This window comes from Astatotilapia calliptera, chromosome 11, assembly GCF_964374335.1.
Source record: "Astatotilapia calliptera chromosome 11, fAstCal68.1, whole genome shotgun sequence".
Taxonomy (NCBI): Eukaryota; Metazoa; Chordata; class Actinopteri; order Cichliformes; family Cichlidae; genus Astatotilapia; species Astatotilapia calliptera.
In genome coordinates this window covers 29,564,202-29,634,188 of record NC_137432.1, presented here as the reverse complement: position 1 = coordinate 29,634,188, position 69,987 = coordinate 29,564,202, and the positions used below count along the sequence as shown (strand labels likewise).

The following is a 69,987-nucleotide window of genomic DNA, read 5'->3' as shown; positions in this document are numbered from 1 at the left end:
ATCGATTTTAATCGATGAATCGATTATAAAAACCCACCCCTACTATTTACAGCAGATAAACAGTATCTGAAAGTCGTTTAATTAAGAAACAGGAAAAAACTGACTTAACGTCCTGGTAAATGCTCTTCTGGCTCTTCTGTTGATCCATCTGTTGTTTGCTAAAGACTTATCAGAAATGTAGTCATTGGAAGGGTGTCTAAAAATATTTTTAAGGATGGAAAATAAGAAGAAAAGGATGAGGCAGTGGTGGTCCTAGCCTGTTTGGCGCCCCGGGCAAACACTCCCTCTGGAATTTCTAAAAAACATCGATGCAAATTATAAGTCTGTGTCATAATGTCTGGTGTTTTCATGTTTGTTGTTTTGTTTTTATTTTGTTTTATTTTGCGAGTTGGTTATTAGATGCTGCTCCAGCCAGCCAGAGAATCCCCTGCCGCCACCGTCACTGACACAAGACAGACGCCAATTATCAGCGCCAGAGAAGCGCCCGATAAGACATCGTGAACGCTTCCTGGCCATCCAGTGAAACTGTTGGGAAGACAACGTGAACATTTTCTTTGTACTGTATAATCTGCAGATTCTGACAGAAATCTGCCACTATCCTTTGAAGCACCGCTCCTCTCTAAAACAGCAATAAGGATCATTATTAGGTTATTTACATTATTATGTAAATAACAAAATAACTTAAAGCAAAAATTGGGAAAAAATGTAAAGTCCGAAGTCTTTATATTAAGGGCCATCAGTCAAACAATACTGTTTGCTCTGGGTCTAAACAGAGCGCGTTGTGTGTGAAGTCTTCTTTTGCGCATGCGGGCCGCTTTGAGCGTTCACACTAGAGCACGTTTTGCTGTCGCATTTTAGTTGTAGTAAGAACAAGCAGACAACCCTGGGCACATGTGCCACAGCTGGCATGCAAAGGGTTAACTGATGGCCCAACCATAGGACTGGCCATCGGGCATTTTCATTTTTATGGGCCGATAATCTTATTTTTTTGTAACGGTATGAACAATGAAAGGTGTTGGATTGGCCAGATGCTGGCCGATGTGTAAATAACTCAGTTGTTTGGTGGTAGCTATGCCGGAGCTGCCACAGAGGCCTGCAGGTGGATGAGGGAAAGCGGAGGCAGGAGGAGGAGAGACCCAAGGCGGCTGCCGGTCCGAGTATCAGGTGAACTGAACTCCAGGTAAGAAGTTATGACCTGCAATCTATCTGGGTGTCATGAATCGCTGTGTGCAGGCAGGAGGTGAGGACTCAAAATGCAGGACTCGCAACACGGGAATGAACTCAAAAGGGCAGTTTATTGTAGATGCAGGAAAAAGATACAACTAATGAAGAACTAACGTAGACTGGGAGAACAGAACCAAACGTTTCACCGAGAGGCACTCAAAGGATCACACAGCATGAGGGACACACAACACAACACTGACTCAGAGAAACAGGGTTTAAATACACTGGGAAGTAACGAGGGGAATGAGACACAGAAGGAGGGCACAGCTGGGAGAAATCAGAACTGACGAGACAAGGAAGCAAAGCAGAACACATTCACATAAGACACAGACCTTCAAAGTAAGACAGGAAGTCTAACACAGAGACGCGAACTTGACTAGGGGAGACAGCGCAACTAAGAAACAGAGAACAACAACAAATACTGAGAAAACTAAACAGAATACAAGAAAGCCAAACTAACGCACTAGACTATACAATAAACTGGGGCAACAAAGAGAACTAAGATAAAAGTACAAAAACTCAGAGACACAAGAAACTCAAAACACTGGGTCACCGACCCAGGACCGTGACACTGGGTCAGATATAAACCAAGTTTAGGTGTAGTTTATTTTCGTTGTCCTGACTTTTTACCATCAGTTACAATAACTTGTACTGCGTACTAGCTAGCATGATGGAGTTTCTATACAGCTGGGTGGGTGCTATGATGTTAGTGATAGTGAACTTTTTTTAATTGATAAGGTTAGTTAGTAGAGTTGTCAACGACCCATAAAAAACAGAATCAAGGCATAAATAGGGAACAAAATACAAAACACACAAAAACTAAGAATACTGGGCCAACATGGCCCACCAGGACCATGACAGTTAGAATGTATTTAATATTAATTTCTAGTATCAGTTGATGTTTGCTGGAGCCACAGCTGTAAAAGCTGCTGGTCATGATATCGGTTTGGTTATCTGGCGAGAGGGAAACATGAAGATGAAACCAGGAGATGTCCTTACTGAATCATCAGAGCTGAACAGGTGATGGAGAAACAGGTTCACTTTTTAGGTGACATGAATGAGTTGAAGGGAAGTTATCAACTGTTTCTGAGAGACAAATAACACCAGGATCCTTTTTTATGTAGCTGACAGCTGGTAACTGTGCAGGGGCGGGTCTAGCAAAGTTTTGCCAGGGGGCCAGGTAGGGTATTAACAGGGAAAGGGGGGCACAAAGAAACTTTTCTTTCTTATTCTCATTTAAAATGTCTAGCTTTTAATAAATAATTATCTGAATCTTACAACCAAAGTGGTCATCAGTGGTAAAATGTTTAGAAATCATACATAAATACTAACAAGATAGTGTACATTACTGTAACAACAGTGTTCGTTTTCATTCAAAGGCTTTATGGCATTTCCTATAATACCTGGTGGGCCGGTCTCTAGTCAAAATGCCCGGGCCCATTTTTTGTTCCAGTCCAGCCCTGGGCACGACACGCAATGAATTAATCTGAGAAGGCGCATTTAAAAATAAATTGCCGGGCCAGCGGTGCACATCGCAAATTAGCTCGCATAGACACATTAGTTGTGCCGCTTCTTAATGATGGTATTTTAGCTAACAACCCCAACTACCAGATTCAACTTGTAATTGGATAAAAAATAACTTTAGCCTACCAGTGAGAGGGACATTGCCAGCTTGCAGTTTTTTCAAGTGATGTTGAAATTTCCAACACTTCAACTGCTTCAGGAGCTTTCCACTCAGCGCAACATCAGCACCACAGAAATACATCCGTAGACTCGAGACAGAATTCACAATGGGTTTTTGGGACTTTCAGGTGTATGGACCAATGTTTTCTTTTCTGATCAAACCAGAAAGCTTCAATCAGCAGCTGGATTTGTCTTGCATTAACTGGCAGAGTTAATGCCAGAGGAGACCATAAATAGCATTTGCATTTTCTGTTGTACAGTTCAATTGCTGTTATGGAATTCTTGTTATGGATAAAAAGTGTCCTTTTTTTTCGTTTCAAAATAGCTGATAACTAAGCTGCCAACATCTGCGAACAAATATAATTCTGTAAAGTTGTTCTATATAGTGTGTTATTATAGAGTGTTGCTAATGCAATCATATGGCACATTGACTTCTGAGGAAATTTTAGATGGCACTCGTCATCAGAAAGGTTGCCGATCCCTGCTTTAGTCAATATACTTCATTTGGTGTTCCGATTTCCATTTTATACTGGTGTGAATAAAGTTCTTTAGGAAAATGTTCTTTTATGGCTTTGACTGCTGATCAGTCCCAAACAAATGAGGCAGGCAGCTCTCAGAACCAGCTACAGAATTTCAATAGTAAATAGGATCTGCTATATTTAGTTTTGCAAGGTAAATGTGTGTACTTAACAACCAAAAAAAAAAAAAATTTTGTCTGTATCTTTCATCAAAGACTTTCATATTGTAACTTGTGAGTTCAAAGGTGAACTGATATAAAATGTGTCACACAAGTCACATTTGACAAACCTCTTTACTCATCCTAGTAGCCATCAGTAGGTAAATTATGACTAAAATGCAAATTTTTCATCATGCTGTCTTTGGTATGCTAGTAAAGGACTTCTTCCCACTGTGTCTGCTGGAATAACTTTTGAACTTGATAATCAGGTATGGATTTAATCATGCCATGTGCCTGCTTGTAATCAAAGTTACACTGTACACTGTGTTAAAGTCCAAGACACCAAACCATCACTGAAACACAGTTGCAATTTACAATGGATTTAATAATTATCTGACAGATTTAATTGGCAGTTAGTGTTGGTTTTCTCCTGTTTTATCTTCAGACTGTCTAACTAATTAAATACATTTGATGGAACAAAAAGCATCCCATAACAGTTTATTTTTAACACACTGAATACTTTACCATATCCTTGCTCTTCTGTTTTGATTTGCAAAATTAAAATGTAAAACAACCCCTGCAGCCTTCTTAAACTTCTTTAACTCTAAACTCATCGATTCTTCTACTTATCTATAAAAAGGGATGCCCCGATTGACCAAAAACCACCCTTTTTTGTACACACATCAAATTTGAGGCAATGGCACTGCAACCTACTCGAGTTATCAGGTTTAGATTTTATTTGAGCAATATGATAAGCTTCGTTTTTAGTGAATGGCATTTGTGGGTTTTAAGAATTAGTAGAGTTCTTTCTTTGTTTGTTTTTTGATGAAAATCTTAAAACTGTCACTGAAGCTTCACCTTCCACTGAATTAAAGTGAACATTTTTTGGGGGGAGGCAGTGAAAAAAAAAAGTTATATCTATTTGATTAATAAATATTTTTGGTGAATAAACGCATGCTGGTTAATGAATGGTTGGCTGATAGCTGGTTGATGAATTTTCGATGAATTCCAGGTGAGTGTTACAGTATGGATCAAAGTGACAGTTTGGTTCCCAGTGCATCTATGTGTCTATTATGTCTAATATCTTTGCTCATATTGTTAAATAGTCTGCAGTCTACAAGATTTATGAAGGGGTTATATATATTAAATAAATTACCTGTTTTGCGAGTATCTTTATTACTGTGTTATTGTACATACTCTAAAATACAATGTAATACATTATAGACCAACAAGTAGGGATGGGTACTGGTGTCCGGTGCCATCATGGCACCGGTTCTGACATAGACGGTAGTAACCAGACCGAAAAGCAGCGCACATTTCGGTGCTTTATTTCGGTGCTTTTTTTTTCCTGAGCTGTGATTCTAGCCAATCATTTTACGTTTCCGAGGATAGTAGGCGGGTCCAGGTACGTACGTTCTTTTGAGCTAAAGATTAAAAATGCCCAAGACGAAGCTGTCAAAAGTCTGGCTGTACTTCACAGCAAAATATGCAAACTCAGCAGCCTGCAACAAGTGCTTTAAGCTGATACTGTGATACTGTCAAAGGAGGTAACAGCTCAAATCCGATGAAACACCTGGCGACGCATAGCGTTTTTTGTTTTTTTTTTAAAGCCGAGAAATGCGCCGTATTTGATAGCTTGCTGCAAGACCTCACACCGTGCACATCTACTGTGGGTGGGTTGCCTGTTATCGGACCCGGAGCAACATCCCCCAAAAACCCGAAGAATGGAGTCCTGTAGCCCTGCCAGTATAGCAGAAATGATGACGGATGATGGCAGCAGCAGCCGTTCTTCTCTGCGTGAGTAGCTTAATGTTGTTCGTGTGTAATTTACGTTGAGTAGGCTAACCACGTTATTACATTAATGCATGTAAGGTGAACTAGCAAACATCATCATAGCTACATGCGGCTGTCTTCTTGTTTGATGGCAGATACTCCCTTCACCCTGGCCAAAAAGGCTAAAATGACCAAAGAAAAAGTGGAAAACAGCTAAACATGAGAGGTTTTTGGACAAAGGGGCGACCATGGCTCAGGGGGTTGGGAAGCGTATCTGTAACCGGAAGGTCGCCAGTTCGATCCCTGGGCTCTCTGTCCTGGTCGTTGTGTCCTTGGGCAAGACACTTCACCTACCGCCTACTGGTGTTGGCCAGAGGGGCCAATGGCGCGATATGGCAGCCTCGCTTCTGTCAGTCTGCCCCAGGGCAGCTGTGGCTACAACCGTAGCTTGCCTCCACCAGTGAGTGAATGAATAGTGGCATTGTAAAGCGCTTTGGGTGCCTTGAAAAGCGCTATATAAATCCAATCCATTATTTTTATTATTTTTTCCATTGTTTAAGCACTGCTTCCAGCCAAGAGTGATACCATATATGCCCCATAGCTGCAGAAAAGGTTAACATTGTTGAGAGGTTTTTGGACCAATTTTGTGTTCTCCATTCTTTAAGCACCGGTTTGAGCACCGTTTAAGCACCGGCACCGTTTCAAAAGTACCGGTTTGGCACCGGTATCGGATAAAACCTAAACGATACCCATCCCTACCAACAAGTCTTTTACATCCTTCTCAATACAAACAATAATATCTTGGCAAATACTGCAAATAATTTTTTTGGCAGAAGAAAACTTTTTTTCAGCAGCTTTTTTTTAACTTCTTGAAAGTAGTAACGTCTCTTTCAAAGGTTCAGCTCAGTGACATCTATGTGTAGGAAATCCCTCACCTTACACTGCTGCCAGGCACAGACAAAGTACATGTATTTTCAACCTAGATGTGTGATTAGAAGAACCAAAAAACTATCACCTGTAAATCTTGTATTTTGTTGTTTGAGTGCAGGGCAGAAAAGTTCCCTTAGTATTAATTTGACACATCAATGTTATGTCATAACAAACAGAGGGAGCTGTTGCAACTGTTAAGAAACTCGAGGGAGACAACTTTGCAAAAAAACCCTCAAAACACTCAACAGTCTTGGCTTCAGATTTTGACTTCTTTTCCACCTTGTCAGACGCTACGCAATATGAGCAGGTGGCAAGGGGATGTGGAGGTGGTACAGTTTGGTGTCTGGGATTATGGTGTTGAATGCTGAGCTGTAGTCCATGAAGAACATCCTCACATAACTCTTCCTGTTCTCCATTTGGTTCAACACTTTGTGAAGGGTGACAGTATCCTCTGTGGACAGGTTTGCTCTGTAAGCAAAATGGTAGGGGTCGAGAGAGGGATGTAAGCAGTCTCTGATGTGCTGTGATACCATCTGTTTAAAACACTTCAGGATTACAGACGTGAGGCCTATGGGTATGTAGTCATTGAGGCTGTCTATATCAGTCTTTTTGAGGATGGGGATGATGGTGGAGACCTTCAGACAGTTGGGAACGGTGGCATTAGTCAGGCAGAGGTTGAAAGGCCTGGTGAGGATCCCTGACAGTTGATGTGCGCAGGGTTGACCACAGACCCTTGGACCCAAACCAAGCAAAGGTGTTGAGCGCTTCTCCTAGCTTGTAACAGTATCAATAGCTCATCAGACACAGGTGGGTGACAATTCTCAGGGGTGCCGGACACGGACTCGGAATGAGTGCCACCCATGACATGAACACAGAGTGAGCAAGTGAGGGACCCTGGCAGCACTCAGGGAAGGCTGGGGGACCATGACAGTTTGTGTCTTTGTGTCTGTCTGCTTCCCATTTTATTTCGGTGGTCTCTCGTCTTGTGTGCTTGTGCTTGTGCACTTGTGTCTGGGTCAACTTTGCTAGCAAGAGATAGAGAAGCGTTGAAAGGCTGCTCCAACAGAACAGCGGAGAAAAACACGAACACAGTGTACAGTCGAGTCTTATTTCTTCACGTCATTAGGCCACAAATAGAGGTGACATGAGCCACATGATTGAGACACAGGCATTAGAGCCTCTTATTGCGTGTTTCGTTTGGGTTTCCAGCGATGCGTGGAATTACCAAAGATAGAGTGGGCATTGCCTAACATATGAAACAGGAAAAGACCGCTGTGTAATCCATTTATTGCAAGAAAGTAACCATATTCTGAATACCACCTTTTTTTTAAATAGTAACTGTAACGGAATACAGTTACTCATGTTTTGTATTTTAAATATGTAACACCGTTACATGTATTCTGTCACTCCCCAACACTGGTTACCTCACCCTTCAGTACTCCTGTTTCCAAGAGTTATTTCTCCAGTTTCAGTTTCAGTTATGATTTTTTTCATCTGTTATCTTCTGCATTTTGAGCGAGTTGGGAATAAGGCAACCATCCATCAGAGCCGTGCCAGGGACCAAGTGGCTCCTCCATAGTTAGAAAGCCTCATGTCCTGGGCACTTCAAACCCGCCAGTTATTGATCCTGAAGAAACAGAGGGTCACAGACCGATTCCACTTCAAGCTAGGGAAACAGATTACATCTGTTTTAGAAAAGAAAAAAAAAAAAAAAAAAAAGAGCTTTAGTAAGGTCTTCAGATGCAGTTTAAAGGACAGATTTTATCACGGCAACCAGCATCAAACTCAAGGGGTGGATGAAGGTGATAGACAGGTCTGGTCTCCCTGGGCAGTTCAAGCCATGGGTTTAGCAGCAGATTCTCTCATGAATTATCTGGCCCTCGCTCGTATATGAGGTGCCCATGACTATAGTCCCATTTCTTGCTTGCTTGGACAGCAAGACTGGGAGGAGTTGGAAGGAAGAAGAGGCAGTGCTGGGATTGGGAGCATTCCTTCAGTCCTGGTCAACAAGAAGGAAAGACGTTAACTAGTTCTTGAGGAGGAAGGACACTTATTCTGATAAAGTGGGAGCAGGCAATGAAGCAAAATGTCAGCTGGCAAGATATCTGCTCATGTAACCCCCAGAGGATTAAATTCTTCATCCAGGAAGTTTGACTTGCTTCCCAGATGTTCTCATGGTACAAGGTTGAGTAGCCAGCCTGTCACCTTTGTTCAGGGACAGGGACCCTCGAGCACATCTTGAACACTTGCTGTATTGGACCGAGCTAAGGACTAGATCCTAGAGTCTATTGCAGAGGCAATCAGCAAGAGGAGTAAAGATAACAGGTGCAGCACTGTCGTAACCAGAACCATCAGGATAGTCACTGCTGGATAGCAACCAGAGAATCAACCCAAAAGCTCAAAGGGGGGCTTGATTGCAACCGCACAAGACTGGCAGTTCAACAGGTATATTTTAATTTGGCCTTTTTAGGTCCCACAGTAACTCTATCCTCCTGCCTTCTGAAGGGAAATATTCTGAGCTGTGGCTGCTTGACTGACACCTATATATCTACTTATATGGACTGCATTATTTCAAAGAATTCTACTGTGCATATTCATCTCTGTCTCAACAAATGAAAGAAATGTGGTCACTGGTAAAATAAGGATACCAGCCAAACTATCTATTTCACAACTTGGAGTCATGGAGACCGACAGAAGCCCACATGCTGAACACTGGAAGGAATTCAAAAGGTTTATTTACAGGTTTGTTTGAGGAAAAAAATAATGTAATCAGTGAGGCATTTTAAGGTCCCTAAGTGGCAGCGAAGGTATTATGGGTTTCCAAGGCACACACACACTCTGAAGTATAAAGCTCACAGGCCTCATGCAAACATGGAAAGGTCTGCACAGAGACACAGAAAGAGTTATGTACCCACCTGACGCAAAGATCTGGCAATGACTGAGTGTCTGCTCCAACATTAAGTAGCCGGCCTGATTGTTCAACTAGCTGCAGGTGATTCAGATCAACTGAGCAACCACTGAGGAAAGGTAAACACTATACACACAAAACACATGCACAGACTGACAGGGGAGAAAGAAAGAGAGAGAAAAAGAGTGACGGAAAGCCAGCATGATGCCGAGAACCCACTGCTAAGTAACACACAACAGGAAGTTAAAGGCAACGGTTATGTGTGTATGTAAGTAACACTTCTGATTACATTTTTCTGTGTATGTCATATTGTTATTCAAAAAGGTTTATGCTCAATTTCTTCTTTGCTGATGTGATTCTTGCTCATGGGAACTGTTTTCCTGATTGAATGTGAAATGTTCTGTTACAAAAATATATTCCAGCATCAGGTTGTTTGCATTGTTGTTTAATCTCTGGAGCTATGGAAGTGTATGTTTTTGTTAAATACATTTGCACAAATTTGTTTCTAATGCTCTGAATTCAAAAAAGTTCTTTAATTGCTATAGGGTCAAATATTTAGCAGGTATTATCTAACAAGAATAAAGATAAAACTCTCAAATGTGAAGGAAGCTATAACCAGAAGTGGCTGTTAGCAGGGCTAAATTATTTTTAAAAAAATATAAGCTCTCATTGCTTCCAGCTGAGGGCATGGAGATATTTGCTCAATAATAATAATAAAAAATAGTCGCATCCCACACGCTCTGCTTACATCTTCAGCATATCCTGTTTTCCACCTCTATCACTGTAAAGTGGACGTGGTGTAGATAAGATGAGAGTTGGATCTCAATATATTATTTAATAATATTTGGGTATTGTTATAAGATATGTAAGATATTTAGCAGATGCTATGTAGATCACCATCTAATATCTCTGAAATATCTCTTAATGCTTTATGTTTTGTTGAGAAATCAGTTTTACCCCGGTTCTTTTTATTCCTCGAGCATCCAGAGATGGCACCGGACTCAGTAGTCATTTTCACAAAATCTTTTATTCATCTGTATTCATCTTCATTCTTCTTCATTTAAGCATGCACTTCTAGAAGGGAAGATGAGGCCGGTGTCCCTCTGCAAAAATCTTCACCCCTTTGTTAGTTACAGCCAGCTTTATAGAAGTGACCCCATCATAAAAAAAACCCCTACGGTGTGCTGCAAACTCTGTCTGTGTCTATGTGCACGAGCACGTGAATGCCTGCATGTGCACGTTCCCACGTGTCTATGTGAGTGCTCGTGTGTGACTGTGTACGCATACCTGTGTGTATGTGTGAGTGCACATGAGTGAGTGTGTGTGTGGATGTGTGTGCGTCACAGTTAAAACACTGTGGGTGAAGATATCTTTCTACAGGTCATAAAACCCCCACAGTTATAAATGTTAACACCCCCACCTTAAAACATCCTCTGGGGAATTTCCACTCAGGAGAAGCCTTCTAAAATCTACTCCTAAATTCACAACACTATAAGGCCTTTATTACTTTACAAACAGTGTCTCTACAATAATTCTACATTCTATGATAACATATTTCTAAACTCTAAAATAAGCTAAACATTCCTACAGTTTCTACTCTAGAAACATGAGTTTTTGTTTCACAGAAAACTGTTGTGTAGAAAATGTGTTTTCTGATGGCAACAAATGATGTTAGTATTTGAAATGTTTGAGATTTGTTTGAAATTGGTAGACAATTAATTAGTTCTACTTAGGGTTGGGCGATATGTAAAAATTTATGTATGTATGATGTAAAAACAATCGTAAGCCCAATAATCGACGATGGGCAATATATTGGCACATATGCAGACTTTTAAAGGGCGGAGCAATGTAATCATGCAAAGACTGATTTGCGCGTTTACCAAACAGAACATGGACGAACTAAATGCCAAAAAATATAAAGTCGCCAATTTGGGATTTCTTTGGCTTTAAACCGGATGAACGAGGTAAATCTAAGGATGTAACCAAAGCGGTGTGCCACTTCCGCGAGAATTTGCTCGCGGATGAAAGACAGTGCTGTTAAAACATCGCAAATATTATTTTTTCTTTTGACTACTTCTATTAGCTCCATCATTATGAGCAGATTTACACATGGACAAATAAATAAATCAATCGCCCTTGTAAAAACGATAGTCCATATATTTGTCCAATCGCCCAACCCTAGTTCTGTTGTAATTTTGGAATATTTGACTACAGGTTTTCCTTATTATTGATACAGTCCAGTCACTTGGCAGTGTTCATTCTCATAAAGAAACCTAAAACTGCCATAAAAATGAATGTAGTACATTTAACCAAAAGAAACAATAGGCAACCAAAACAGCAAGTGAAAATGAAGCAAGCTCCTTAACTTCGGGATCTACTGTTTTGTTATCAATTTTGACATGTACATACAAGCGTCTTAATGTTTCTGTGAAACTGGAAAAGGAAGTTGTGGTGGAGGGTTGCAGCATTGGTGTGTCGCTAACAGTAACCTCCTACACTGATTCAGAAAGCCATTGAACCAGAGAAGAATAAATTCAGCTGAGAGTAAAAGATTTCCTTCAGCAACACCACATACTTCTCTTAGGTTGAAATACAGCCAGCGATAAGTGTACAGTCATTTTCGTAACTGGCCATTACTGTTTCAAGTATAAAACGCATGAAGAGCATGAATCAGACTGAAAGTCAATATAGACTCTTACAAACAGAACTACATTTCCTGAATTACAGTAACTGTATCTCTTTTTTTTCTATTGCTGATGCACTGGACTTTTAACCCCTACAGGGTGTGCATTGAAACATTTTTTAAACTACTGACATGAGGACATTTGTTTTGAGTGGTAAATGGACTGGTTCTTTTATATCACCTTTTTACTCTACCTGAGAACTTAAAGCGCTTTATACAACATGCCCCATTGCCCCATCCACACACACATTCATACTCCAGTGGATGCCACAAAGAGCAACTTGGAGTTTGAGTCTAGCCCAGGGATATTTGTCATGCAGACTAGAGATGCCGGGGACAAAAGCACCAACTTTGCAATTAATAGATGGCCTGCTCTCCCTTCCACGCTATGGCCAGCCCTTTACATTGTAGGTTCCACACAGTTGTTCCCATTTCAGTTGCATATACTGCTGAAGTTATTCTACTTAAGCATGAGCACCGATACATTTTTAAAAATTAGCATAGATTGCAAAAGGACCAGTGATATTTTTAAGATACTTGATACCATAGTTATTTCCTGTTGCAAGAGATGTCAATTTTGGGAAAAGGAAGTCATTGACAAACTGTTCCTAAGCAACAGATAACAGAACTATAGAGGTTAAAGCCTACATGTTATTTTCCCCTGCGCTGCTGGAATCACAAATATCTTAAAACACTATGAATTAATTGTGTACTTGGGGAAAAAAATGTATGTATAAAATGATTATTTCTTCCCTGAGTTTTGTTGTAGGTGTAACTATATCATTTTTAATTCTAATTATAAGTTCATAAATGATTACAGGAGAGTAAAACATAGGAAGAGGTCCTTTATTAACCCATCTAAGACAAACTGTTTACATGCTGCAGTTTTCCATCGTAGTTAATATTAACTACTGGTATTAGTCATACAGCGTGACTGTTTCCGGCTTCTAACATTTTATATCAGTTCATCTTTGAACTCACGAGTTACAACCTGAAAGTCTTTGATGAAAGTTGCAGAATGGAATTTTAGTTGTTGTTAAGTCTGGAAACTTTCTTCTGCTTGGTGAGTAAATACATTTACCTTATCACACCAAATACAGAAGATTCTACAGTTGGTGAAGTTCTACGGCTGATGCAGAAAGTCGACTGCCTCATTTCTTTGACACTGATCAGTGATCAAAGTGAATAAAAGACATTTTATTCACCACAATGTAAAATGCAAATATCAAAAGTATCAACTGAGCAATATTTAAGGTGCTTATTTTACTTCTTTATTTATGCATTTAACTATTTCCATAGACAGGTTGGAAATAAAACTGTTCAGTATTGTTCAATACTGTTCAATGTGATTGATCAGTGAACGTTTGAACAGGCAGCTGTCTTTTACTCTGTGTTTAAATTGTCAGAAAAAAGCTAAATATTTTATTATTATGGGGTATATTTTTTCTAAACTGTGATTGGTTTGTGTTCTTTTTTCTTTTTCTTTTTTTGGTTTAGGTCCATAATGGAATCTACCGTGAACAGTGGAGTGATTCTTTCAGTTTACATCATTTCATTCCTGATTGGCTTCCCCTGTAATCTCTTGGCTCTCTATGCATTTAGTACTAAGATTCACTCCAAGCCACTTCCAACAGACATCCTGCTGCTCAACCTGACTGTCTCTGACCTGATGTTTTTGATCATTCTGCCTCTCAAGATGCACGAGGCAGCATCTGATATGGAATGGAATCTGCCCAACTTCATGTGCTCCATCACCTCCTTCACATTTTTCTCCACAATCTACACCAGCTCCTTGCTGCTGATGGCAGTCAGCGTGGTTCGCTACATAGGAGCAGCATTTCCTATCACCTATCAGAAGCTGCACAAACCCATGTATGCAATTGTTATCAGTGCTGTTATTTGGCTGATCTCGACAGCACACTGCAGCATTGTTTTCGTCATCCAGCATCACCCATCTTTGGCCAGCAATAATTCCAGTACTTGGTGCTATGAGCGTTTTACAGACGAGCAGAAGCAGATCCTCCTCCCAGTACGTCTGGAGTTTTTCTTTGTACTCTGCCTCATACCTCTTCTTATTTGTGTTTACTGCTACTTGCGCTGCATCTTGATTCTGTACAGCCGGCCCAGGATATCCCAGATGCAGAAACAGAAGGCCATTGGCATGGCCTCAGGGACTCTTGCTGTGTTCCTCATTTGTGTTCTGCCATACAATTTATCTCATTTAGTGGGTTACATCCAGGGACAAAGCCCAGAGTGGAGGTACTACAGCTTGCTGCTTAGTTGTTTCAACACCTGTATTGATCCAATCATTTTCTACTTTTCCTCCTCCATCTTCCGCTTGTCAAGTGAAAAGTTCATTTTCAGGAATTGTATGCTCAGTCCTTCACGGTTCCAAGGACATGTCAACAGCTCTAGCTAGACTAACATTTCCTTTCATTAGTAATTGTTCATATTTAGTTTGATTATATTTGTTTGAGTGCACATTACAGAGATAAAAATAATATGCAGTATGTAATCTCTCACAAGTTTTCTGCTCCCCACTCACACGAACTATTTTTGGTGATTAAAAAGACAAAAAAAAACATTGTTGCGTAACACTGGTGCCGCACAGTGGAAAAGTGAGGTCATTTTGATATAAACTGATGCATCATTACCTGATCTAGTCACTTTGCATGTGTTTAGAAAATGTGTTTACTGATAGCGAGACATAAGATTTTTTTTTTTTTTTTGAAATAGCTGTACAGGGTTTATCTGAACTTCCTCATAACTGTTCAATGACTCAAAATAAAATGTTAATGAAAATAGAAGTGTTTATAAAACTGAAATGTATTTTTGATTTTATTTTTTTAAAGCAAAGATGGCATTTTTCTTATTCTGTAATGCTATCTATTGATTTGTTTTACTATTAGCAGAATACCTTAATATTACATATCTTGAAAACACTCATTTACATTAACAATCCTGCGCAGAAGGTCATAAACAGGGCCAATCAGCCTCAAACGCTTGCCTGGAAACTTGCCTGTCACAGCACTGTAAATGGCCACTGCACGCAGTTCAAAGAGAATTGGTCTGGTATGCAGAGAGGTGCACATAATATAATTTATCATTCTATAGGTAATGCTCAATTCAGTTGCTGTGAACTTTTTGAGAACTTTATTTTTGCATCATATGGAAATTCACTAGATTAATTATTAATTTGGTTTGTGTAGCCATGACTCGCTGAAAACAAAGAACATAGACACAAAAAAAAACAATAATAATAATAATAATAATGTTAATGATGATGATAATAATGATAATGATAATAATAATAATAATAAAGGACAGAAGAACATCATATTAAGTCAAACCGACAGTCTTCTTCTATAATTTACTTCTTATTGAAGATACTTGAAAGGTGAAATTAGTAATAAGCAGATGTTCAATAGTTTTGATTAAATTTGGTCTATTCAGATCCCCCAGTTATCCTTTCCCAGTCTACCTGTCTCTTGAAACAAGATGTTCCGAGAGCTGTCAGCCAAGTAGACACAATACGTTTGACACCCATTCATCCATTCTCTTCCAATTCAGGGCCCCAGCTGTCAGAGGACAAGAGGTAGGGTACACCGTGGACAGTGTTGGGAAGGTTACTTTTGAAATGTATTCCATTACAGAATACAGAATACATGCCCTAAAATGTATTCTGTACCGTATTCCGTTATGTTACTCAATGAGAGTAACGTATTCTGAATACTTTGGATTACTTAACTTAAATTATCATGCATTTTACAACTACGTGAATGTACTATTGCTGTGTGATTTATTACTATTACTGAAGGTCCGCGGCTCCGAACCGTAGTAAAGGGACCTCTGACTAATACGGGTTCCTTGTCGGGCTTGTAGCCGAAAAATGGCTTTACTTTGTTGTCTGGGTCAACTCTGCTTGCGAGAGACAGAGAGAAGCTTGAAAGGCTGCTCCAACAGAACTTATTGTTTCGGAGGAAAACACAAACACAGCGTCCAGTCGAGTCTTAATAGCTTACTTACAACTGGGCTTGGCTGCAGTGGTTAATATTATATTTACATGCTTCCAGCTCCCGTTTTTGCTCGATGACAACTCGTACTTTTCGACTCTCCTTTTTCTTCCACCTCGCGCTCACAGACACATAACGAGTATGGCAGTCCATTCTCCCTGCAGCACGGACTACACTGCCCATGAGGCTACATTCTTTAGGGCTATGCCTGTAGTATTCTGCCTATTAGCTTAGCACAACAACAACAACAAAAAGGCGCTCTCTCACCCAGGAAACACGCAGAGCGTCCCCCTGTAACCATGGCAACCGCAACGCTGCCGCCTGGAACTACAGAACATAGCTGTCAAACAAAACCGAAACACTCCTGACCTGCGACAATATGAAACAGGAAAGTACCGCAGTGTAATCCATTTATTTCAACAAAGTAACTGTATTCTGAATACCACCTTTTTAAACGGTAACTGTAACGGAATACAGTTACTCATATTTTGTATTTTAAATGCGTAACATGTATTCCGTTACTCACCAACACTGACCGTGGACAGGTCGCAAGTCTCTCAAGGGCTAACACAAAGACATAGACAGACAACCATTCACACTCACATTCACACCTATGGGCAATTTAGAATCACCAGTTAACCTAACCCCACTAACTGCATGTCTTTGGTTTGCGGGAGGAAGCCAGAGTACCCAGAGAGAACCCACAGAAAAATGGAGAGACCACGCAAACTCCACACAGAGAGACCCTGGCCTGACGGTGGAATTGAACTCAGGACCTTCGTGCTGTGTGACAACATGATACCTCTATATTATTTCAAGCGATTCTTTAGTGCTCATTCAACTCTGTCTCGACAAATGAATACAAAAATTTGGTCTCTGGTAAAATAAGGATCCCAGCTAAACTATGAACAGTGCAACCTGGATAACACTCAGAAATAACACCAGACAGCTGTCTGAAGGCAATGTGTGTATGTCAGTAATATTTCTGATTAAAAGTTATTGACTGTGTGTCATATTGTTACTCAAAAAGCTTTATTCTCGGTGGCCTCTTTGCTAATGTGGTCGTGCTTGGACCGCATTAGTATTAAAAGTTGGAACTGTTATCCTGATTGACTGTGAAATGTTCTATAATAAAAATATATTCCACCATCAGATTGTTTTGTATTGTTTAATCTTTGAAACTATAAAACTGGATATTTTGTTGAATAATTTACACAAATGTATTTCTAATGGTCTAAATTTAAAAGAGACCTTTAATTGCTTGGTTAAGGTCACATATTATTCTTGACTAACAAGAATAAAGATACAAGTCTGAAAGGTAAAGAAAGTCAGCAGATGTACTTTGGCTTTGAGCAAAGGGTTAAACTGGGCAAGAAGAATCTGGTAAGGCATTCAGTATTTTCAGTAAATGAGAAATTAAATCTGAGGTGCTGATTAATGCATAATATCGAGTGCATGGTGATATTTACTCAAAAACTAAGAAAAAATCACTTCCCACAGTCCTCCTTGCATCCTTAACACATCCTGTTGTCCTGCTCATCACTGTGATGTGGGCACACTGCAGATAAGATAAATTTACAGCCTGTACATAACAAAAAATCTAGTAGCGCTAGCAGTAGAAACTACAGTAACTTGTTTTTAAATTACTTGTTTTCCACACATTAAACCACTATGTTATGTATCTTTTTCTCGTCTGTCAAACCCCACTTTAACCCCTGGTGGTCAGTGTTAGTGTTTTGATATAACAAGGAGTATATGGGATAAACTCAGGATATAGAGCAGACCGTCAATCTTCAGCTCTTTCAGTCTATGTGCTGTAAAGTCCTTAGGCATGACATAAACCACAAATCGCCCCTGATGCATCCAGTGACTTGAAAACTGTTTTTATACTGAAGGCTACATGTATAGGTAATCTCCACAGTGCTCCTAAAATCACAAATTTCTCATGGAGCAATGGAAAATATCTTGAATTCTAATAAATGCAGGCTTCTGGACTTACGAAATCCAAATCAGAATCAATCAGAATCAGAATACTTTATTAATCCCGAAGGAAATTACTATGATAATAATTTATTTTGGTGACAGGAGGTCCTTTGTTAACATATCTAAGATGAAAGTCAACATGAGCTGCGGTTATTTATTTTAGTTAATATTAACCTACTGGTGTCTGCTGTTAGTCATTGTAGTGTGCCCCAGTGTGTCGCATGGAGTTTTAAGCTTCTAACACTTTATATCAACTCATCTTTAAACCTGGATTAGAAACTGGAGGTCTTTGATGAAAAGAACAGAACGGAGTGTTAATTGTGAAGTTTTGACATCGGAGATATATTATACCACTTGGTAAGTAAAAATATACCAAGATCCTATTTGCTACTGAAAATCATCTACTGATGACAGCTGACTGCCTCGTTTGTTTTAGCACCTTTAAGTGATTGAAGTAATGAAACACATTTTCCTAAATAACTGTATCTATACTAACGGAAAATGTTAATTGTTTAGCAAGCAACACTGATGCTTTAGTATTATCTATTGAACATAACTGCAAGACATTGATTTTCCTTTATTGTTTAACTAGAGACATTCACTTTCTGAAGTTTGAAAATTCCTACATTACTTGCCAATTAACATCTGTAAATTTATTGTATTCATTACTGTTTGGTTTGATATATTAGATTTAATAATACTGTATATGTATAAGATGTATGAGAAGCATAGAAGAAGAAGTTAATCTGTGTTGTTTATTTTGGTTTAGGTCCATAATGGAGTCCACTGTGAGCAGTGAGATCATTCTCTTCATTTACATCATTTCATTCCTGATTGGCTTCCCCTGCAATCTCTTGGCTCTCTATGCGTTTAGTGTCAAGATCCACTCCAAGCCACTTCCAACAGACATCCTGCTACTCAATCTGACTGTCTCTGACCTGCTGTTTTTGATCATTCTGCCTCTCAAGATGCACGAGGCAGCATCTGGTATGAAATGGAATTTATCTCATTTCATGTGCTCCATCACATCCTTTGCTTTTTTCTCCACAATCTACACCAGCTCCTTGCTGCTGATGGCAGTCAGCGTGGTCCGCTACATAGGAGCAGCATTTCCTATCACTTATCATAAACTGCACAAACCCGTGTATGCAGTTGCTATTAGTGCTGTTATTTGGCTGATCTCGACAGCACACTGCAGTATCGCTTTCATCATCCAGCATCACCCATCTCTGTCTAGCAATAACTCCAGTGTGTGCTATGAACACATCACAAAAAAGCAGCTGGAGATCCTCCTCCCAGTACGTCTGGAGTTTTTCTTTGTACTCTGCCTCATACCTCTTCTTATTTGTGTTTACTGCTACTTGCGCTGCATCTCGATTCTGTACAGCCGGTCCAGAATATCCCAGATGCAGAAACAGAAGGCCATTGGCATGGCCTCAGGGACTCTTGCTGTGTTCCTCATTTGTGTTCTGCCATACAATTTATCTCATTTAGTGGGTTACATCCAGGGACAAAGCCCAGAGTGGAGGTACTACACCTTTCTGCTTAGCTGTTTCAACACTTTCATTGATCCCATTATCTTCTACTTTTCCTCCTCCAACTTCTACTTCTTTAGAGAAAAGATTATTTTTAGGAAGTGTAGGTGCACTGATTCAAGGCTGCAAGCGTAGACCAACAACTCTAGCTAAGATTGAAAATGTAAAAATTACATCATATTTGATATCACATGTACATTTTCATTTTATTATATTAATTTCCTATGAATTACAGAAATTATATCAGAATTTGAGCCTTATATTTAACAATTCATACATACAGACCTGTATCTGAAATCTTTTAAAATATTCAAGCTTAAATTTGGATATCTTACTATTGCTTATGATCCTAAGCTGTTTAATGGGATTGTGTTATCCTTGACCATTTTCTTAAAAATAAAAAAATAAAAAAATACACATTTGGTACATATGCAGTTTTCCAAATTTTATTGTTTTCCACCACGGTGCCAATCTTTAAATGTAAACTAATGTCTTCCGCAGCCCTGACACACTTTTTCCTCTTTCCATTAACGTGGGCCAGCCACTCTTCTGCACTCATGCATTCTGTAGGCACACATGTAGAATATACCTGCAAAACATCAACAAAAGTCATCTTTAAAGAGACATAGAGACAATTTGTATAATATAACATGCCAAACAGACTTTGATTTCTGATAGTAAGACATATATTTCGTGTATGGAGTAGAAGATTTAGAAAATGTATACATGGCCTGTATTTGGCCTGTATTTGTATAGTGCTTTACTAGTCCCTAAGGACCCCAAAGTGCTTTACACATCCAGTCATCCACCCATTCACACACATATTCACACACTGGTGATAGCAAGCTACATTGTAGCCACAGCCACCCTGGGGCGCACTGACAGAGGCGAGGCTATGATGGATAGTTTGACAAGTAAAGACTGTACTAACTCAGAAATCCAGCAGCTCTAACATATATAAGTATGGATGACATTTTCAGAAAATGAAAGTGTTCATAAAACTCAAATGTATTTGTGTTATTATAATTAAGAAATTAATAAATGAGACCTGCTGTAATTTTGGTTTATTCAATGCTTTTCTGCATTTCCAAAAACTGTTAAATATCACTGTATTGATACTAAGATTCATCTAGATAAACAAACCTGCAAAGAAGGTCATTAGCAGGGCCACCCAGCCTAGTATGTAGGACCAAGAGAAGCGCCAGTCACCAAAGCGCTTGCCCAGGAAGTTCACAGTCACCCCAGTGTAAATGGCCATTGCAAGCAGAACAAAGAGAGCTGGTATATTGGACACACAGTTAGACATAATATGATACTAATATGATAAAAATAATGATACTATCAGTTTCCAAATAATCACTTTAATAAATGTTAAAATGTTAATTGTTTTCTGCATCAATAACTTACTTGAAACAAAGAACATGATTCCAGCGGCAAATGATCGGTTGAACCGCTCAAAGGCAGAAAAGTGGGCAAAGGAGAGGATTCCTGCGATGATGCCAGCAAAGCATGACATGGCCGACAGGATCATAAAAGCACGAGTGGCATTCCAGTATGCTGAGGAGGAGTAAAACAAGAAAATACTATGAAGATGTATGCTAGAAGAACTACAACATACTAGCACTACCCAGGAAATTACAGATGTATTTATTATATATTTTAGATGTTAAAAAAAGATAAATTTGAGTTCAGAATAAGATTCTCTCCAAATATAACTCATAAACTTGTAACTTTCTCTATTGTAATGCATAATATAAATAAATAAAAAAAACAAAAGACAACTTTAATCAACTTGAACTTGCATTGGAATATATTAATAATTTAATATATTTACTAAAAATATTTGAGATCTATTTTGGTGTACTGACTCTTTGATTCCTTGTGCGGTGTATGGTTGTAATTGCAATTAATACAATTTATTCCAATTTCATTTATGACATCAGCAGCAGCTGTTAGGGTAGCCAAACATTAGTATGATGTGATGCTGAAACCAAGGGGCATCATGGGTTATTGCCACCAATACAGGGATCCAAAGTTATTCTTTTTGTTCTCAGAGTGACATAGATTAGTTGGATGAGGCGGAAAGTTCAAGTAGTGGATATAATGATCATTTTAAACTATTATATATTTGAAAAACTGATTTTTCATTGTCTGCTGTTGTCATGTCCAAAACTGCCCACTCTCATTGGTTATCAGACTGTCACCAGATAACCAATGAGAATGGGCCTCAGCAGTCCTTTGTATTATAAACATCGATGGGCCAATTTTAGCATGCAAATAAGTTTATTAAGAATAAAAGGTAAACCATTATATGTGCTAAGCATCAGCAGTGTAACTGTGATCATACTGGCATGCTAACATTAGAGCAAATACCACAGAGGTTGGCTATAAACTTGGTCTTGGACTTTCATTCTAATAGTATAAACGTAATGTCTAATGAAAGTCAAAAAATTCCTGTTGATGCGCCTTAAAAGTAAGAAAAGTTGGCTTCTGACCAGATAAACAACTGTCTCCGGGGAGGATCACTGTTCCTTACAAAGTTTTAAATGTAATGAATTTGGGTAGAGGACAATTCCCTACTTACCAATGCTGTCAGTTTGCATGTAGCACTTTCCAGACATGCAGTATCTCCACAAGCCCTGATGGGCGAAGCTGCCAGACAGACGGTACTGCATCCAGTAGTCTGTGGCTGTGGAGACCACCAACAGGATGTTCCCCACAATGGCACAAAAAAGGCCCCCTCCCATGAAGCTGTACATCATGAGTGATCCTATGACTGTGGTTAAGGCTTTATGCACTGTCAAAAGAAAAAAGAAGATAGGAATCAGTGGTGCAAGAGTAAAGCTGCAGGAAAGAAAATAGTAATTTTCTTTACAGCTTGGTGCTATAATGTTAATGTTTATTAAGTAGGGAATGGTTTTAAGAGACAGTAACACCCTGAAGAAGTAGATGGAAAGAGTAAAAACAAAAACTGCCCACATCTAGTTGCCACCACATGTCTGTCACTATGGCGTTGCATTCATTCAAACTTCATTTATATTAAATCAGAAAGGCTAAATGCATTCTTCTAAAACCACTTCACTTCCAGGAATTAGTGAATATATACCATTGCACTCCCTGAATCCTACCGTGACACATAGTCAGTTTGTGAGTCAATCCAAAACAAAGCTTGCATTATTAATAAAGATATTTTTATCATGTTTTATAAAACATGAAGTTTTATGTGGGTCTTATAGTTAATTGATCTAAATTTATTCATATAATGTGTTTTATCGACGCAGTTATCTCTCACAACAAAGCAAAGGACAGCTGCAGACCTGGATAAGCAAATCATGCCACCTGCAATGCAATCAGCTCATAGCAACACGTACTCTCTCGCTCACTCTTTGAATGTGTTTTATGTGCTTACAACTGCAGCAAATAAACTGCCACAAAAAAACAAATAAGGAAATAGACTGGCAATATAATCAGCAAATAACTTCCAATGATGTGAAAGGCAGTGACAGCTGACACAAATAAAATGTAAGGTCATTTTAGGGTAAGGGTATAGTTGCATAAGTAATCAGCACCCATGGATCAGACCAAACCCATCATCATACTCATCCTTTACTTTAATTTCAGCAAAACATTTGTGGAGTTTCACGACTATATCTTGTGTTAACAAACTCTGTCCACGTACAGACAGATATAAACACTCAAAACAGCCTTTGTGGAAATTCCATTTTGCTATTATGGCACACAGACATACACATTGAAAACAGTATCAGCTACAATACCAACTATACACTTGCACTATCAGCCTTGGTAAATATTGAACAACTTTAAAAACATATCAAGCATCTGTTTCAAGACATGTGGGTTCAGTTTTTCTCTGAGCTGTAAGAGCAAAATTCAGACGGCATACATCTGCAACACTGGTGTGTAACATCTGAACGTCATATTCCTGTCAGGATATATAAAACAAACAGACAAATCTATCATCTCAAATCTCAATCTTTATGGGATGAAATCTTTAGAATCATTAGAAATGCTTGATGTATTATTTAAAACTATCTATGAATATACTGAAAATAAAGACCCTGAAACATGAAATATACATACATTATTACGAAATAGTCACAGTGCATGAAAACTGGTTAGCAGCCAGTGTTATCCATTCTAGTTTATAAATTCTACTGCAATTTAACAAATCACCATCACCATCATCTCACCTGAATTCCTCAGGATAAATCAACCCTCTTAAGTATCAGGCTTTCCTTAGGGAAAGAGTGAGAGAGAGTGCAAGCCAGGAGTGAGCGAATGTCAAAGAGGATGGCCTAGGCTGAATTCCAAAAGGTTAACCCCCCACTTTTCTGTTGATGGAGGCAAAATCCTTTAAAACAATCAGCACAGTACAAATGGATATGAGTTGGTGTGCAAAAAGCCATGTGACACGTTCCTGCTGAACTACATGGGAGCATTGGGGGGGGGGGGGGTGTCAGGGGATGCTATTGGGGTAAGGGGGAGGGTCTGTGATGCGAGGCCGCTGCAGCACAGTCCTTGTCTGTTGTTCTGTTTGGTGTTCTGGAACTGTGGATGTGCAAAGGCTTGCAGTACTGCTGCGGTCAATGGAACGTGCTGAAGTGCACACTTTCTTTCAGTGTAACTGGGGCGTGGTCATGGGGACACGTTGATGCTTAAAACAGATACGTAAACTTACACCGTTCATGTAGAGTGTGCTCTGCATGTTCACAGTGAATATGTGATGATGTTGACAAGGCAGTTGCCTAACAGTTATAACAGTTATAGGTTGCCGTTTATTGCATAGTTAAAGAAATATCAGCTAAACCTACCCTACTGGATTTATTCTACTAACACTAGCACACGTAATCTCAACGGCCTTGTCGTTTACACCGTCACTGTTCTATTGCAATCCATTACAACAATTATGATAAATTGTCAGGGGCTGATGTGATGTGGTTGGTGTTTGTTGGATAGAAATGGTTTAAATTGAACTGTGTTACACTGAGGAGTTTGTTTGACAGCATCATTTCATAATCTTTTCTGGAAAAATTACAGTGTATAAACAATCTAATATTTGCCAAATATTAGGCAACAGTAACCAGTCACAGATGATATATGATACATCTATATCTCTAAAACTCGTTTCCTGAAATTTGTTCTTGCCCTATGACAGTAAGGGGAGACCACCCACTCATTGTTACCCTGAATGAATTTATCATTAGTAGGAAAAAGATTTCAGCATCTTACTTGCACACTGCACAACACAACACACCCCTCAGTGAAACCTTGTCTCCTAGTTCCTCATTTCTGCAATCATTTTAATGAATGTTACGCCATGGCTGTACTTGGCTGTACTTGGCTAGTTGTAGTCTAGTCTGTAAGCTGTCTATCTGTATCCTCACATATAACTGTAGAGTTTTTTCTTATTTACTAAGCAGAAATTAATAGTATTTCACGATGCCACTTTTTTCAGTTTGTATTTCTAAGTACGTGCTGGTTTGCAGATAATGCTGCTGGCCACACGTCATATAACCTCATTTACTCCTGAACATGTCAACAGACAGAGATAAAGAGATAATAGGATTAATAAATGCAAAAATCCCCAAAAGGGGGAATAACATAATGTGTTGTGACCTTTACTGATCTCTTGTCACAGTGTGTTTTTATGTTTTTATTCACTGTTTATGCATTTAACACATTTTTACTATGAATGCACTGAGGGTCAAGAAGCCAAATAACCCACAAATTCTCTGTAATTTTCACAAGAAGAACTCTGATGATGCAATTGTAGTTCTTCTTCATTTTGATCATGAATGCTGTCAGTCAAACAGATTAGAAAGAAGTTTTAGGTCAGACCCACAGCTGCTGTGGTGTCATGTTTGCTTAAAGACGGTGTTGACAGGTTTGTTCATTTAACCACCATATAAATCTTTCACAAGATCAACTGCACATTTGCAAAACATATGATCAATATGATTGAAAGAAATAGACTGTTGTTAGTTAGGACTGAAGTGATATTACACTGACTAAATTATAACTATTTTGTTTAGTATTTAAGACTGAGATAAGCAATAAGCACTAAATAAACATCTTTAGGGAGTAATCGCACGCTGTACTAATGGTCCTCACTCTGTGAAAATTAGAAGCTTTTGCCAAGTTTTTCCCCAAAAGTCAATATTGCACCATGTGGCTGAAAACTGTGAGAAATCATGAGAAAGAAGAAGAAAGAAGATAAAATGAAACACCAGACCAGAAAATACAAAAACAGAGGATTGTCAAGTTAAAGCAAAACAACGTTGACCAAACACTAATGAAGCAATTTCAACACAAGTGTGACTGTCGTAATTTTTTGCCACTTATGTTCTCTACTTGGGAAAGCTAAAACCTCAAGAGCACTTCCTCAAAGTGTATAATCGTGTTGAATACTAGCAGCTTAATTTGAAAATCTGCATTATAAGATTTTCAAATGACCAGATTAGTGTGCATCGTTCATTATTTTCATGGATGATGCACATAAAGATTTTAAAATTTTTTTTTCATTTTTCACTATTGTTATAGGGTTAATTAAATCCTTTTACTAAAATATTTAATATAGCAATGAATAAGAGTGGCAATGAGTTTGTGATCTTATTGCAGATTGGCTTACTTTGACTGTAGTAAACTACAAACTTTTAGGGGACAGAGGAAGCCAAATATTATAAATACAGACTTGTCAAACCATGTTTAACCATATTCTTTCCTCTACTTTCTTCTTTCAAGTTCATGTTACGGCACTAGAGCACCATCTACTGCACAGTTGTATAATATCAGCTCACCACAATGAAAAAAGCATTGCTGAGAGAAGCTGGCACTAACCACCACCCTCACCACTAGCCATGGAAAGTTATTTTTTCTCACAGCGTACCTAATGTGCATGCAATTTACATAGGCATTTCAATTTAATGTTACTCCTTGAGATTTTACTTATCTCACCTTGAGGTGTGTTATTGGTACTTTTACTTAAGTAAAATGTTTTCTTCTTCTACCACACTTCACCACTTCCACATTTATGTGCCTCCCAAAGACAAGATCACTGTTACAACCCGGCTCAAAAGCCGCAACATAAAAAAAAGGAGATGAATAACAGAGTGTGGGTGAGAAGAGGTTTCATCCTAAAATGGAAAACCAGGTTGGCTAAAATGGCTGGTGCCACCAAGGCAAAGACTAGTGCACTGCCGGAAAGCTTGCCTCAGGTATGCTTTTATCCACACCTGACTAGGTGTGGCCAATTAGCACCAGCTGAAAACACTGAGACGATTAGAAGCTGCAGAGGGACGTAACAATCACCTTATTCCGAAGTAAAATCTGCTACATAATTATGTACCACAAAAGAAATTGACTGTCATAAGGGATGTTGAAGGGTCTATAAATGAGCCCCACATGATTTCAAGTAAACATTAGAAATAAGAATTGATTTTTATACCTTTAAATTTAGTTGCTTATGTTAATCCTTGTCCATTTGTGTTCATCAATTCTTTCCATTATGCTGCAGCGTCTTGTGTGGATGATGCTCAAGATCTTACATTAATGTTTATCGAAACATTAGCACTTCTAGCATTGGGCTAGAAAAGGATAGTTCCCACTAGGTCAATTGACCTTTTGAACAAAAACACTGAGTTGCATCATGAGATTTTTGCATTTAGATGATTTTAAAACAGGGGCTGATCCAAAAGGACCATGTCAAGTCATATTCTTGTCTCAACAGGGGAACTCTCGACTCCGCCACAATGAAAAAATAAAAAGTTAATCGGTCCATAAATATTATGGTGACGATGGGATCTAATGGTGAAACATATGGCTTGAGGATTAGTATATGCAAAACAGCATTTGCTGGGGAAATCAGCTCTTCCAAGGAAGTGATACTTCCTTCTTCACTCTTTTTCTAACTGTAGTGTAATTACTTTAAACATTTATAGAGGTGGTCACACTTGCTGACGATCAGTTAATAGTGCTCTCTTAATTTCTATGAGAGCAGTAAGGGTATAGTTGGCTTTTCACTGGACTGCTTCTGCATTTTGGCCTAATTTTTCCTAAATAAATAACTATACAGTGTAATATGCCATGTTTGTAGTTCATCTCTAACATAATTTTAAGAACTGCTATGAATCTTAAAAGAAAGTTATTTTTCATGACATTAGATTCCCCAGAAAATGTAGGAAACAAACAGTCAAGAAAAACATGAACAAAATCAAGATTTTATTCAAAATTTTAAATTAAAATAATGTTATGCCAATATTTTTAAAACAACAGAAAAACCTGGGCAAAAGCCCATGATGCTGGCCTACGAAAGTGCACTACTACACAGGATATTAACTTGTCCTGTATTTTAAAAATTATCCTTTAATTTTTAAAACAGCTACCTAAAAGAGAGAAATCCCCCTGGATTTAAAAGAGTCAGGTGGAAAGGTCAGGAATAGTGGTCAAACTGCTAACCAAACTAATAAAAACATTAAGAATATATATATATGTGTGTGAATACAGGAGTGCAGAATTATTAGGCAAATGAGTATTTTGTCCACATCATCCTCTTCATGCATGTTGTCTTACTCCAAGCTGTATAGGCTCGAAAGCCTCCTACCAATTAAGCATATTAGGTGATGTGCATCTCTGTAATGAGAAGGGGTGTGGTCTAATGACATCAACACCCTATAGGGCTTTGGAGTTGACGTCACGCCGCAATGCATTGTGGGAGCGCGGCGCCATTTTCGGGGTCTACGATCCAAACAAACTCACTGTTGGAACGGCGACGACGACAAGAAACATGTTTAAAAGCAACTCAAAAGAAAACGGACGGTATAGAGACCGATTGCGTCCAGAGGCGAAGCAGCGGTATTTGAAAAAAAATAGAGTGCATCGCAAATCTGGACCCATACGACATACGGCAGTGGAGTAAAGACCCAGACGACTTACCGCCACTGTCCTACCCCGATATCTTCACCTATCTTGTTTGTGGAGTAAGCGCTTACACTGCGAACCAGTTTCGTAATTACAAGTCACTGGAGGCGCACATCCAATTTACAAATGGCTGGGTGCAAGATTTGGCTATTTTCAAGCCACCAAACTCTTGAGTACGTCGTCAAAGTAAGTCAGCTGGAGTGCATCGAGTGAAATAGCCATTTTCCACCCCCCACCATAATTAATGTTATACATTTATCAGTAAACTGCTAAAATATCGTTATCATATTATGTGCCCATAATTGTAAAGTAGATGCAAATTAACACATTGATAATCGGGCAAATTATTAACGCCAATTTGTGTCCTCCCTGTCCTCCTGCGAATCTTTACATAGCACACATGTCTGCAAAGTCACTCCATTTGATGTTTGATCGCAATTTCTATAACTTCCGAGACCACCAACGATAATATTATTCAGCTATAAAGTGTGATGTGAACATATTTAGAACTTACCGGAATGAAAATGTCTTGAGCACACCAGCTGATATCTGGAGACGTAACAGAACTTGATATCAGCTCGTCTCACGGCTGCTATCCAGGCTAGACGCCTTCGTTTGGTAATATCCAATACATGAGCTACTTCATGTTGCTTCCACGTTGGGAAAGCATAAAAAGACAATCCAAACTTATTCCCGTGCCGGTCGGAAGATCGAACATTGCAGCCGAGCACACAGCAAGTACGAACCATGGCTATGCTTTCGCTCCTTACTTAGACCCCCAAAATGGCGGATCGGGCCAAAATCCTTTCCACGCCCACCCCCGTGACATCACGCTCCAAAGCCCTATATCAGGTGTGCATAATTATTAGGCAACGTCCTTTCCTTTGGCAAAATGGGTCAAAAGAAGGACTTGACAGGCTCAGAAAAGTCAAAAATAGTGAGATATCTTGCAGAGGGATGCAGCAGTCTCAAAATTGCAAAGCTTCTGAAGCGTGATCATCGAACAATCAAGCGTTTCATTCAAAATAGTCAACAGGGTCGCAAGAAGCGTGTGGAAAAACCAAGGCGCAAAATAACTGCCCATGAACTGAGAAAAGTCAAGCGTGCAGCTGCCAAGATGCCACTTGCCACCAGTTTGGCCATATTTCAGAGCTGCAACATGACTGGAGTGCCCAAAAGCACAAGGTGTGCAATACTCAGAGACATGGCCAAGGTAAGAAAGGCTGAAAGACGACCACCACTGAACAAGACACACAAGCTGAAACGTCAAGACTGGGCCAAGAAATATCTCAAGACTGATTTTTCTAAGGTTTTATGGACTGATGAAATGAGAGTGAGTCTTGATGGGCCAGATGGATGGGCCCGTGGCTGGATTGGTAAAGGGCAGAGAGCTCCAGTCCGACTCAGACGCCAGCAAGGTGGAGATGGAGTACTGGTTTGGGCTGTTATCATCAAAGATGAGCTTGTGGGGCCTTTTCGGGTTGAGGATGGAGTCAAGCTCAACTCCCAGTCCTACTGCCAGTTTCTGGAAGACACCTTCTTCAAGCAGTGGTACAGGAAGAAGTCTGCATCCTTCAGAAAAACATGAATTTCATGCAGGACAACGCTCCATCACACGCGTCCAAGTACTCCACAGCGTGGCTGGCAAGAAAGGGTATAAAAGAAGAAAAACTAATGACATGGCCTCCTTGTTCACCTGATCTGAACCCCATTGAGAACCTGTGGTCCATCATCAAATGTGAGATTTACAAGGAGGGAAAACAGTACACCTCTCTGAACAGTGTCTGGGAGGCTGTGGTTGCTGCTGCACGCAATGTTGATGGTGAACAGATCAAAACACTGACAGAATCCATGGATGGCAGGCTTTTGAGTGTCCTTGCAAAGAAAGGTGGCTATATTGGTCGCTGATTTGTTTTTGTTTTGTTTTTGAATGTCAGAAATGTATATTTGTGAATGTGGAGATGTTATATTGGTTTCACTGGTAAAAATAAATAATTGAAATGGGTATATATTTGTTTTTTGTTAAGTTGCCTAATAATTATGCACAGTAATAGTCACCTGCACACACAGATATCCCCCTAAAATAGCTAAAACTAAAAACAAACTAAAAACTACTTCCAAAAACATTCAGCTTTGATATTAATGAGTTTTTTGGGTTCATTGAGAACATGGTTGTTGTTCAATAATAAAATTATTCCTCAAAAATTCAACTTGCCTAATAATTCTGCACTCCCTGTATATATGTATATATGTGTGTGTGTGTGTGTGTGTGTGTGTGTGTGTGTGTGTGTGTGTGTGTGTACACATGTACACACACACACACACACACACACACACATCCATCTACAAGTGGAAATCTCAGTTCTCACATATAACAGACACACAGAATGACAGAAGAATAGAGATCCTTATTTTAGATATACAATATACAAAATAAATATACAAAAAGAGTTACCATCCACATCAATACACATGTTTTGGTTTTTTTTTTAACTTAGACGGTTGTAGCAACTCTGGTAGGTGGAGGAGGGATAAATGCGGGCAGAGACACTGATTTTTCAGAGAGAGTCTAAAAGAAAAAAGAGAAAACCCTTATTTTCTGTGATAAATGGAAACAGTTACCCACTACATCTATTTATTTGTTATAGTAAGACTACCTTCTGTAACCTGTTGTAGTCAGGGGGGGACCTCAGCATTCCTTTCAGCATGTTATTCGCAGTGATATTTGGTTGGCTGTTTTTTACCTGTGGAGGACATGACATGCACAAAATGTAATCATCAAATATAACAACGATTCATTGTGCAATGTGAATTTTTTTTTTAAATAAACCAGGCTTCAACACAAATGCAATATGAGTACAGTGGGATAAATGTAAGTAGTTAAATGTAACTAGCAGTAAAACTATCCAGATAAATTCCTGCACATTAATTATGCTGTCTAGTGTATTTCAAACCTTATCAACTGCTCTGGGAACTGGATATCTTGGCTGATGACCTATGAAAAGCAAACATAAAAGTCCAAAGAAAAGCATCACAGTAAGTAAAGTAAATAAGTCAGTGTAAATGTGATTTATATTTAGTATTTAAATTCACATTTAAATTCACCTACTTTTGTTCCTGATGCAGTAGACACCAAGGTAGATGAGGCCAGTCAGCAAAAGAAGGAACAGAAGGCTGCAGGGGATGCCTGCTGCAATGCCAGCAATAGCAGGACCACTCAGTCCTTCACCTGCCATCAACACGACAGACTGTAACCAAAAATGTTACTACTGTAGGCTCATCACTAACAATGAGATAAGAGCTGTTTCACACAGACAGCTGTGCTATACCTGGACCAATTCGTTGGCTCTTAGATGGCTCTCCATTGGTCATACGAGCTTTGGGGATGACTTGAAACCAGTAGGTCAGCTTGGGATCAAGGAAAAAGATATCCGTACTCCTGGCAGAACCAGGTTTCTGCTGGATTGTGCGATATACATTTGAGCTGCTTTTAGTCAGAGGGGCATTGCGATTTTTGCTCAGAAGGTCTGGTCCTTTCATTTGGATGTCGAACCCTTAACAAAATCACACACAATTCTGTTTTGTAGCATCACAATTCACAGAGGAAACCAGTTAATTCTAGCAGATCTCTCAAGATTTCAGTGATCAATGTTAGAGCTTACTGAAACGGATAATTGTATATACATAAACTAGCCGATACTAGCCATAACCAAAACTGGCATTTGATTTTCCTAGTAGTTTCATCTTTAAAGTATTTTGCCCAAAACACAGCTCCATGTAGATGGTAGTTTCACAGACAACACATTATTTACACCCCTATCTTCTATTTTGAGTTTCTGTTTTCACACTAGCAGTATTCATTCACATGGGTTATGGAATATCAAAACAAGAAGGGTGAGTCTCTGTGTTTTTTCTTTAGAGATAATCTTGTGAAGATAAGTCAAACTAGCACATTTAAGACCTTCCCTTAATTTTAGTACCTGTAACAACAGACATAGATGGGACCTCCCAGGTCAACGTGACGATGGTTCCGTTTCGGTTAGGGAACAAACTGGAATCTGAGATGGATGGTCCTGGAAAGAGAGAGGGATTGTGAGAGTAGGGGAGATCAAGGAAGGGCAGAAGAAGGGGGGAGGCGAGGGTACACCAAAACTGAAGAGCTTTGTCTGAAAGGAAATTGCATTCTCAGGTATTACTTAGCTCTGTTTCTGAGGGCCCATTGTGCCTTTGTTTCAAGCAATGCGAGCAGTATTCCAAAGCAGCAGAATCCTTACATTTTAATGGCAAATATTTAACTTTAGAGTCGACACAAAAATGTCAAAATATGTTTAAATATTTTATTTTTAAGTGGATCTGCAAATAACAATTATTTTGATACCACTTTCTCAACTTTGATTTGAAAGCTCAAACTGCTTTCTAAACATTACTGCCTCAGAACTGAGAAAACAAGAAACTGTTGGTTATTTTTGTTAGTTATTTTAATTATAAAACCAGCTGAAGATTTATGTCCTTACAATTTCACTCATCTGACTAATGTTTCCTTTACTGTTTTACATAGGTTTTTCTGAATACAATTTTATACTTTTATCTACCTAGTAGATGTGAATGTCGACTATTACTTTTAATTGCCAGTGTTATTACATAGTCAGACAGGTACATTTAAAAATCTGAGTAATCAACCCTTTTTTTAACAATTTATTTTAACTAGTAACTTCCATCACCTGTTAAACATGGTACTGTAAAAAATATATTTCTCTATAAAATTAAATTGAACAAGTGAGTTATACCTTGTAGCTGAATTTCTCTTTTCTTGCTGCCCAGAGGGTTCCTGCATGTGCAGGTGTAGTTTTGGAGAAGAAAGTTGCTGACATTGTAATGACGAATCATAAGCTGTGAGGTGTTGCTGCTGATCTGGTATGTGGACCCGTTGGTGACAGTCTCATTGCTACTGAACCATGACACAACAGCTTTAGGCGATGCCTCACTGAAACAGCGGACTGTCACCACTATTTTGCCCCCAGAGTCAACTGTGGTTCTCATAACTGGAAGGAATGCTACAGGACCACCTGGAGAACACAAGGTGCCTGTTTAGACTCGACTGCCAAAGTCAATAAAACACATTATGCATACATTATGTGGATTTGTTATGAGTTAAAAATTTAAAACTTGCTTGCAGTGATATTGCACTTATTATGTTCAACCGGGTGTTCTGCCATGCACTGGATTGTTTTCCCATTTAGATTATCTGATGCATTGACGGTTAAGCTGAAGTTCCCTGCTCCACTGCTGGAGTTGCTTAGCTCTGGAAAAGACAGCTGGGCCTGTGGGGTTCCCCCTACCCATTCACAGTGATACTGCAGGTTGATGGCATTCACTGACTGCACCGAGCACTCAGGATTGCCCACTGGCCGCTCTGTCCCAAGATAAAATGAATCTGTTATTAATGTCTGGGTACACGTTTAAATATTTTATTTAGAAATGAAAAATTTCTAAATAAATTCTAAATATAAACAGCATTAGATGAGCACTATGTTCTATGTACAGCAAACCATGACAAACTAAACTATAATTTTCAATCCAAATTGAGAACAATTTCACAAAAACATGACCTAAAAGATAAAATGTCTACTTTTCCACATACCATAAACAGTTAAGGTCATGTTCTTTTGGCGGCTTTCTTTTGTATCTTCATTGACCAGCCTGCATGTGTAAACACCTCCTTGACTGGTTTGTACATTTGTTAGATTCAGGACTCCTTTTAGGGAAATGATATTCCCACCAAAGACCCACTCAGAGATTGGCTGTGGGAATCCATTAGCCTGACAGGAGAGGTTCAAAGAGTCTCCTGCTAAATAAAAAGTCTGAAGTGGATGGGCCTCAAGTGTAGGCTCATTAGGTCCATCTATAACACACCATAGAGAGTTATGAGAAAACAGGGATATAAATAAAGAAACTTATACGTATATAAATAAAGAAGACTTTAAAACTGTAAAACTTTTAAACTGTTAAACTTACACTGCACAGAGACATTTTGAGATGCCGTTGCATTTCTGAAGGGGTTTGTCAGTAACACAGCGTACTCTCCTGTGTCATTTCGGTTTGGCCTGAGGATCACAAGACTATTTGCCTGTGTCTTCACTAAATAGTGTGAGCTGTTTTTTATTTCAATGCCATTGAAGAACCACATTTGTTGCTCAAACACTCCTTGGAGCATGCTATGCTGCAGGGTGAAGTTCTCAGTTCCCTCTTTGATAAGACCCGGCTGTGAGCTCAGAGTCAAGCTCTGGATGTATTCTGTAAATAAAAACATGAAAGGAAAGAAGAACCACTAGATGAATATATCTACTCTAGTGTACTGCCTTTCCTTTCTAATGCATCAGCCTTATTAAGACGGCAGGTACATATAAAAGATAAACTGCATAACTTCTCAAATGTCAGATTTCATTTTTTAATTTTCATTTATGGTTTGTCTCAAATATTTAAACAGTTGTTTAATATTTAAAGAGTTATATTTAACATTTTATCTAAGCCATCAACAACAGCACGTCTTCCAGCCAGATATGCCCACTCACCAAATATTTTAAGAGTGAAAGTAGTTGAGGCTTTACTCATTCCAGATTTAACCATTTCGATGGTGTAGTCACTGGTGTAGTTAAGTGGAACATTAAAAAAGGTGAGATTTGCACTTTGTTTGTCTATCCTGATTACACTACTGAAAGTTGCAGCTACAGGTGGATCAGCACTGGAGTTTATAGTCCATGTAGCAATATTTAAAACCCCCTTAAACCAACTAACAACTGGGTCAGGGGCACCACTGAAGGACACAGCCAGAGTCACGTTTTCGCCAGCTAAAGCATTCACCAGACTGGGACCAGCAGGAGAAACCAGCAGTTCACAGCGGGCACCTGTGAGGATGTAGCCAAGTAACTGAATTAGAAAGGAAATTGCAAGGTCACGCAATAAGTCTGCTAACATCAAAATAATGCCAATTAAACAGAATTACTGTCGTTTAATCTTACAATCAGGAACAATGCTGTCGTTACAGAAACGCACAACAAAGCCCTCTTTTTCTAACCCTAAAAATGACACAAAAATTTCTAATACTAACAAACAAAATCACACAGATAAGTGTCATAAGGCGTAACTACGCTTTATTCTCACCTTGGAAAGTAAAAAATGATAAAATGGCCAGAAACAACGAGCTTAATCTCTTGAATTCCTTTACACAAGGCATTTTTTGTAAAACTTTAAGCACGCTTGTTATTAGAAGCAACCGTTTGCATTTCCAGTATAAAAGCAGAGACGAAAAACAAAAACGTCTTGTAAAGTCCTAAAGCGCTAACTTCTGTATCAGCGGAAGCTCCAGCGGACAACCAGGCGCGTGAGTATCCCACCTGTACCAACTCGGATTGTGCATGTGAGGCCACGCCCCTTACGTAATTACACACAACAGCCCCTTTATTTGTATCTGCTTGCTGATAAAATAACATATCAACATTTCCTTAATACAACTGGTATAAATATACCATGTATATTAACTAAAGAAGAGGTGGAGAGAACGTTTAAGTAACAACTTTACCTGCGTCACCATAGTTCCGGTACCCTCATCTTAGCAGTCAATGACGTATGCTAATATGGGAAAGTCAAGAGGCCTGCCTGTCCATGCCCGTGTTCATACAGTACCCAGTTTTCAATCACATACCTATGTGCTAAAAAAAACACCAGGCTTTTTGTATGGAGACCAAAACATAAAAAAGGTGACATTTGTAGTTTGGAATAAATCAATCAATTGAGTATATCAAAACAATAAATCTGTAATAAAGTACTACAATAACTAGGTTATATTTTGAAATTGTGCTGTAAAGTGTAAAAAAACCAAAAGAAAACACATTTTCAAGGTTTATTTGCAGGTTACTTTTACAATTTCTCAGTTTATTCTTATTTTTGTAAAGGAGGAGGCAGTTTTTGCTGTTTTATTCTAAGCAAACAATGTTGGAAAGTCTTCTGAAACCTGGATTCCATTTTTCTTTTCACAGGTGCTCTAATAATACATTACAGATTAAAGACACATGACCTAAGAATCACGCTTTTACTAGTCTTAAAAACACAAAAAACAAAAAAACAAAAAACAAGTATTAGGACCACACTTAAGATTAAACTCGAAACACTAGTTTGAGATTAAACCTGTTGTTTTAAGTCAAAAACCTACACAGGTACTATACCACTATACCCTTTACAAAATGCCTTTTGTAGACAGGTTAGAGGAGAAAAATAAATAAATAAAAATTAAAAAAAAAAAAAAAAAAAAATCATACTTAGGAATCAGTTTTGGTAACTTGGAAATTATTTGTCTTTTACCACATAAATACAATATGGTGGTAAATAAGGCACGATAAGAGATCTGAGCAACACATTTTGGACTATAACTAGTAAAACAGTATTTAGCATTAATATTTAGCATTTCAAGTTTAATCTCAAAATTTCAAAACAAACAATATTTTTTGTGTTACTAATACTCTGCGTACAAAATGAACATCAGAATTAAAAAAAAAAAAAAAAAAAAAAAAAAAAATGCTGCCATTTCACAGGTTTTAAAAAATGCCTTGCAGACTAAATTTAAAGGATAAGATGAAACTACTGTAAACTCAAAGGAAACGCCAAGAGACCAGACACAGCTGTAGATATGAAAAAGACTGGCTGCTTTATTGTTATTGTGATGTTCTGTACAATCAAAAGAGAACTTAGGCGCTTACGGTAAAATTCCAATTTAGGATCACGTTCCCCTGCTCATACTGAGAGACACCGTCTAGTCAATCCTTGAACTCGGTCACAGTAGTCAAGATATTAATGCTAGCAGACATCTTCAAATCAACATGTTGGGTGGTTCTGTATTTACATACGTCATTTACAAAAATTGCACCTCTTAACATGTCTGACTACAGATATAAAAGAATTAACAGATGAGGATGAAGCAGCTGAAATGCATCAAACTGGTGAAGTTTGGGTACAGTTCAATACAAACAGCAACATGAGTGATGGGAAGATTCTGGGTTTAAATTACTGCATAAACACTGCTTTTTATAGCATTGTGATATAATGAAACAAATGAACTACTCTGCAAGTTCAAATGCATACACAAGACAAGATTATTCTTTTGGGCTTGTCTGACTGCAGGACAGTGTGTCTCAATATTTTTCCACTTCTATCAGTACCTCCCTGCATATCCTCAGGAGCCACAGTTTCAAACAGAGGGATTAGACCAACACATAAGCTTGTCCTGTGGTTGGGCTTATGTAGTTCAGTCTCGTTATTCATTAGAGAGTCCTGCAAGGAGAGAAAATAACATAGATAAGTAATTCAAGACAAGAGTAGCAATTAGCATCTTTAATTACTTTTTCTTTAATAGCCACAAGACACACAATATCATTTGCTATAACAAAATAAATGTGACTTTTTTCCCCCTCAAAATGAGATGAGATTGTTATAAAAAAGGATAATAATGGTCTACACAAACAATTTTATCATTCATCACAAGAGTTAATTTTACTGCACTCTTAAAAAGTTGTAATCAAGAGGTAGATATAGGTCTATTGTGGATAATTAATTTGTGGTATGCAATTTTCTTTTACCAATTCATTAATGATGCATTGTTCCTTTTCCCAGAATACCTTAAAATTAAAAATACTCTATTAATCTCTTTTTGTAAAAAAGGCCTGTTATAATTACTTGATATAATAAAAAATTAATACCTTTTTTCAAACAAATATAGTTTAGAGTTTGCACAGAAATATAATTGTGGGATTTTTAAGATATAGATACAGGTGGAAAGGTCATAAATGCATGAAACCTATTAATACTAATACATGGAATCACCAGCCGAGAAGATCTAGCATACGTTGCTGAGGCACACTGGCAAGGGGAAAGAAAATGAAAATAGCAGGTGAGCTAGAAGGTGCTTAGTCATGCCAGAGAAAATGACCCTGATGTCTTTAAAAATGTAACTTTTTGCTCAACTTTCTGATGAAAACTATTAATTCACTGATACTCACCTCTGTTAGGTTCTGCACTCCCAGCTTATATGCTTAAGCCTCTATACCCTCCCTGCCTCTTTCAGTTTGACCACTAGGTCTTCCACTGTCTCCACCTTCATCCCTGCCTGCCTCTGTGGAGGCTCCTCCACTTTCAACACCTCCAACCGTGAAGTCACGTCCACCCCCAAGTCTGCAGGCTTCACAGTAACAATCTTCTTCTTCTTGGCTTTCTGAAACAAGTTATGCACAAAGGTTGAATAAAATAATTACTCTTCTTTTTAACTACTTTATAGCAGGTTAGGTCTTAAAGGTAAACCCAGCAATTACAGTCAGAACCCGTCTCTAATCTTGTCCCAGAAATCAGCAACATGATCTTAATGACTTTTTAGCATCTTTCGTTTCTGAACATCATTTCAGCTGCTTACCATGATATTAGGCAGTGTGGCATATCTGGGGGTGTTGAGTCGAAGGTCTGCAGTGATCACTGCTGGTGTGTTGATCTTAATATGTTCCAGACCACCATCGATTTCTCTGACCAAATTAATCTTGTCTCCTTCCAAGGACACCTCTGATGCAAAGGTACCCTGCAATGTGAAGATACGTATAATTTCACAAAATAAATACATTAAAAAAAAAAAATCACAGTAGGATCTCCCCTGGGAACTGTTCCTCTATTTTCATCTGCTACCCATTATATGGGACTCAGTTAATACCATCTGCTGGTTTGCTAGTGTAACTACAACTACAAATAATCTTGACTACAGGAGTAATGTATGTAACCCAAATTTATAAACAATTTTTGACATTTACATTACAATGTCTGTCTATCCAAGTGCCCAACCTGGACACTGTAAATAAGATTAAAATGCTCCGTTTTAACCAGCCAAAGGAGAACTTCACTCCATCTATCCAGGCAGCCTTTGACTTTGGATTTGTTGATATGTGCAGGACTACTGTGGATCTTACTGACGCAAACTAGTGTTTACCAACTTTGATAAGGTTAGTGAAGGCTATTGGGAACAGGAACATATCCTCTTATCATTACTGCTATACAACACCCACGAAGAAACAGAAAATCTACAAAAAAAGAAAAGAAAGAAAATAAACTGATACCTACATAATTATGGGGTCAAATATCTCAGTGCTACTATTTAAGGTAGTCTTACCTGAGGCCAGTCCAGTAAAGCTGCTGTCATCTGGCCAGTCTGATTGCAATCATCATCGATGGCCTATGAAATAAACACAAGTCCTTAATTACTTAACAGCAGTGCAAGTATTCTTTAGAGTACGCAAACTAAAAACGCAATTTGAGAGAGTGTGAGGAAAATAAACTGAAATCTTTAACCTGTTTGCCAAGGAGAATAAGCTGAGCATCCTCCTGTTTGGCAAGAGCTGCCAGGATCTTAGAGACCTGAAGGGGTCCCAGGTTTTCATAGTCTTTCCCACTCACATCTACATGAATGCCACGGTCAGCCCCCATGGCAAGGGCAGTACGGATGGTCTCCTGAGTTAGAAAAAACACATGTAAGAGAACTTTTCTTTGGCTTGATGTTTGATGACAACCCTGAAATTATAATCGTTGATAACCTTAAACATATTAAAAGTACATTTATGTTAACATCATAATAATCACTTTCTGCTTACTGTGAGTCTGACAGGTTATATGCATGGGATTTCAAAAGTTCTTTTACATGTAAAATAATACACCTGAAAAAAAAAGTAGATAGATATCTATCTATCTATTAGGGGTGCAACGATATTCGTATCGATATTGAACCGTTCGATACAGTGCTTTCGGTTCGGTACGCATATGTGTCGAACAATACAAAATTTGTAATTTATTTTATCAACTTTCCTTCTGACGATGCTGTCTGTGTTGAGCGCTCAGTGAATCTGCGTTCGACTGCTCCGCCTAGGGTCGACAGTGCAGCCTAGGCGGAGTAGTCGAACGCAGATTCACTGAGCGCTCAACACAGACAGCATCGTCAGAAGGAAGAGCGCAGGGCACCTCCCCCACCCTCATTCAGATCTGGCCTTTGGAATTATTTTGGTTTTCATGTGACGTATGACCCTGAAGGTAAGCGAGTCATGGACTAAAGTAAAACAGTATGTTGGATGTGCCATGCAATGCTCAATTACATGGGTGGGAACTAGTGTGTTAGCGCAGTTAGCTCGTTAACGTGTTGGCCGTCTAGCCCCATGCACGGGGCGATCGGCGGTAGCTCGTTAACGGAGATTTGCCGTGCTGTGGCGTTAAGGTCATTTCAACGAGATTAACCTGAAAGCACTAGTGGGAACACAACGAATATGACTGCACATTTACGCCGACATCATCCTAGTGCAAAGACAAGTGGAAGCAGAAAAAAAACAAGCAAGCATGCTACTAACTTTAGCCGAGTCATTTAGACAGCTGTTTAATATGCTGCTGAGAATATAGCCCAGAAGAAGCGGATAGTATAGCTTTTATTTTGGAAAGAGCCATTTCTCTGTAATAAACTCTCTTTTCCAAAGATGAGTGATTCCTCAATCAGATACAGGGCTTGCAATATCGCTAGCCCGACGTCCCGGAGCTAGCGATTTTTTTCAGTCGGGCTACCAAAATCTATCTCTGCCCTGCCCGTCGGGCTTTTGTAGGAAGGAAAAATATATGTCAATGCTTTTGCATTCTTTCGGAAATGTAGCTGGGTAATTATGTCATTGGCATCGGTGAGCCACTGTCAATATGTGACATATTGAAATCTTGTTTGAATTTGCGCTTGTTTTTTTGCTTTCACTTTGCAATCGTGCGAACTGTGTATAGAGAGCGACAGCACTGATCTGTGAGTGATGATAATTTGTGCACCAATTCCTCTGACATCGTCTTATTAATCGTTAGCTTACTATGCAAACATGACAAGTGAAATCTCCCGCAGCTTAAACATGTGAGAGGTTGATCGCGCAGAGAATCGCTGAGCTTATGTGAGTGCGTGTGTAAAAGCAGCAGGATATATATTTGACTACGATGACCTGGATGACTGAGAACCTTCACAGACAGATATATATTTTAGTTCTGCTGAGCCAAATAAGACAGGTCAGGGTGAAGAAGTGACAGCCAAAGAAAAGCTTACCACAAAACGGAGAAGTTATGACAAATCAGACTATAAGGCAAAAAGAAAGTGCAGCTTTATGGTTTCATGGACAAAAGAATTTCTGTGGCTGCAATATGACGAGCTAAATAACCAGGGCTGCACATAAGTGGTCCGCAGGTGCGCATTCGCTGTCAAAATAAAAAACACGCACAAGGGTTAGGGTTAAATTTAAAAACTGTACTTTTGAGTTAAAATATATATTTATAATTTTAATAAATGACAAATTAAAAAGGCATGAACATTTTTTTTGTATCGAAAAAATATCGAACCGTGACACCAAAGTATCGAACCGAACCGAACCGTGAATTTTGTGTATCGTTGCACCCCTACTATCTATCTATCTATCTATCTCAACTTGCAGCAGCTCCAAAAAACTCCAAAAAGCAGTTAACTTGCTAAATTACTGTCTCGCCCCAGCTCATTCACCTGCGACTGCTGTGGCCCACAGCTGACAGCCACAACCTCCTTAATAAGCTTCTTCTCCTTCAGCTTGACCGCCTCCTCTACAGCAATCTCACAGAAGGGGTTCATTGAGTGCTTAACGCCATCTGTCACCACGCCAGTGTTGTCTGGCTTCACACGGATCTGTGGAGAAACAAAACAATAACACGGGGTCACTACAGAGGAGCTAAATTAAAGAAACCTGTCAAACACAATGACAGAAGCTTAGAAATGAACCGAACCAATACAAGGTGTTAAAAAGGTAAATACATCTAGTGATGGATATTTAAACAGATTTAATCTAACTGGCAGAAAACCTTTAACTAATCTTATCTTTTTTAAAAATTGGTCTGAAATAACCAATTCTGACACCACTGGCATTGATGTGCTACTATAATCACTTCTACTCTTTTGGAAAGTCACAAAGGTAGCACTGTTGCTGGCACTGGGCAATAAGGCCTTGCTTTGGAGCTGCTGCGACTTCCATGCCAAATTGAGAAAAAGTATATACATCTCAAGGGACTGGGCAGGGTGTTGAGGAAAAGGTCTTCCACAATTGTGGCCAGGATATTTGCAGTATATTAATGATTTTTTTATTGTCATTGTATGACAATAAAAAACATTAAATTAAATTAAAATTAAAATAAAAACATTAATAAAAAAATAAGAAAAACCTAGTGGCTTTAACATTTCTGTGAATGGACCCTGCCATAAAGTCAATATAATGCAACTTCACTTATACAGAACACTTACCAGTTAAAAATTCAATTCTTGCAGTTATCAGTCAGTCATATTTATCAGTGATAAAATATAAAATAACATCAGAACACTTACACTGACATTGTGGAGGACTATAAATACCTTGGAGTACACATTGACAATAAACTGGACTGGGCTAAAAACACCACAGCACTTTACAGGAAGGGCCAGAGTCGTCTCTATTTTTTGAGGCGACTGAGGTCCTTCAACATCTGCCAGAAAATGCTGAGGATTTTCTATGAGTCTGTTGTGGCCAGTGCGATCCTCTATGCTGTTGCATGCTGGGGGAGCAGGCTGAGGGTCGCAGATGCCAACAGACTTAATAAACTGATCCGTAAGGCCAGCAATGTTGTGGGGATGGAGCTGGACTCCCTCAAGGTGGTGTCGGAGAGGCGGATGCTGTCCAAGATAAAGACAATGTTGGATAACACCTCCCACCCACTCCATGACATGCTGGTCAGTCACAGGAGCTCGTTCAGTGACAGACTGAGATTACCGAAAAGCACCACTGAACGACACAGGAAATCATTCCTGCCTGTGGCCATCTCCCTGTACAACGCATCCACTTAACACACTGTTTGCTGCTACAACTACACATGTTTCTTTTCCAACTATTTATTTATGAGTGACTTATGTATGTATGTATGTATGTATGTATGTATGTATGTATGTATATATATGTATATATTGTACTATTCTTAGTTAGTGTATTGTCTGTCTTGTCTTAATGTTGGTTTAAAATGGAGCACTGTAACAAAAAATAATTTCCCCCAGGGATCAATAAAGTATTCTGATTCTGATTCTGATTCTGATTAATCTGACATTGCAAGCACGCGTGGGCATTTCCCCAAACTGCACACAATTTAAAATGGGAAAAAAATAAATAAAGCCAATGCTCTGAAAGTACTGACCTCTTCCTATCAGACCGCTGAAGATATAGTAATCATAGTCGCTTTAACACTGTGCGGATCCTGCTGAGAGCAGCTCAGGCAGGACTGTTCTTGCTCCAACATACACCAGCTAGTATTGCTTATTGATTATGGTGCTGTACCTCAACTGAAGGGTAATGTTAAACAGTCAAAAATATTCCCATTTGAATAACTGTTCCTGCAACATACACGCCTGGCTTACAAACTACTTTAAAATTTGGGAAAGTCACTGCCCAGTTTGCATGGAAGTTATGCCAGAGGTTCAAACAGACATGTTATACAACTTGCAAGAAGTCGTTTGCTGCCCTGCTAAACACAAACTCAGCTTCTCAGTATTGTGCATTAAATAAATGAATACATGAATTTGGCTAGAGACAAACAACTTATCTGTCAAAATAATATGACCGGTCAGTGGTGTGGTGTTGCTCTTGTTTCCACAACCAACTGACGATTTTAGGCTAACATTAGCTAGCAGAGCACAGAATGTCAAATAAGTGAGCAAAGAAAAATACCTTTAAAATCGCGAAAGAAAATAGGTAATTTGACCTAAGATATTACCTTAACTGCATAGTCAATGACACGCTTAACTCCGACGAGAACACGGCCAGACATTGTAGCTGAAACGTTTAAATATAACAGACAGCTAGCGTTACACAGTCACCGCAATGAACCTTCACTGAAGAAGCAGTCGGAATTATTTCAGGGTGAAACCAGAGGAGAGACTAAAGTGACCGCCCCCCACTCTAGCCAATGAAATGTTGGCATTATCCAGCGTTGTAGGTTACGATTGGCTGTCGTGTGTAAGTTGGTTGCTAAACTCAACAAAAAGTCGCCGGTCGCCGCAATTTCGTTGATTGAATAACAGTTCGAACTTACTGCGATTGTTGCTGAATGACACTTATATCACTTCCATTACTATCGTAATGAATATCTTATTGATCAACTTGGTTAAAATGAGTGAATTACGATGAACCACATACTAATCACACGGTGCCCCACATATCTATGTAATAAACAAAACCCAGAAAGAAGAGTTCCGCTTATATGGGGCAAAGGTCACGAATAACAGAGTGACATAATGACAATCATATTGAGTGTCAAAAAACGTTTTAACTCCACCTGATAGACGATAAGTCAGTGTACTCCTAGTGCCAGTCCCTGGCTAAATGGGTTGGGTTAGATCAAAAAGGTCATTCAACATAAAGTTTTACCAAATCAAGCATGCGAACCATTAAGAATGCTATTTACATGCAGGTTGCCATCAAGGTGCCAATAGAAACTGTGCTACTAGTGGCCGGAGACAAAGAAACAGGAGAGGGGAAGGCATGTTCAGAGCCAACAAGAGAGAAAGATAGGCGGGAATGAGTGCGTGATTGTGAAAGCGAAAGAGCTGGCTGATAATAATGAAGCGAAGGAAGGTAGATATATTGCGTTTAGAGGAGACCAGGTGGAAGGGAACGATGGCCAGACAGATGAGGTCAAGCAAGAGTCTCAGTGGACTATAACATTATAGTCTTAATGATAAAATTGTGAGAGAGTAAGGAGCAGGTGGAAGAGAGCCTGGAGAGGTGAAGGTCTGTTCTCGAGAGAAGAGGAGTGAACGTTTATAGAACTGAGATATAATATGTGTGTGAATAGGAGGAAAACAGGCATAACAGTGAAGTTGGTTGAGTTTAAATACCTAGGGTAAACCCAGTATTGGCATTATGGATAAGCCTTGGGGGTCCAGGCCTGCCCACTAAAGCCACTATGCCACCTCAGTTAAATTCTGCTAATAAACTTGAATTTATACAATTTGGTAATGAAAAACATAAAGACCAGTAACATCAGTAAATTATTGCATTGCAAACTCAATTTAATTATTCAGTTCACGGCAGTTTAGTAATTCTACGGCAATCATGTTAACCAGGAGGACACTGAGTGGATAGGCCTATGCAGGTCAGACTTTGGGAGGTACTTCTCATGTCTGTCTGACACCAAGAAAGATCATTCATCAGCTTGTGCATTTGGTTTTAAAGCATGACCCTACAAGAAAGCTGCAAAACAAATGGAAATGTGTTGAGGATATGTGCTCATCTGTCCTAGTGGATGGTGAGTTCACTGATCCCCCTTTGCATTTAGAGAAAATCTAGCTCCTGCTTTGTCTCTTATAAATGGCTACATTTCTCTGCATGTGTATTATGTGTGTACAGCTGTACACACATAATACAATGTATAACATGTATAACAATGTATGTATAACATGTATAACGTATGTATAACGTATAAATAACATAATGGTGATTAGTGACAGAAGGATAGTAGCAAGAGTGAAAATTTACAAGTAAAATGTATAGTTTGGAGATGGTAGCACTGGCAAAAAGACAGGAGGCAGAGCTTAAGATGCAAATATTTACATTGGGAGTGACCAAAATGAACAGGATTAGAAATGTGTACATCAGAGGGACAGCTCAGGTTTTAGACACAAGGTTAGAGAGACATGGCTGAGATGGTTTGGACATGTGAAGAGGAGGGATAGTCCATGCATTGCACTAGGATGCTGAAGATAGAGCTGCCAGGCTGTTGGAAAAGAGGAAGACTACGGAGGAGGTTAATGGAGTTAAGGAGGATATGCATAGGGTAGTGTGGAAGAAGAGGAGGCTACAGATAGGGTGAGAAGTAGGCAGATAGTCTGCTGTGGGGACCTCTAAAGGGAGCAGAAGAAGGAAGAAATATGTGTGTCAGTTGTAAGTTTATCGTGTATCTGTCATGGCTCGCTGTGTGGCAGGCAGGATGAGGACCCAATCGCAAAAACTCACGGACTCAAGGGATAAACTCAAAATGCAGCTTTATTGCTGAACAGAAGATGATAGGCGATACAAAACTAGACTGGGGAAAAACTAACATAAAGCTCACCAAGGAACACAGGGAAATCCACGCAGCATGAGGGAGAACGCGACACAGAACTGAGGGAGACGCAGACATAAATACACAGAGGGTTAAGGAGGGAAGTGGGAGCACACGGGGAACACAGGTGACACTGATAATCATAACAAGACACGGCAGGAGTGAACACAACACTAACGGGAGACGGGCAAAGTAAAACAGGAAGTACAGAGGTTCAGACAGGAGGAGAGAGAGCACGGGGAGAACACAGACATAACGGGCTGGGGAAAACATAGAATAAAACACAAAGAGAGACGAGGGCTCATAAATACACAGAGGGGCACACAGGGGGTAAGAGTCACGAAGGGAAAACACTTAGGGAACAACACAACAGGGCAACTCAGGAAACATGGCCTAAGGAACGAAATACAAAAATACAAGGAACTAAGAATACTGGGCCCACATGGCCCAGGACCATGACAGTATCAGGTTGAGTTAAAAAGTTAGAAAAAAAACACACACACACACAGACAAAATATTCAACTGTTTTAGCCTCCTACATATGGACATCACATTTTTGGGTTGTCTACCAAAATACAAAATTTGGCTCTTCAAGGGCCTGATATCCACTTACAAGGACATTATACTTGCCACTGTTCTATCGAAATTTAAAACGAATGTCCTCATATGTGGATCTTATTTTTCTCAGAAACAAAAATCAGGTATAAAAAAAATCACGTAATTCTTTGTTTTTACATTCATCAGGTCCCAATCAGCCCAAATAGCAAAGATAAAGTAAAAATGCATGCCATAAAAGATTTCGTTTCTTAGGGGGTTAATATGTATAATATAATATGTCCAGTGTTCACTGAAAATGTGTTATTAGCACACTTGTTTTGCTTTACTTTCTTTCTTTCGACTTCGGTTTGTTTTGTTTTTCTTCTTTTGGCCCGCAATAATTAGTAAAATCGTGGAGGCAAAAATAAAAGAATAGTTTGAAATAATCTTCTAAGTTTATTTTGTTTTTTGTTATTAGAATACACTTAAATGCCACTTTGTACGCAAGTCTTGGTGTTACGGAAGACTAATGCGCTCATAAATAATAACAATGTGGCATTAATACCTTGCTGGTTCAGATCTGAGCCAGAACATCGTGCCACTCTCTCGCGCATTAATAATAATTTTTTTTTAAAAAGCTACGTGCATAAGTTACTTGTGGAGCCTGTTCGTTACTCCCAGGTCACCGACAGAGAAGCTTTTTGTTTGCATTTTAATTGGTTTGCAACACTCAGTGTCTTCCCCACGCTCTAGCTGATGTTAATTCGCACTTTTATGGTCACCGGTGGGGGTGAGAAACCGTAGCGAAACGTTATCGACCGTGGTCCCCGGCAAGCAGCAAATCCCTCCGGCGCGACAGCTGATCGAGAGGAGTTACCTCGGATCACCCAGCGACATCAGCAGCGGCCTCCATTTTAACTTCGACACCGAGCCGTACCTCACGTGTCCTGGGCTGTCTCTCTCACATGACCCGAGTGTTTGTTCCCGTGATCAGCACTTCCATCTCCGTCTGTGACACCGAATATCACTTTTTATTTCAACACTGATGGATATGCTTGAACAGAGTCTGGACACCGCAAGGTAACTCGGTCAAAATGGCTAACTGAAAGAAGCTAGCCGCAACATGCTATTTCACACAGCTAGTTTACGACGCTAACCAAGGCCTTACTTATAAAGTGTTGTCAAAACGAATTTAATGTGTAGACTACAGCTAAGTTAGCAACACAGGTGGACAACTCTTTAAGCGGTATAACTTGGTTATATCCAAGAATAGTAGTGTTCATAGTTAACAGCTAAGAGAGCTTAAGCTAGCTTTTAAAACAAATAACTATTCTCAGCCACTCTTGGTAAACCAAGGGCAGTTGCTGTGCTGTGTTTTTCATTATAATTGTCCTGCTGGCTGACTGACTTCCCAGACATCACTTGCCACCCCTTACGGTGAAGTGGAGGGTCAGTTATTACTTTCATTTAATACATTGATATATAATTTTCACAAACATTAGCTGGTTGCGTAGCTTCTAACAACTGAGGTATTTCTGTATCCGCTTTGCAGCCAAGAAAAACAAGAAGAGGAGGTTGTCCAGGGATCTGAAGGTAAGGATTTATTTACTAAGCGGTCTTTGATCACACTGTAGTTTTGTGTGCGTACACAATACTTTATAAAAAAAAAAAGAGCCACAAGCTCTTTCCTCAGTACACTTGCTTTTCTTTATGTGCTGCAACATTGAGCTTCGTTATTTGCAGCTACACTCGGGGCTTGTTAGCTGTTTAGTTACTTTTTCCATTCTAACTCCTGTTTCTTTATCCCCCTTTTCCCTTGAAGACGGAACAGGAGAAGAGCAGACAGCTGTTACAATAGCTAGTGTACCTCAGGCTGCAACATTTGGTGACCATAACATACAATATCAGTTCCGCACCGAGGGTGGGCAGGTAAGTAGTTAATGGATGGAAGTGTGGACACTACTGATTGTTGCTGTTTAATACCCATTTCAGAAAGCGTCTAAGTGTTCCTAATTGCATAAGGGCCTAGACAGTTAGAATAAATTGCCTCTGTTTAGCACTTATGAGAGTACACAAACAGCACAGAGTGGATAAATGTCCATGGGGTGTTTGTGCAGCACGATAATTACCAACTGAGAACTCTCAGCTGCATATTGATGGAGGTGGTTGAAAAGATGCTTGGACATATGGCAAACAACAGTGAGTGATTATATATGTTGAAGAACCATACTCCCGACGACAGTCCTTAATGTTTAGGCTTACATTTTCTTTTTATCTGATTGTTTTTCTTTTTCTGTGTGCTTTGACACCCTCCTCTATTACAAAGTCAGGAGGAAAGCACTCAGTAAATTCCCTGAAGGTATCAATGTTTATAGTCTTTTTTTATAGCCTCAAAATTGACTGTTGACCTTTGTACAAAAGTGTCTCCTTCCTGTTCACTATGTGGTTTTCACACCACTGTTGGTCAGTGGTAAACAATGGGTCAGTAATGCCAGCATATACACTAAAAAAAGGTATTGTGACATTCATGTTGGTTTACCCTTACTGGGTGGTTTGCGCTGGAGGAAATTGAGTCAGTGATCCATGTGGTTCAGGCATAAACAAGACTAGTGTGAGCAATCATGTGATTTCAGTCTGGTCTGGGATTGGCATGAGACTGCTGTCACATGTCAGTCAGGAGGAAAGTCACATGATAGAGGGATACAAATACTGATTCTTCGAACAAACAAGCTCATTTTCCTTGCTATTTAAAATTAAATCAGGCGCATTCTGAAGCGTAAGCATATTGTGGGATGGTGAGATCAATGCACAAGTGAGGTTAGTACTGTAGTGTCAGGATACTAGGCTGAGCAGTACGGAAGCAACAGATATGATAAACAAATCAACAAGTCAGGTAAGGTGCTGTTTTATACACGGTATGATTGAATAATGCAAAAAAAAAAATACATAGAGTAAGGATATAAATGGAGAAGCAACTAGTTGCTCTCTTTGTTTTCTTCTTATTCTCTCTTTTTACCCAAATTTGTTTTTCGTCTGTGCAGGTGACGTATCGTGTTGTCCAGGTGACTGACCAACACCTTGATGGAAGAGATGATGCAGGAGGAGCAGTGAGCGTTGTCTCAACAGCTGCATTCACCGGGGCTCCTCAAGCTGTGGCACAGGTATCAAAATTTTACACTTTTGACTGGACCAAAGGGAAACCACTAGTAGTTTAAACCGTTTTTTAAAGCTTGCTTTCTTTATTTACGTGTTAAAGGATAAGGTGGAAGTTAATTTCTGCGTATTTTCATTTGCAACAGTCTCACTGAAAACAACTAAAACCAGTGTTATTCTAATTTCTTTTGTTTCTTTGTACACGCTTGTCATGTTTTAAAACATCAAGTTTACAAATACTGTTAAAGACATGAAATATATCATGGATCAGTATATACATCTATTGGCTGAAAAGTAGGTATATGAAGTTATTACTGTCTCAGTAATATTATTTTAGCTATAAATTATGTCTGACAGTGCAGAGTGTGGCTGTAAGTAAGGCACACAGCCATGCTCTTGTGTTGGGTCATGTTTTTTTTTTTTTTTCCCGCTTTATGTAATGTTTTATGCAGACCAACACTAACAAAGATTGCTGTCTATGAGTGAAACAAGATGGTGTAACCAGTTTTTGGTTTCAAGCTGGTAAAATAGTATCAACTTGCAGAAAGGTGTGTTGTTTTGGTTACTCCTAAAAACAATTATGCTTATTAGCAAATTGTGAACTGTTGTGAGTACTTTTGAGTACACAGATAAAGCTTTTTGCTTTATCTGTATATATAATTCAAAAACGTAAAGTTTAAAAAAAAAACGGTGTTGTATATCTATTATTATCAGTTATTCTCACCAGTTTTCCATATCACATCATCTCTACTTCACTGATTCACTGAAATTGCAGCAGCGGGTGTAATTTCTCTAAGCTTGCCAAGATGGAAAAATAGTCTAAAGAGTGAATTGTGTGCCCGAATATAATATCTAGTCAACACAAAGTGAGTCACATAGGTGTATAGTTTCAATGTGTGTAGTGCCAATAGTTGTTGCACAAGAACTGCAGTAACAGTCGGAGCACAGTTTGAGCTAAAAATATGCAATTTTTCTAGCAAGAACAGACCAAATTTGTTTTCATTAGTGCTATACTGATGGCTTTACTGACCTTGCTATTATCCCTGCTAACAAGATCACTGCTGCTTCTTTGCCTCCCTTTATCCTAGCTGTCAAATGGAACTGTGTCTTGCTTGGGGGGGTTTAGCAGGGATACCAGTATTGAGTCTGACAGAGGATGAGGTGTGCGTTTACCTGCTGTGACTGCTCCATTGCTGCTTGTTCATGGCTCTCCTCTGTCTCTCTCTTATCTGTCACAGGCTGTGATCCAGAACCCTTTCAGTAATGGAGGAAGCCCAGCAGGAGAGGCAGTGGGAGGGGAGACCCGCTTCGCTTACTTCCCCGCAACTGCGGTGAGCGACGGGACTGTGTCTGTGCAGGCCGCCACGGACCCCACACTCACACAGGCAGGGGGTGAGTCAGTTCTCACACCTAATTTGGGCTGGGGCTTATCACAGTGCTGCAGAGCTAATTAAGCTATTATTTTCAGTGACAAACAGAAGTGTGTTTTGAAGTACCTTAAGGAGAGAATAGCTGTCCTTTTTTTTTTTTTTTTATTAGTGAAACACGATCCTGACAGTTTGAGCTGATAACAAAGAAATCAGGGCCATTTACAGCAGATACAAAGAATAAGCAATATATCTAATCCCTCCCTGTTGAGATAAATTATCTATGCTGAGCCTCTAAATATCAATATTTTCATTCTCTATGTAGCTTTTATAAATAGATTTCCTCACCAGCTTGGGTGACTAACCCACGAATCCCACTGGTGGTGCTTTATATGACAAAATTGGGTGAAGTAATACATGTTCAATTCATATTTACATATGTTCACTAACATATATTTGGTGAGGAAGAAGCAAAGCAATCCAAAGATGATAATGACAATTGCACTTGCTTTTATTTATATATATATATATATATATATATTTTTTTTTTACACATGATAAACCTAAATATGTGTTGCAGAATCAATTTGCTCTGTGATTCCTTCCCCCCCATTTGGATATTTTTGATCAGTAAGTTATTTTAAAATATAATTTATGATGCTGGAGAACGCAGTTTTCTCCAACTGTGAATCAGCAATTTTCAAGGGTCATTAGATCTTTATTAAAGTTGTAATAATTATGAGAAATATTTTAAATTGCACATACCCAGCAGCTCATTTTAATCTGTTTCAGATTCCTAACTTGGTAATGTGATGGAAACATTTTTTGCCATGACTAGAGTTTGCCTCCTCCAAGTCAAATATTATCAGACGCCAAAATTAAATTTGCCATGCTTACCATGTTTACTTGTTTACTTCATGTGACATGTCTTCCTATTCTGCTTCTCTTCCTCTTTCCTACCATATGCCATCATCTGGCTGTACTACCCGTCCTTGTGGTTTTATGCTGGTTGTCCAGGTCAGGCTATCATTGGCTGAAGCTGTGTTCGCTGAGCGCTGTAAGTGCTCAGTTGACCTAGAGAACAAGATCTAGGCTTTAATGCCTTTTTTTTTTTAAACTAAAAAATAAACAAAACAAAAAACTGCCATCTACCTATTATGGATTATTCCGCTAGAACTAGCAAGAACACTGTTACTGCTGGCTGGCAGTTGACTGTTGGATGGTCATTATTTGTCTTCAGGATTGTTATGAAAGAGTCGAACATTGTGGGTCTCTAAGGATTTTATGTAGGAGAATGTACAGCCTGGACAGGAGTTATTGTAGGAACTTGTAATTCATCACCCAGTGTTCCTGCTGCTGGCGGTGCTTCTTGCTGTCATTTTGGCCCAGACTTGGGGTCTAAAAATGCTTGAAACTGGGATTCAACGTATCTCCAACATAAATCTATAGACCCAAGGCTGAAAGAGACAGTTCAAGTGCCACATTTAAGATTTTAGCCCTATACCTCATACGATATCATATTGTCCACAATAATTTTGGTATAACTATTTGCGATACATAAAAGTGTCTCGTCTTGATAAATATAGCATTTATGTTTGCTAGGGTACACAACAAGTCCAAGCATGTCTTAGACTGAGAACTACATGTTAGCCTCCAGTGATGATTTAGTGACCAATGCTTTGCAAAATACACAAGAAAACAGTTCACCCTAAAAGTAGAAACAGCAAATTTGTTTCACCACTTGAAGCAAAGGGCATACAACCAGGCTATGAAGAAGATGCTAGCTGACACAAAAATAAACAAATGCAGCTATTACTCTAGTTGCATTTGGTATGACTGGAAAAGCAAGCATTGCATGAAAATTACTCATGTGTTACATGGTAGAAAAGTAGGGCACTAAGCAGTTGTTTAAAAAGCTCCAAGCAAAATCCAAAATTCTGGATAAAAAATATTGTTAAATTTCAATTTTATTATGTGCTCTTAACTAAAAATGTAAATCTGTTTTTGTGCGTTGGAAGAAAAATACCACAAAAACAATTAAATGTAACTCTCGCTCATTGTCTCACTTACCACTAATACGTATAATAAATTACAGCTTTGTAATTTAATAAACTGGAATTACACAGTTCCACAAAAACAATTAAGTGTAACAGTGCAGGCTGCTAAAGTGTGGCTGGTTTAAGTTGCTTTTTTGTTAAACTAAAATGTTAGACAGTTATATTTTATTTTACCTAAAAGGAAAAAAGCGTGGAGAATTCCCTTCATTTTGTTTGCACTAATAAATGCTGCTGCCTGCAAGCTGCAATCACCAATAAAATGTTCAATATTTTTCTTCTGTGTCATCAAAAATAACATTTCCTTGAACTACTGTGATATAATTTTGAGACTACATCACCCACCCCTAATATCCAATGTGACCTTACATTATGCATTGTTTGTGTCTTCTTGAGAGAGATGGATACTTTGGACACATAGAAATAAGACAATATTTTGCTGACTATAACATACATATGGATGTATGTAGTAGTTTGTGGCAGCAAAACTACACAAACAAGTAGCAGGCACATGGCACTGAAACTTTCATAGTAAAAGAACAAAAAATGATTTACTTTTTTCTGTTATTTTGTAATCCAACTCATAAACATGATTAAAAAACACAAAAATGAAATGAGTTTAAAACCCCACCTGAGCTCAGTCACGCTCCAGTAAAACACCTATGTAGAGGCACATCTGGGGTCACACAAGGTCATTGCATTGATTCCTTAAATCATTAGGTTTCTTTGATGTAGCTCATCCATTGCTAATTACAGACATAGCTTGTCAAGCTCATGCAGCACATCCACACACACACTGCTTTTCTCTCTCGTTGAGCATTGTGTGTCTACTTCCATCACATGACTTAAACCCACAGAAGTCAGATACCCTTAAGGCCATATCAGTTGATGCACCTCAGCTGTAACTTGTATAATAGGCTCGGCTAGGTGCAGCTTTAAGAGTGAGATTGGAGCCAAAGTGTTAATGCAGTTTGATATAAAAAGCAAAGCACTTAATGTGCATTGAGCATCTTAAAACATTAAGACGTGGCCTCATTCAGAGGGAGCATCTGCAGTCTGCTTTAGCAGCAGATTGGAAAGCCAGAGTGCCTGGTTAAAAGACTGAATGTACCTTGCTGTTTTCATCTGAGAAATACTGATTTTCTTGTGTGTTTTCTGTTAGTGACTGATTCTGCGTTTTAGTCCTTGATCACATTCTTTGAAATAGAAATAACTACAGGCTGAATGTCTGTGTCAAGACCTGTTATTTGGGAAGGTTTTCTGTGAGAGGACCTTCATTTTTTGTGGATAGTTTTTGTTTTTGTTTTTTTTGTGGCAGAAAATTGTGTTGCTCATTTTGTTTGTCAGGCCAGGTCTGCCATCTTGCTGACCCAGATGACAAGATTAGGTGGCTTAAGATAAAATAAGTGGATTTATTTCTTGATGATGTTTTGGCTCTTGAATGAATATGGTATGGATGAGTAGTGTTAGTAGAATATTCTTCTGTCTACATCTTGATTGTACATGAGAGTTGAGCCTGTTTCTACACAGTTGGCACAGTTGCATCCTTACAAGAAATTTCGGGGTTCCACTTTGCTAGTTGGCTTAAGGATTTCTGTGTTATTTTATCGTTGTGCCAGATGTGGCTTTTCTCTACTTTCCTCCCACAGTTTAATGACATGCACGTTAGGTCAGTCGGTGATTCTGAATCAGTCGTAGGTGTGCATGTGAGTTTAAATGGTTGCCTGGCTCTTTGTGTTAGCCCTGTGTTGAGCTGGCAACTTGTCCCTGCCTGTTGTCCAATTTCAGCTGGGACAAGCTCCAGCCACCTTCCCCTGGATCCTCGTTGGATAAGCACTTAAAAAATTTAATGAATCAAGTCAGTCTTCTGTGAAATGTTGAGCTGTCTTACTCTTCATTGTTGACTGATTACACCTGTGCCTTCCACAGGTCAGTTTTATGTGATGATGACCCCTCCTGATGTCATTCAGACAGGCACACCACGAACCATTGCCCCACGAACACAGCCATACCCTGCGTAAGTATCATCTCTGTCATCTGCTGTTTATGTGATGGAAACAATATTGCCAGTGCAGCTTGAGACACATAAAACTAGGCATGTTTTAATTTCAGTGGAGTTTAAAAGTAGATTTAATGACAAAAGCTGTTAAATACATCTAATATCATAATAATAAAGTTACTATGATAGGTTTCAGTTAATTTTGATAAGGGCTTTACGCATTTATTGCAGCAATAAATGATTTGTGTTTAGCAGTGTGGCTCTGCTCTCTTAATGCTTCAGAGTGCATCTCTACAAAACACATCCTTTCAAGAAATGGTATCCATCAGAGTCTGAATTAGTACTGTCATAACAACGAGGGCATAGATTATCATTAAAAGATAAATATAACAGCAATATAAAAAAAATTGTTGCACTTTTTCAAAAAGCCTCTAAGATTGTGATGCATTGAAAAGGCAATAAAGTCTTATTTAACATAGCAAGATGTTCATTTTGTGAATTATCATTCCTGTTTTAAGGTATACAGTAAAGCAGTGTATGTTTCAACCGTGTGACTAAAAAGGGTTGCTGCTGTGTTGGTTTTGGAGTCAGATCTACCCCTTTCTCATACATCTAGTTTCAAAAAGCCAAGATATTGATCCGCAAAATGCTCGAATCAAGGTGGCAGAACAGAAGCTAAAAAATGAAAGGGTGAATATGTCGTAATAAGCCGTTTAAAATAGTTTCCTAAATTCAGAGTTTAAATGAGATGTATTTTCAAAATCAGTATTTAGCACGCTATAACTGTAACTGCTAATGCAAGAGGGGAGTGTAGAAGTAGAGGGGGTTAAACTGCAATGCAGCAGATTGGAATGATGTATTAGTAGTAATCTATCTGAGCAAAAGAGAATTGTCTCATATGAATGAATGTTCTATTCAAACATGACTGAAAGACTACTGTGACGTCCATTTGAACAACTGCAAGGCTCAAATTTCTCAGCCTTGCTGCCACTGCTGTTTTCTTTTACTCAAGGCTGTTTTTCTGCCCAGGTAATCTCTCTTGTGTTCACCCCGAGTTCATGGTTATGATTGATTTTTAAGGATTTCTTTTTTTCTTTTTTTAGCACATGGTAGCCACACATCTTTTTTTTTTTCTTTTTTTTTTAACCTTTCGAACTCTCATACTGTTTATCGCTAAAATTCACAACGTGCATTATTCTAATCATGCATCAAAGGGATCCATCTCAGACTCTCCAACTGTTAGCCACATGCTGGTGATTGCTGTTATTAAGATCATCAGCAGGCTCACCTGAGCAAAGTGTTTTAATTTTAATTGCATGCGAACCAAGCTGGTTTTGGCCTACTACTGATTTTTATTCAGAAAAGGGAATTTAAACAAGCTTTATTTATTTATTTCATGGTTCATTTGAGTGCCAAAACACACCGGCACAAGAGCCATAGCCCTGTGAGATTCAAGGCTCATGAATGTCGGCTAGGTTTTGTTTTTTTGTTTTGTTTTGTTTTTTTTGTACCCTGTTTGGTACGAGCCAGTTTTTTGCCTGGTTGGTCACTTAAAAATTAACACATGACCCAATTTCAAATTGAGTTAGCTCCGAACCTAAGTGAATATTCCTCTGATTTCATCCAGGCCTATACTTAACCTTTAACTCGTGAAAGTGATGGGATTGTGGTCAATCAGATAACACTGCTATAAGGAGAATAGCAACCAGGATACAGCACTTTATCTTCTATTTATCTTCTATCTAAGCTGTTTTTTTTACATTTCATTTCTCATTTATTTATTTATGTGTTTATTTATTTATTTTTCCAAGAACTAGAGATTATTTTTTTGTTCTTCTGTTCAGGACACATTTAAGGGGAGTTGTGACTTATTTGTACATGAATAATTTATGATTTTCAGTGACTTCAAATAGAATTATATTTACATGTAAAGTGATGAACCGTGACGTTTTCGTTGGCATGTGAGCAAAGTGAATGAAAACTACCCAACCTATCTGCCATTCACAGAGATGAAAACGAGCTGCTGCAACATGAAGTTTTAAACTGGTGAGGACAGTTTCCACATTTCTCCCCACTTACAGCAAATGAACTAATCAAATTAGATCACAAGAAGCAAAGAAGCACACAAACCTCTGCCCTTCACTTTTCTCCACCCCTCCCTTCCTCCCTGGTGATTCTCCCTGCTCTTGATGTGTGAGACACAGATGTAGCAATTTTTCAGTGCTGACCCTGATCCATTGTTGTTAGTACTGCTTGTGGCAAATGTATTTTTCCATTAGGACCTAGAAATCAGGTCATTGTTCTCCATCTGGAAACAAATGGCTCACTCCACACTTTTATTTTAGTATAATTTTCAAAGTGTCCTTTGTTGTAGCCATTTGAGTTTGGTTCTCTTTCAGCCTAGTTTTAAAGTTGGTCATAAAACTATATGGACAGCATTTGCTCTTTAAGTGCATTTTGTTGATATGACAGGGCTATTGAGATAAATTGAGCCAATGGAAGCCATGTGCTTTCACTTGGAACATCTACTTTCAAAATAAGTAGTTATTTGTGACTAACTAGCTAATAATCACAAATTTTTGTGCTCATTTTTTTGAGACAATGACAGTAATATACACAGGATCTTTTTTTTTTTTTTTTTTTTTTAATGTAATTATTATTATTTTATTTTTTTTAGAATTATTTTTCTGAACTCATCCATCGAGGTGATCTGAATCTCAGCCTGCAGTCTCTTGTTTTTCACTGTGTAATTTAATGAAATATTGTCAAGGCCATGGCTTGGTGACATAAAAGCAAAACTTTGGAAGAGGGTGGAGAGTGGAGGTGCATTGGTAAATGATTACATTTGTCATTTTAAAGATCAATAAAAAATTGTGCAGACGTTTTTTGTTTTATACATGCTGTATTCAACATATGGAAAGTCTTCTACCAGAGGAAACGTACTCATAATTTTTGGGGTTTCTCTGGCAGCCTTTACTCTCGGGGGCACTTAAAAGAGGTGTGCAGGGAAAAAACATTCCTCTAGGCATGTACATTTAGTTATTCAAACCGCCATCCACATATTTTAACACTTTGCCTAAAAGTACTGTTTGGCTGCTGAATCCATTATACAGCTGAAATCTCATTAAGATGTGTTGAGATACATGTGAGAGAGCCGTTTGGCTTAGCTGACTATCTCAAACGAAGCTATCAGCAGTCAAGTTGTGTTGATTGGACACAAATTCTCTGCAGTAGACTAGAAAAGATTTGTTTTAAGGCAGACAATGAAGACAAACAACCTCATAGGTCATTTATTACGTCACACAAATTGCAGGCAAAATTGCAGTGGCAATAAGGAGTAGTTTAATTTATTCTCAGAATTTTGTAGTCCCCGGTGTTCAATTAGTGAAACCAACACTTGGTTGTACAGCTATCAACCACAGCTTTAAACCTAGTTGAAAGGAATAACATTGATTACCTTTTTATAATGTAATGCTCTGTCAGGACATCCCGGGTCCTGCCTTTTATGTGGCAGGTGCCCTCAGTGTACACTAGACCACATTTGATTATGTGTGAGTGTGTTATTGGTCTCTTCATGCCATGGTGGGTGGTATGATAAGTCTCCTTGTCACGTCTCTGAGACTTAATTAACTGAATCCTGGGGGAGGTTGCAAAGACAAGAGACAGTTGTGTCATTAGGTGTACACCCCAACTTCAGTAAGCAGCATCTGGTTTTCTACAGTGTTGTAATTTTACAGCATAATAAAGCATTGCACTTCCTCCAGGCCACACCTGGGAAGAGGACAGCCAGCTAAAGTAAGGAGGCTAGCTGATTCTCAGTATTCCAGACAAGGCAGCTTGGCTCAAGGCTGCAGGCGTCAGGACTGCATATGTGACCTCATAGGGCTGTGCATCATTTAATATTTCTACCAAAGGCACTAACCATCTTCAGAGGCTCATTTTAAATGGCAATAACAATAGGCTTGAATTTAAAGATAACAGTGAAGAATGGTTTTTAATAGGCAAAGGATTTGGAGGATTGGATTGGATTTGTGTCCGATTGTATGGAGCGCAGAGATGGGAGATATTGTAGTGCATGAAAAGTGTTTTATTTCCTGTCTATCTGCAGGAAAATGGATGGACCCCGAACACCAAGAGATGAAAGGAGAAGAGCACAACATAATGAAGGTGGGTAATTAGTCATGATTGTGGCTTTTGATTTCATCAGACAGTCTTAACACAATGCCGTGTGGTGCCTAAATGGAACATTTTTTGATGAAAGAAAATCACTAAGCCCTCACAAAATATTCTGTTAAGAGTAAAAAAAAAAAACAGCATATAATTTTGACCAGCCACTAGAGGTTGCTGTTGAGCTGTCAAAATCAGTCAGGAATGTCGGTACTGACGAGATCCGGCAGATGAAAACCTTGTTTTGTAAATCAGAATGACCTGTGATCTTTTACTGTAGCTTAAATTAGAAATCTGGAAATGTGGCTTGTATGCATATACTCCTTTTAAAAACAGTTCTTCTTTCATCTCTGTTCATCAGTCGAAAGACGGCGAAGAGACAAGATCAACAACTGGATTGTCACACTTTCCAAGATTATCCCAGACTGCAGTATGGATAGCACCAAAACCGGAGCAGTAAGCAGTTTGTTTGTCTTTTAAATTTGCGCTTGACTCATTAATACTCTATAAAAATTATATTTATCACAATAATTATATTTCTTTTTTTTAAAAAAAAACTGTGACAATGCCTCTGTATTTATAGAGCAAAGGAGGCATCCTGTCTAAAGCTTGTGACTATATTCGTGAGCTGAGGCAAAGCAACCAGAGGCTGCAAGAGAGTTTGAAGGAAGTGGAGAGGATACAAATGGACAATGAGTTGTGCAGACAGCAGGTATGAATATCAGCCTTTGCTCTAGGCTGCAAATGGGGCATCAAGCGAAGTTTCCGTGACTTTGGTAATGTGTAAAGAAGGGCTATGAATGATAATTCAGAGTCCTCCTTTGAGGTGGTTGGGTGTAGCAGATAAATAAACTTGCGCATAATAAGGCCGGCATAGTGGGCTTCATATGTGGCTGTGAAGATTGCCACTGCATTGAATAGATTAGTTTGCTTTATAATTCAATGCAACATTCTTTCACTTAAGTCTCAGAAGCATGAAATCCACCTAGCCCCATATGCATCTTCATTTCTCTGAAACAAACCCCCTGAGACTTCAGGCTGCATAGCTGATCATCACAGCCTGACAAAGTGGATCAAAGAATTTGCACTCAGATAATGAGAAGTGTTACCTGAAATCAGTGCTTTGAGAGACTGTGGGAATAATATACACAGGGGTTGTGTGAGAACTAAGTGCATGCTAATGCACTCAAAAGTATTGTGAAATCTTGCAGCTCTGAGTCTCTTGCTTGAATCTTGGGTCTGCAAGCGATTCAGTGATATATTCTTATTCAGATGCTCAAAGCTGAATATCCTTCCTCAGTCCCTCAGTGGGGAGGCAATGAATTCAGGATTCGCCCAGGGGAAATGTAGCAGAGATGACATACCTCAAGATTTGATAATCCAGTTGGTTGTGGGCATCAGTGTTTTACAGGGTCTACACACGCTGCTCTCTAATCTCAGGGATTGCATAGTCCTGTGTATACATTAGTCAGCTCTTAGTTTTCAAAGGAAAAAGTTTGGTCAGTAAAGTTAAGGCTGTATTTTGCTGTGGAGAATGTTGTGGATGATGCATTTTTTTCTTCTTTGGTTTAAGATTGAAGAGCTGAAAAATGAAAACGCATTGCTCCGAGCGCAACTCCAGCAGCACGGCATCGAAATGGTTGGAGAAACGCCACCACAGTGAATGAAACCAAAAGAGCAGCGCAGGGCACACCCACTCAGACATATAACTGACACAGTGGGAAACAACGCAAGAAAAAAAAAACGAGAGACTTTATGGAGAATCACTTTCTTTTTAGTGAATGCATCCTCCCCTGGGTTCCCAGGTTGTGAACCCTTCACTAGCCGATTTTGGCTGCACTTGACTTTTCCAATCGTATTGAGATAACCACCCGCTGCAGCTGAGTAGAAATGTGCTCCAAGAAAAGATGCCCACTCACCTTTATCAGGGTGCTTTACTGTAGGACTAGCTATGAAAGAGACCCTCTGCTGCCCTTCTTTATTTGTATTTATGTAGCTTCATTCATGGACTACGATGTTTGGCAATTATTTCTTTCCTTCCCAAACCCTTTCCCTCGTTATTAATTTTGACTTACTTCATGCTTTTATTCTGTTTGTGTTTTTGAGTTCTGTATTAATATTTTGTTTTTAGCCCCTTTAATTTATTAGTCTGTTTGCTGACAGAAGCCTTGATGGAGACCCGTTACGATGAAATTTATGCATCCAGTGAAGCCGACATCAAAGTATGAAAAACATGATTCTACAGACAGAAATAATGTGACACACATAGCTTACCTAGACCCAAAGACAAACAAGAATCTGTGCTTGCTGATGATTCTGGGCTGATTTATGTAAATATGGCCTCTCATGTTTTAATACAGATGTTACAGAATGTTAAAGCAGATTATCTCTGGGAGTAAACAATCAATAACTCATTAGTTCCATGCTGGCAATTGTCAAAACAATTACAACAAAGTGTGTGCAATCTATGAAGTTCAGTTTGCTGAGGCTAAAATGTGGTTTACTTGAAGTGTTGGGCATTTGCTGGTGAAGTGGTATTTAAATACAAAGTGAAATGTTAGAATGTGGAACATGCAGACATGTCAAACTTCATGTTGTGGAGAGGTGAGCGGGGCAAATCCCAACTTTTGCCACATATTTAGGTACTGTGGGTTTTGTTTTCATCCTTTGTTGGGTGACTTACCTGTGTCCCAGTACATGCAAGAATAATCCCCATGTTTCATTTCAAGCTGTTTGCTCTATTTTGGTATTGCAACACTTCAAATGGAGCTCAACGCACAAGGGGGTGGGGGGCACCCTGGAGAGCAGTGCTCAAAGACTTTGCTCACTATAGAAAATGAGTACACGGAAATTCTGTGTTGCAGTTCTTAGTTGAGCATGACTCATTCTCTACGAAAAGACTAAATAGTTTGCATGCGGGTAACTTGGAAACGATCTTACATATTTCTCCACCCACGCAGGCAAACAATAAGTAAACTGTAATTGGTTGTACAAACAGCAAAAGGCAACATTAATGTTGCTGAAGGTTTTGTGAATGAATATAAATGATGTGTTTTGGGTTTTTTTTTGTTTTTTTTGTTTTTTTTGTTTTTTTCCCCACTTGGGAAAATGTGAGTGGAAGAAAGATGTCAAACTTCACTTAATAGAGCACGATTGCTTCTCCTTGTATCAACAGCTCAGGATCCAGCAAAGAAAAACCAACACTCAGACCCCTGGCAACATTGGCTATCACATTTTAATATCTCAGACTTGCTTGTGCTTTTAAAAGTGCTGTTCTGCTGCAACAACTGGATTCAAACCTGGGCGATATAGTGCAAGTGTCTGGTCTATCAAATGAGGCTCCTAGCCAAAGTCGAATGATAGATGTTTTGCAGTAGATTTTTTTTTTCTTTACACCTCAGTGAGGAGAGACGTGAATGTGAAGAAATGAGTACTGCTTAAAAGATGGTTGATCAGAAATCAAAGGTCATTCGTGGCTAACTTTTTTTTTTTCTTGCATTTCTTTTTTTGAAATGGCAAAAGGAAGAAAAAATCCTCTTTTCCTCTGTGTAGCAGCCTCACTGTTCTCAGGTTAGAGACATGTTTTCTAAGCAAAATGGTGGAAAATAAAACTTTCACAATCTAAACATCTTTGTCTGTGGATCATCGTTTACCAGATCTTGGGAAAAGCTGAATATATATTTTTATTTCCATCCGCCCAGTAGCATTGCATATTATTATATACATTATTATAAGATTCATTGTAATTTAAGACACTGATTTCCCTTTACCTTTTATTCTTAAATACATTTGCTCTAATTAAACCTAATCATCCCATTGATGTGTTAAAATTCAATGAAAACTAACCTGATTATGACTGTAAAATAAGTTCAATCCTTCTTTTTTTTTTCTTTTTCTTTTTTTAAAATTATCTAGAATTACTTGTCCCTAACATAGACATAGTAGGCTATCATTTTTGGCTATCAAATCAATAAGTCAACACAGTTTACATAAAAGAGTGGGTGTGACCTGTAGGAAACAGCCGGGTCTACACGCAGCCGAGTGGGATATTTAATATTTTAATGAAGTAAAATGAAAACGGCTTCAAACTAAAATCAGCACGACTGCTACGGGAAAAGCAGCTGTATAGGTTTTAAAATGTGGTACACTATGTTTGGACAAAAAAAATTGCTGTGGTTTGTTTAGCTTTGACAGCGCTATATTTATAAAGTCTATGTTGAGCCAGGAAGAAAAGCCAGCAAAAATACTGACTGTGCAAATGAAGCGGCCTATCACTATCACAGGAGGACCACAACCATGTATTTAGTTAAATTAGTGTGCAACTTGAATAAAAGGTATTTGTGTGAGATGTAAGGCAATTTTAGCTGGTTTGTTTTAGATGCAACCCTGATGGTGTTAAACAGCCGGAGAGCTGCTGATTCATAGTACACACCCCAAGCCTGTTTAGTGTGCTTTCTTCCAAATGATTAATATACAATGTGCATGTCTCACCATGCATGCAGCCTGTTGCTCCTATTATTTTTTTCTTTAATCTCTACTCTTTGAACTTTTTAAATTTTGCACTTTCTCAACAGTTTCCCCCTAAGATTAAAGTATTCTGATCTGATCTGATAACAACAAATATCCCACTGGTTTCATAAAGATTTAAGTAATGTTAAGTCCCCATTTATAGAGAGATGGATAGATATTAAGTCTTTTAAATAAATCTTAATACTTAGACAAGTAGAATTTTTTCTTTAATGTGCGATCTCAAACTGCTGCAATACCTTTTTAAAAAAGAAGCTTTCAACATAGCATAAAATAGTGTCATTGATTTGCATTAAAATTTTCCAAAAGGCACAAACAATAAAAACATGCTCCAGACATCCAGTTCCATCACTTGAAAAGCTGAGGCGACACCTAGCAGATAGCTGCTGGTTACAGCTGCCTCCTTTAGCCTGACCATGGCTCTTAACTTTAAACCTTAACTCGTCCATTTTAGGTTTATTAATTCCATGAACGGTTCGCAGCCAAGTGTGAAGCGGTGGGAATGAGAATCAGCACCTCCAAATCTGAGGCCATGGTTCTCAGCCGGAAAAGGATGGAGTTTCCCTTCTGCCCCAAGTGGAGGAGTTCAAGTATCTCGGAGTAGTGACCAAAAGAACGAGATCGCAAATACAAGCGGCGGAAATGGGCTTCCTCCGAAGGGTGGCTGGCCTCTCCCTTAGAGATAGGGTGAGAAGTTCGGACCTTCGGAAGGGGCTCAGAGTAGAGCTGCTGCTCCTCCACATCGAAAGGAGCCAGTTGAGGTGGTTCGGGCATCTGACAAGGATGCCTCCTGGGCGAGGTTTTCCGGGCATGTCCCACTAGGAGGAGGCCCCAAGGCAGACTCAGGACACGCTGGAGAGATTATATCTCTCGGCTGGCCTGGGAACACCTTGTTGTTCCCCTGGACAAGCTGGTGGAGGTGGCTGGGGAGAGGGAGGTCTGGGCTTCTCTGCTTGGGCTGCTGCCCCCGCGACCCGGCCCCGAATTAGCGGAAGAAAATAAATGGATGGATGGATAACTCCATAAAACCTTTTTTTTTTTTTTTGACCAGGCTGTAAAAAGACTATGCTATGAAGTTGGTCGCTTTAACATGGGAGTCTTTAAAGGTTTCATTGCTTTTGGTGCAGTATGGCGGAGCGGCTGTTCGCAATGTGGTTCTAAAGGTTGCTGATGGCTCTAATCTGAGTAATTTTTAAAAGTCGATGTGGTTTTTGCTATATGTGGCTCAACAGTGGAACACTACGTTTCATTTGCCACCAGTTGAGAATCTTGGATTTGACTACCTTTAAAATTTGCTTTTTTCACAGCAGTCTTTGGACATAATTGCAGGAAGAAGCATGGGTGTCCATGATAACCACTGCCTTTCACTTAGATGTGCATGTGGCAGGGATCTGGTCCAGCTCCTGGGCATGTTAGTTAGTAATTTGGGACAATACGTCTTTATTGTTGTGAACAGTTGGCAGGTTGAACTAACACAAAAATGTCTATATTCTCAACAAAACGTGCAGGGTATAGGGTTATATTGTCTTGTCAGTGTGGAACAGAGATACAGTTTTAAATATATTTTCGAATTTTCTCTTGCAAGGATAGAGTTACTATGGGTTACGTGTCCCATGTGTACTCAAATCCACACAATCAACACACTGGTAAGTATTTAGAAGATATAGAGGGCACCTTGGGGGAGAAAGATCAATGATGGATGAAAGCTATATCCAAGCCCTTAGTGAGATTGCGTTGGGCAGGGCTACATTCTGCTGCTCTTAAAAGAGAAGCTGCTATTTTATATAGATAGATAGAGATATATGTAGACTGCTGTTTGCACAGACACAGTAACACATGCACTGAGTATTCACTTGACTGAGAGTATGTGCTAAATTTGATTTGGTTTTGTTTTCAGGCTTGTCAGCTGCCATTTAAACATGCATAGACAACCAAGCAGGCAGGCAGGCGTCTGTGTGTCCCCGTTTCTGTTTGAAGTGGATGATCTCTGATCCCACGTACCTCTCTGATTGGGACATGCGTAGTCTCTCTCCGTCTGTCTGTTTTCCTTCTTCACCCCGAAAGCGTTCTGAATCGAGTCAGGCAAAGCTGCAATAATACTGATTTGGAAAGGAAAATGAAATGACATAAAGACATGTTTCTTTAATAAATGTTATAGGAAGCATGTACCAGGGAGTTCAACCTTCACCTCTAAGACCAGATAAATCACTTAGAATTAATTGATGTATTAATTGGAAGAGGAAACTCTCTCCGCTTTGAGCAATGGATTGTTATTGCCGAAATTGTATTTAATGGATTTGAATCAGTGGTTTAGGTCTGGTCAGTACTCAGTGAATGTCTGCTGCACATTTGCCTGGAGGAAGGGAGTGAAAAAGCCACTTCTATAAAATCCTTTATGTGATTTGGATAAGTCCTTTTTTAATTTTTTCGGTGTGTGTGTGTGTGTGTGTGTGTACACATCTACCAAAGGACACGGTTGAGTGATTTTCATTGAACTCATGCTGGCCAAAACATTCTCCTGGAAAGCCACAGTTTCATGGCCTGCAGGCTTGTCTTACCTTTGTGCTTTTTTAGCTACAGGAGCACACTGTCAGGAGCATGTATTGTCCACTGCCCGAGCTTGTTACACATTCCCCCTCTCTTTGAGGTTATTTGTTGAAAAAGCCTGACAGAAAGAGTCTTATTCCACCTGACATACAATGTGCCTCACACCACACTTACCATCTTTCTTGGTTGTACATTAATAATGACATAGCACCTGTCACACTCATAAGAGAAGTATCAGCACAAAGGTTTGTATTCTGCTGCTGTCATAAATGGAGCATAGTTTTTTTTTGTTTGTTTGTTCGTTTCGCCTTTTTGTGCATCCAGAGTGTCATATTCGACAGTATTTCCAGCACTGATCAAACTGACGCATCAAACTGGTGCACGTGTTGAAAGACACGTGTCTCTGTCTTAAAGCTGTGGGTCATGTAGTTTGGATTGCACCAAACGTATTGTTTGAAGTACCATCACTGGGGATAAACACTGAATATCTCCCTGTCTGGCATCGCCATTTTATCATGGATCTGGTGTTTCTGAGAAACCAAAAATCTCAGTTCAGGAAAAATAAATGTACGGTATATGTAGAGCTCACTGAGTGGATTATACCCTGTGCAAAAGCCAGTTTAACCAAACAAAGATTTAACATCTTTTTAAGCTATAAAATATCATGTATAGATGCTACATTTAAATGAAACACGGTTGACTGGAAAATTATGAGTAAAGCCTTTCACTTTGGCAGACAACCCCAGGTGTGCTTTTACACTGACATGGCAAAAGATGCTTTCCATTATGAGGGAAATGGGGGAAAGGAGTCATCTTCCCACTCTGAAATATCACCATGGTGTAGTTGCTCATGAGATACTAGATGCTGAAAAGCTAATTCATACTTTTTTTTCAAGCAGACTGCAATTATTGTGTTCTTTAGACTTCTATCCAAGACTAAAAGAAATCTCCCCTCGGTGTTAAGCTGGTTTCCCCCCATGTGTTGTATCTGAAGGTACCTCTGAGAGACAAAATCTGTTTGACAAATTAAAACATTTCATAGCTTAAAGTACTTTTTTTTTCTTTGTAATGTTTAGCTTTTTTAGCCCTCTTTTTTGGGGCACATTATGATTTTATAATAGATTTTGAAAATAGATGAAAGGAGACCAGGCAGTAGAGCTGCACAATGACATGCAGCAAGGGTGTACTGAGTGTACAGTTTATAATTTAAATTTTTTCATTCATTGTTTAGTTGAAGTTGCTATGGTAGCATGAATAAGTGCTCTCTTGCCCGTTATTTTTATCTATTAGGACTGGTCTTACTTACTGAAATTTTGGAAGTTCCAGTAGCATATTGTAACCTGCCTCTCACTCCACGCTGACAGGGAAAGTCCCTGCATTGACCAGCAACCCATTAACCTGTACTCCATACTCCTCCCCCCTGAGTGATGTCCCAACACTGGTTCACTCGTGACCCAGTTTTGAGAGAAGACGTATTTAGGGAAATGGTTGACTGCATCGAGGGGCACTGTTTTTGTGTGATGGCTTTGGCAGCTGGCAGATATAATGTATGGATTGTCTTACAGCAGCCTATAAAGCATGTAGGAGCAAGGGGGAGGAGGGGTGACAAATGGATGGGGACAGCAGTAGGGTATGATGATGAAACAGAGACAGACGGGGGCAATGTCCTCGACCGGGGGCAAAGAAACTGGTAGAGTGGCGCCTGCTGAGGTGAATCTGTCCGCCATGCTGGTGCCGGCATTTGTTTGGCAAGTAGATTCCTACTGATAGCCACAGGGACTGCTAACAGACAGGGGCGCCCAGGAAAACAGGACAAAATGTGCACTTGGAAAACTCTGCTATGAATTCTTAAAAAAAACAACTTCAACGTCAGATCTTTAATTTTTCTTTTCTTTTTTTTACACTCTGGGGAAACTGGATATATTACTTTTGTCTTTGTACTGTTAACAAGCGTCAGATCTCGCATCTCACGAGTCATGCTTAGTGAAGCACATCAAATAAAATGACATGTTCATTATTTGAAGACATAACGTGGACTAGATATAGGATTAGAGCCTCTTCTCCTCACACGTGAGCATAAAAGACAAAAATCAAATGCATAGTAAGTGATGAAAATGTGATGATCTTGTAAAAATGATAAAACTATGGATGTGTTCCAACAAATGCGGAGCCATTCGTGGCTGTATTTGTTGACACTGATGTTGTGGTCACCCAAAGCAAGCATGTGGGCCAGCGGGGTTATCAGTAAACGAGACAGACTGACGCAGAGGTCCTGTGACATGTTGTTCCTTAATTGAGTCAGGACGGGCGATTGGAAAGACTTTGAAGGTATAATGAGAATTCAAATGGCCTCTGATTTTTATCAGCCTCCACAGCGCGATCATTTATCAGTTTGTTCCTTTATTTAGCCGTTTTCTTATTTCATTTCCACCATTATTGATTTTTGTGTTTATTCACAGCCTGATGTTCCTGTGGAATAGTTTTCTTCCACTGACTGGTTAATTAATCTGTAGGTGTTTCTCATGGCTTCAGTAGCAAAGGAAGGAATGAGAAATCCGGTTTTCCAACAAAACTGTGAGCAGTCTGCTGTTGTTATTATTATGCCATTAAATAAACATGGTTTTTAATTGTGCACAGTTTGAAATTTATTCAGAAACTATGAGATTGCCAGGAAATGAGAAATGTTTTGAGGAAACAAAAGCAGCTGTTATTTTGTATGTTGGTTCTTAATTATCTGCTCTAAGAATGATGCATGAAAGAATAAAAACTATGACATAGAACAGATGCAGATTAAAATACCAGAAACAATGCAATTCTTTGTTGTCAACACATAATAAACCCCACTACATTATTTTATATTCATCTTTAACTCTTGCATATTGAAACACCTTGACTCTCAAATGGAGCTTTTTAATCCTGGCTACTACTCTCCAGCTCTCAAAGGGATTTAATTTGGTTCAACTGCAGGTTCCTGTGTATTATGCAAAAACTGAACGTGTTGAAAATGAGGGGCTAATTATTCCATTTGAGAGGTTGTAATTACATCCTTTAGACTGAGCAATGGATATTCCAAAGTGGCTCCTTCTCCTTAGTGAAGGATTTCCTGGGTCGAAACAA

General features: G+C 39.0%; 6 protein-coding genes across 12 annotated transcripts; 3 read left to right on the top strand and 3 right to left on the bottom strand.

The window, feature by feature from the left end:
• Positions 1–9,256: 9,256 nt before the first annotated feature.
• Positions 9,257–14,702, top strand: LOC113032189 (free fatty acid receptor 2-like). Of its 3 annotated transcripts, none has more exons than XM_026184908.2 (2): positions 9,257–9,462; positions 13,375–14,702. In XM_026184908.2, the coding sequence occupies exons 1-2, from the start codon at positions 9,338–9,340 to the stop codon at positions 14,294–14,296; spliced, it is 1,047 nt and encodes a 348-aa protein (XP_026040693.2). In that variant the 5' UTR covers positions 9,257–9,337; the 3' UTR covers positions 14,297–14,702. The 3 variants fall into 3 exon arrangements, with proteins under 3 accessions (XP_026040693.2, XP_080164195.1, XP_026040694.1); XM_080308069.1 differs by lacking the exon at positions 9,257–9,462 and adding an exon at positions 12,830–12,940; XM_026184909.2 differs by lacking the exon at positions 9,257–9,462 and adding an exon at positions 12,969–13,131.
• Positions 14,703–14,854: 152 nt separating this feature from the next.
• LOC113032648 (free fatty acid receptor 2-like) lies at positions 14,855–19,543 on the top strand. The gene is made up of 2 exons (XM_026185660.2): positions 14,855–16,862; positions 18,643–19,543. The coding sequence occupies exons 1-2, from the start codon at positions 16,795–16,797 to the stop codon at positions 19,541–19,543; spliced, it is 969 nt and encodes a 322-aa protein (XP_026041445.1). The 5' UTR covers positions 14,855–16,794.
• Positions 19,544–19,840: 297 nt separating this feature from the next.
• On the bottom strand, positions 19,841–23,967 carry lim2.5 (lens intrinsic membrane protein 2.5). 2 transcript variants are annotated; one of them, XM_026184843.2, is made up of 5 exons: positions 23,620–23,967; positions 21,993–22,205; positions 20,816–20,965; positions 20,552–20,686; positions 19,841–19,997 (listed from the first exon to the last, which is right to left on the bottom strand). In XM_026184843.2, the coding sequence occupies exons 2-5, from the start codon at positions 22,168–22,170 to the stop codon at positions 19,936–19,938; spliced, it is 525 nt and encodes a 174-aa protein (XP_026040628.1). In that variant the 5' UTR covers positions 22,171–22,205; positions 23,620–23,967; the 3' UTR covers positions 19,841–19,935. The 2 variants fall into 2 exon arrangements, with proteins under 2 accessions (XP_026040628.1, XP_026040629.1); XM_026184844.2 differs by having other exon boundaries at positions 23,510–23,713.
• Positions 23,968–27,625: 3,658 nt separating this feature from the next.
• Positions 27,626–36,238, bottom strand: vsig10l (V-set and immunoglobulin domain containing 10 like). 2 transcript variants are annotated; one of them, XM_026185108.2, is made up of 12 exons: positions 35,507–36,238; positions 34,918–35,250; positions 34,361–34,639; positions 33,987–34,247; positions 33,516–33,758; positions 33,133–33,411; positions 32,326–32,418; positions 31,675–31,899; positions 31,455–31,574; positions 31,300–31,340; positions 31,003–31,089; positions 27,626–30,914 (listed from the first exon to the last, which is right to left on the bottom strand). In XM_026185108.2, exons 1-12 carry the CDS (start codon positions 35,577–35,579, stop codon positions 30,840–30,842), a joined length of 2,109 nt encoding a protein of 702 aa, XP_026040893.2. In that variant the 5' UTR covers positions 35,580–36,238; the 3' UTR covers positions 27,626–30,839. The 2 variants fall into 2 exon arrangements, 1 of the variants encoding a protein (XP_026040893.2); XR_013912146.1 differs by lacking the exons at positions 27,626–30,914; positions 31,003–31,089 and having other exon boundaries at positions 31,298–31,340; positions 31,455–31,593.
• A 785-nt stretch (positions 36,239–37,023) lies between these two features.
• On the bottom strand, positions 37,024–44,351 carry etfb (electron transfer flavoprotein subunit beta). Its single transcript, XM_026185585.2, has 7 exons — positions 44,192–44,351; positions 41,931–42,089; positions 39,722–39,880; positions 39,543–39,605; positions 38,802–38,960; positions 38,395–38,606; positions 37,024–37,669 (listed from the first exon to the last, which is right to left on the bottom strand). Exons 1-6 carry the CDS (start codon positions 44,243–44,245, stop codon positions 38,436–38,438), a joined length of 765 nt encoding a protein of 254 aa, XP_026041370.1. The 5' UTR covers positions 44,246–44,351; the 3' UTR covers positions 37,024–37,669; positions 38,395–38,435.
• A 3,281-nt stretch (positions 44,352–47,632) lies between these two features.
• usf2l (upstream transcription factor 2, c-fos interacting-like) lies at positions 47,633–62,191 on the top strand. Of its 3 annotated transcripts, XM_026184500.2 has the most exons (11): positions 47,633–48,136; positions 48,609–48,649; positions 48,879–48,985; positions 50,098–50,217; positions 51,448–51,601; positions 55,560–55,647; positions 57,637–57,675; positions 59,738–59,796; positions 60,158–60,252; positions 60,380–60,508; positions 61,370–62,191. In XM_026184500.2, the coding sequence occupies exons 1-11, from the start codon at positions 48,102–48,104 to the stop codon at positions 61,457–61,459; spliced, it is 957 nt and encodes a 318-aa protein (XP_026040285.1). In that variant the 5' UTR covers positions 47,633–48,101; the 3' UTR covers positions 61,460–62,191. The 3 variants fall into 3 exon arrangements, with proteins under 3 accessions (XP_026040285.1, XP_026040286.1, XP_080164193.1); XM_026184501.2 differs by lacking the exon at positions 57,637–57,675 and having other exon boundaries at positions 47,764–48,136; XM_080308067.1 differs by lacking the exons at positions 47,633–48,136; positions 48,609–48,649; positions 48,879–48,985 and adding an exon at positions 49,788–49,949.
• Positions 62,192–69,987: the final 7,796 nt, after the last annotated feature.

What these genes read in the sequence shown, in the direction of transcription:
- LOC113032189 (XM_026184908.2), top strand. Translation starts at nt 9,338, where the DNA reads ATGCACAGACTGACAGGGGAGAAAGAAAGAGAGAGAAAAAGAGTGACG. An exon ending in GGCAACGGTTATGTGTGTAT is followed by an intron (nt 9,463 to 13,374) that starts GTAAGTAACACT and finishes TTTTTGGTTTAG; the next exon opens with GTCCATAATGGAATCTACCG.
- LOC113032648 (XM_026185660.2), top strand. Translation starts at nt 16,795, where the DNA reads ATGAACAGTGCAACCTGGATAACACTCAGAAATAACACCAGACAGCTG. An exon ending in TCTGAAGGCAATGTGTGTAT is followed by an intron (nt 16,863 to 18,642) that starts GTCAGTAATATT and finishes ATTTTGGTTTAG; the next exon opens with GTCCATAATGGAGTCCACTG.
- lim2.5 (XM_026184843.2), bottom strand. Translation starts at nt 22,170, where the DNA reads ATGATGTACAGCTTCATGGGAGGGGGCCTTTTTTGTGCCATTGTGGGG. An exon ending in CATGCAAACTGACAGCATTG is followed by an intron (nt 20,966 to 21,992) that starts GTAAGTAGGGAA and finishes ACTCCTCCTCAG; the next exon opens with CATACTGGAATGCCACTCGT. An exon ending in AATCATGTTCTTTGTTTCAA is followed by an intron (nt 20,687 to 20,815) that starts GTAAGTTATTGA and finishes CCAATATACCAG; the next exon opens with CTCTCTTTGTTCTGCTTGCA.
- vsig10l (XM_026185108.2), bottom strand. Translation starts at nt 35,579, where the DNA reads ATGCCTTGTGTAAAGGAATTCAAGAGATTAAGCTCGTTGTTTCTGGCC. An exon ending in TCAAAATGTCTCTGTGCAGT is followed by an intron (nt 34,248 to 34,360) that starts GTAAGTTTAACA and finishes GGTGTGTTATAG; the next exon opens with ATGGACCTAATGAGCCTACA. An exon ending in ACTACAACAGGTTACAGAAG is followed by an intron (nt 30,915 to 31,002) that starts GTAGTCTTACTA and finishes TTTTTCTTTTAG; the next exon opens with ACTCTCTCTGAAAAATCAGT.
- etfb (XM_026185585.2), bottom strand. Translation starts at nt 44,245, where the DNA reads ATGTCTGGCCGTGTTCTCGTCGGAGTTAAGCGTGTCATTGACTATGCA. An exon ending in TCATTGACTATGCAGTTAAG is followed by an intron (nt 42,090 to 44,191) that starts GTAATATCTTAG and finishes GTTTCTCCACAG; the next exon opens with ATCCGTGTGAAGCCAGACAA. An exon ending in CTTTACTGGACTGGCCTCAG is followed by an intron (nt 38,961 to 39,542) that starts GTAAGACTACCT and finishes TTCACATTGCAG; the next exon opens with GGTACCTTTGCATCAGAGGT.
- usf2l (XM_026184500.2), top strand. Translation starts at nt 48,102, where the DNA reads ATGGATATGCTTGAACAGAGTCTGGACACCGCAAG. An exon ending in CGAACACAGCCATACCCTGC is followed by an intron (nt 55,648 to 57,636) that starts GTAAGTATCATC and finishes TGCCATTCACAG; the next exon opens with AGATGAAAACGAGCTGCTGC. An exon ending in CAACATGAAGTTTTAAACTG is followed by an intron (nt 57,676 to 59,737) that starts GTGAGGACAGTT and finishes GTCTATCTGCAG; the next exon opens with GAAAATGGATGGACCCCGAA.